We start from the raw sequence: 57300 nt of genomic DNA on the forward strand, positions 1-57300 counted from the left end.
TTAGTTACTATTTTCTGTCTCTGATCCACTGTCTAGACTGAAGACTCACAAACGCCTCAGCCTTCTCCTAGTGTCCTTCCTCTACTTAAATTTACCGAAATGGTCAGAAAGTTGTGTGTGTTACCAGCAGAGAAACTGTCACGTTGTATCACAGAAACGTGTAAGGTACTGGGCAGTAAAGCACAGACAGGCTTTATATTCTGAACTCAAGGCCACAGACAGGGTGGTGGTCAATGTCTCAATGTCCAGGCGCAGCCAGTGATGAGCGGTGTCCCTGTGGGGTCTGTCCTGGGACCTGTGCTTTTTACTGTCTTTATCAATGACATTGACAGTGGGATCAAGTGCACCCTCAGCAGGTTTGCAAACACCCAGCTGAGTGGTGCAGCTGATACAGCAGAAGGAAGGGATGCCATCCAAAGGGACCTGGAGAAGCTTGAGGCTTGGGCCCACGTGAACCTAATGAGGTTCAACAAGGCCAAGTGCAAGGTGCTGCACCTGGGCTGGGGCAATCGCAGACATGAGGACAGGCTGGGAGAAGAACTTGGCAGAAGAAATTGTCAACTGAAACACTTGCTAATGCCATGTATTTAGTGCAGCTATGTTTTAGTTTGGCACCGAGCTATGTTTACTTCATAATCTGAAAGCAGATGCTTTGCACTGTGGGCCCATGAAGTGTTTTTAAATGGTCATGATGTTCTGAAGAAGACACAAAGCAAAAGACCCTGGATTAAGTTTTCACACACCATTGTAGCACTTCCAGATTGATTCATCTGTCAAGACCACACAAAACACAGTGAAATTGTATACTTTTCATACAATTTCATATATACAATTTCTATAGCCCAAAACACTTGCTGCCTGTACACTGTGCTCTGGTATAAAATCAGGGTAAGATGACCACTTTTTCAGAATGAACAAGGCAACAAGAACATAGGAGGCAGACAGTTTGCTGCTGCTGTCATAACTGAGGGAAGCTTTTGGGCACACAGCCCTCCTGCTGATCTCATGCAGATGTCAGTAGTATCCTTACCAAATCTAATACTGGGCTTTTACTTCAGTTGAAGAAGGCCTCATGTGAAAGCTCGCATTTTTTCCATAGGTCTAAAAAGAGATAAATACTTCTCTACATCACTTCTGCCTTGCTTTTAAAATGAGACCACCATTGCTACAAATTCCTGTAGCTGAATGTCCTCCAAACTAGATTTTCCAGCTTTTTCTTTGTGTGTAGCACATTATCAGCATTTAAAATTCCTGTGTGAAGTGCTAAACCTGTGTTTAAGTGCATGAAGGGTATATTTAAGATGAAACTTTAAAGAAATATCCTGTTTTTAATTTCCAGAGGTTCCTTCATTTATCAGTTTCACAAACATGCGATATCAGTATGGTTACAGTACTGTTTAAAATGCTTGGTAAGATTTTTGTCCCATCCATACCTCATGCCTTATTTCACCTGACTGCGCTGGGTGAAATACCTGCAGCTGGTGAACAGCTGCCAGAGGAGGCAAGAGCAAATACCTGTAGGCCGCAGGCACTGCAGTCATTGTCATCACACCCAACCACCAGTGACACTCGCTGAACTGATGCAATGCCAAATTAAACTGCTCAGCAGCATTGAGTCGCCCTTCCACAGCCCTTCCTGTCAGCCACATCACTGCTGTTGAGATAAGCATCAAGGCGGGGAGGGCAGTGAGCAGCACTGAGTCGCCCAGCTAGGCCAGATGCAGCACAGCGTCGTCACGTGTAGTCACGGCACAGGGACAGAAGCTGGCTCCACAACAATGCCAGTGTTCAGAAACAGACAAGGGGCTGGATTCACCCAAATAAAGCTCATTGTTCTTCTGTTCAGTGTCACGAGTAGTAACTAAAATAATTCCCAGACACAGCCCGAGCATGGCACTGGTAAGGCCCCACCCAGAGCACTGACTCCAGGTCTTGGCTTCCCAGTAGAAGAGAAAACATGGACATAGCAGAGAGAGTACCACAGAGGTGATTAAGGGACTGCAGCACCTCTCCTGTGAGGAAACGCTGAGAGAGCTGGGGCTGCTCAGCCTGCAGAAGGCTCACGGGCATCTATCTGCGTGCACACATAGCTGAAGGGAGTACAGAGCCAGGCTACCTTCGGTGGTGCCCAGCGCCAGGACAAGGGGCAGTGAGCACACACAGGAGCAAGGGAAGTTCCCTCCGAACACAGGCAGCACTTCTGTGCCGTGCAGGTGCTGAGCACTGGCACGGGCTGCCCAGAGAGACTATGAGTCTCCTCCGTGGAGATTTTCCAAAGGCATCTGGAAACAGTCCTGGGCAGCCAGCTCTGGGTGGCCCCGCTTATGCATAGGGGCAGAGAAAGGCAGTGAGCTTGTATAAATGAATAAAAAAATCAAGGAAAATGAGGGAATTAACAAAAACTCAATGTAAGAGCTAGAATAGCTAACCAAACCCAAAAGAAGATGCTCATTGAGTGTCCCAGTTGGATGGTATACACAAGAACTGCGGACCCCTTGATAGCGCTCAGCTCATAAAACACTACTTTAACTCTTGTAATATTGTTTTGGCCTCAGATCTGGGAGCCATTGGCAGTTTTATCAATTACAGCACAAAGCTATGCACTTACCACTGTTAAAACGTCTGATGGGATCCGTGTGGTGATCAACTAGCTCCATAGCTCATTCTTTCACATGACAGTAAATTCCAATTAGCATCTATTTTAGCATAGCACATTGTAGATGAGTGTATTTTATGCAATGAAGTTTTCACTATTAAATTGCCATTTTATTTTAAAAGCCTGTGTTTGTAGAATGTTGGGGTGATGGGAAGAATGAGGATTTTAGTCAAGCTGAATGCGTAAGTGGTCGAGGCTAGCACCTTGTATCAGTGTTCAAAGAGCTTCCTCTGTTTGCTAGTCCTTTAAAACTCACCTGTGGCATTCCCATGTAGTTCAGAAAATATTTTCTTCCTTTAATCTTGTACAGTATTAAGCTTTCACAGCTGTAGTCTGCTATCACTTTCATCCATCACCGCTCAGCTGTACCTTGTGGGCACACTCACAAACATGAGAACAGTCCCGGTTAGTGTAGTTAACACTAGGACACAGCATACTTCAACTGGAGGCCCAACTGGCAACCATTTCTTCAGTGTATTATCCACCAAGGCAACGAGCTGCTATTAAACCAGTTGCTGTGCAACAACTCCACAACTCTCAGCAAGTTTTAGTCAGCATCTGGAGCCCCCTTCACACTGTCTGTACTAAGCTTCCAGCTCATGCCAGAATGTATTAAAGTAGCCCTCCTACACACTAGCTAAGATGCTGTATCTGCCAGAACATGATTGAAAACAGCTCCTCTGAATGCAGAATGAGGCTGGAGAGCCAAGGAAGGAACAGGACAAACTTTGTGGATGTGTTTGTTTCAAACCACTTTGGGAAAGAGAGCTCCAGTCTAGTTGGTACAGAAGCAGCAGCAGGAGCACATTTTGAATCTCCAGTCCAGCACCACGATAAAAGCCTCTGCAAGCCAGTATGGACAAGGACACAGTTGCCAACACACAACTTCATGACAACCACAGAGCACAGCATTGCCTCTCTCCTTGACAGCTCAGCTTAGACAGCCTCCACGCAGCAGAGCTTTGCATATGGAACCAGTGTTGAATACTTACTCAGTGAAATGGGCAGTCTAACAAGCAGACGTGTCAGAAGCTTTAACTGTTCAGTGCCCTGTACTGCATTTCTAGCCCAAGATCTACGTCTGGAGTGAACCACTTAGAAGACTACCCAGAACTGCTTACCTGCAGAAGGTAGTGTCCTCAGTTCCACTAGAAGAGAAATAAGCTCCTTACCAAGCCTGCTGCTCCAGTTTCCCAAAGCTCCTGTCTTGTGTAATAAATTGGATAAGGAAGCAGTTTTAACTAAAGCTCTCAGGAGCTTTAAGAACACTCAGAGACAAGCAGGACATCCTCTAAGAAACCAGGAGGAGTGGCTGCTGGCTAGTCATTCACCAGCACAGTAAAATCCCCATCAATTAAGAGATATGTTTGCTCACACACAATTTAAAGACTCCCCGTGGAAAAGGTGCAGGACAACTTCTAAATTCATCCAAAGTCAACACATTTTGCAGTTTAACAGATCTTTAATATCAGTACTTTTGGAAGTGACATCTCAGTGCAAACAGCACAGAGGCTACAGTTCTGGAGGTCCTCCCAGACACAAAAGAAACATGAGGAAGAACATGCAATCAAACAAAGATCAGCTCTAGATACATCATGAGGTTTGGTCCAAAAAAAAACATTGAAACAATTAACCCAATTACTGCAAACACAGCTTCTCTGAGTAAGGTTAAGATATTGCATTTGTAGTGTTTCCATTGTGCTTTCCTTCAGCGAACCAGCGGAGCCTGCTTGAGTGAGATGAGGACTGAACGCATGCGGGACACGTCTTTAGCCTGCTTACTAGACTTGGGATTAAAGTCACAGAGCTGAGCCACGCGTTCCCACTCAGTGCCCGGAAATACATCTTCTGCATCGTTCACAAAGGCTTCTTCAGCTGCCCTGAAAGCAACGCAATGCACTTCGTGTTAATGCCCAGCATAAGGCACTCCTTCCCTCTTACAGGATGCAGTTTCTTTCACTGTGTTTTGTAAGAAATGTGACCTGACAGCTGCTTGTGAACATTATGGCTATTTAAGCTCCCACTGCCCCAACCCTGGAGATGGAAGTAGGTTGCAATAGTATGCTGTGCACAAGCAGTGCAGAGGATTGCTGTGTAAAATGTTGGAATACAGGTGTTTGGTTTTAAGAGTAGTTATCGAGTCTTTGCCTACAGGAGTCACCACACAAACTGCCAGGAAGCAAGGTACTCCTATGTAGGCATTTTACATGTATTTATGAAGAAATGCCCAAGTCTCAACTATTGAAGCCTCTGCCACTTGATGGCTTGCTTTGGACACTTGCCAACTAGAAATTTACAGTTCCCTGCAAGCATGTCTTACAACAGATTCCATTTGAGGATTTAGATCAGCCCCAAGGCCTCCAGGCCATCAAAAAACTATCTGCTGATGATTCCCAGTGCTGTCGTGAAACAGCATGAATCAAAAGGAATTTAAGTCACAAATCCCACGCCTCTGGGTGCTGTAGTCTAAAGCAAATCTCGGCAGAGAGGGTGACTCATCTGGAGTCAGCTAACAGGATAAACACATTTTGTCTGCTCCCTCTCACCCGAAGGATACTCTAAGGAGGCTTTTTGCAACACGGACAGGTTAGTGACAGTGCCTCCCCAGCAGTATCCTTTTGGTTTTTCTATGCTGCCAACAGCGTTGCTTCAACACATGTGTAACACTCCAGCATCCAGTTTAGGTGATCTGTGGGGCCCTGGTGGCTGCCTGAGTGCAAGAGCAGTAAGCATCGAGAGATCAAACCAAATCCATCTACTCCAACAAGCGGTACAGAGAAAGCAGTGAGGATGACTCTCCCATGAGGGTTCAGCACTGTTCACAGGGATGGTAAGGTTACAGACACCACCGAAGACAAGGGTCACTACAACACCGCTACTTTATGTGACATGACACTTTTAAGGGGCAGTGAAGATTTGTTACTTAACTGTTCTAGGCTGTAGCAAGGATGATTTATGTTTGTGCTTAAAGGTGAAGAGAAGAAAAGAAACAAGGAGAGAAAGTTTAAGTCAGATATAGAAAATGAGAATGAGTTTAATGCAGATGGTCAGCTGGCTCAACATGCACTAGTAGCTCGGCCTACATTCAGGAAACATGCTGCCAATTTTATTCTGCAGCACTTGCACTGCGCATTTGCAATGGCTACAGGAAAATAAGTGTTTTATTAGAAGGTCTAAGTCAACTCCAGAAGACTTCAGAACAAAGTCAAACACCACCTGTAAATCCATCATTTCACAAGTCTTGCTTTACATCCATCTACAATTAGGTAATAAGTTCCACACGGGACCTTCAATATAAATGCACTCAAGGCCACACCATGGCTCACCAGTACACCTTCTAAAGGTGTCACCTTAGAATCTGTGACATGGCCATCTTTCAATTCAAGTCTACAAATTAAGGGAAGAAATTAAAAGACATGAACAAGCCAATGAACATTGCAATCCTTCCACCCTGCAGAAACTCGCATACTCATTGGGGCTTGAAAGTCATGGCTGTATTCTCACTGGTCATTAGTCTGGCAACAGGTCTACAAATAAGTGCTCATAAATGTTCTGCCAGCAGCTAATGCTGATTTTCCAATACCATCTTCTTGTCCTTCTCATCTGTTCTAACAGCACCCTAAGTTCTACAGGCACCTTTTCTACCCTGATTTATGGCAGCTGAGTCCTTCCCATCTTCTCTGGTTTGCAGAGCATTACATGCAAGGCTTGCTTGAATATTTTTCTGATTATATAGGCAAATGGCACAGACCAGGAGCACAATGCCTACTACACAGAATGCAGAGTTAAACATTGTACTTCACTGTGGTAGCAAGTGGTAGCTAAATACAGCACCCACATGAGGCTACATGTGACATTAACCCATACATACAAAGCATCGTGCTAAGCAGCGTTCATTGGCCTATAAAGCCAGTGAACTGTAAAGTACTGCACCTTACAGACTACTGAACTCACTAGCAAAATGCTGGTGGTACGTTTACTGCATGACTTAATTTAAAGGTGCTGGATGTTGTACAGATTCCCACAGGAAAACTGACTCTGACCTGCAGCATTAAGTGCTGTGTGAAAGTAAAGGCTGTTCATGTGTTCTATCTTCTACTGGCCTGAGATATTCAGCAGAAGTCACACTTGGTCATTCAGCACCATGTCTGATCCTCCTCATTACCTAGTTACTAGCAAACAGAATTAGTAGTTAAGCAACATACACATAACCAATCACATCAGCGAAGGGTTGTTTGTAGAAAGCTTCATCTGCCACCCTAGGTAGCAAGTAGTCCAACAGGCAGGCAAGCAGGCAGGAGAAAAGAGATAAGGATGAGAAGTACAGAACACAGCTGAAGGCAGTTTTTAAAAAGTGCATTAATCTCATATTGCCTAGACCTCACTCTCACAGGGAGGCCACTTCTACCACCTAGAATGTACCAGTAAGGCCACTGATTCACAGGGGCAGCATAAAAGCTCTATGTCCTAGGAAACTGGGACCAGCTAGCCTAGGGCTAGCCCCAGTGTTAGCATTAAACTACCTCCAGTGGACAGAGACTAATTAGGGAGGTCTCACCAGGCTGATGAGAATGCCAAACACCCCCAGAGAAGCACTGTGCTTCCATGATCGCAGCTCTTGTTAGATGGGCCTTTCTCCTGAATGCACACCCTGAGCTCAAACTGCATCAAGATAAAGCTATGGGGATATCATGAGATCTTGCCACTGCTTGTACAAGTGGCAATCCTGTTTTCTCTTCAACCTATCAGAATAACTGTACCTCAGGGAATGAAAGCATCAAATCCATAATTTTGTAGGATACATAGGCCTCCTTTCTTCCTTTAGGAAGTCTAGTAGTCCTAGGTAAACTAGGACTACTTCTGACAAGCCTGCTGGCGATTTAGATAGGAAAAATGGCATTTCAAAACACAGTTCAGCCTGATGACTGTGGGTTCCCAATGTATAAAGTAGCCCTGATGATTACCTGGACAAAATGACACTGGCAGCCCTAAGTCTGAAGTGAAGATCTAAGTCAGAACTATCATATTTACCTTTATGTAGACAGAAGTCAAAATTCTGCAAGGAGCTTCTAAGGAACTGTAAGAATTGACTAGACTGCAGCTAAGCCATTAGTTTCTGCTCCACAATACATAACAAAACAATTCAAGCCTTAAATGTAATAATTTAAATAGTCATCATTTAGTTCTTCACTAGCAGTACTGTGTATTTCTCAAACACTTCCACATGAAACAGTCTGAGGTTTTAAGATATCTAATGGAACAAGTGGCAGCAGAGTAACTAGAAGGCCACTTCTGTGTTTTTGAGAGGTTGCAAGTAAGATTGCTAGTTGCGTGGTAGTCACTGAAGACCTGTGCAGCCAGGTACATGCAAATAAGGAGGCAGATTGATAAAGTCTGGCCAAGTTCAAACATTTTGTCTTAAGGACATAAATAATTTTGCTTCACTATCTTAACACTTTCACTTACTATTCTTGGATACAGAATCTAGACTTTAAGATAGCTTAGAGAAGAGTCTAACACCGGACACCCATCTCTTAATTAGAGAGGTAACTAAAGTGGGATGAAGGATTAGTGCTAGACATTCTAACTTCTCTCCCCACCCAATTACTTTCACAGTAGCATAGGTCTTCAAATGGCTGGAGAAATCTTACCTGTTGCTGGCTTTTGTTTTCTGGAGCTTTTCATCTTGCCTGGCATACCACTCCTCCAACTCCTTTATTGCTTTCTCTTTCCATTCTGCTTCCTGCTTTCGTGAGTTAGCATCTAAAGATTTAAGAATTGATCTGTCAGGCACATTTGTTCCACTTAGATCTTGCGGACATTTCAGCTGATCGTTCAGAGCGCACCCTAATGCAGAGTGTTGCTTGATCCATTCAAATAAGGGTTAGAAGGTTTCTGATTTAGGCCATGATAAGTCCAATGCCCTCAGAATTCGGAGGGTTAGCTAAACAGAATGCCTGTGTTGCAGACAGCCTACTTCAGCTTAGGCTAACAATCCATAGACTAATTCAGATTCAGTTAAGTCTGCAAACTGTTCAGAAACACTTTGCTATAGTAGTACTAGAACAAAGCTCAGAGTAAAGCCTCTGCATTAGACAAAATGAGGGAGCATGACACTCAGCTTGCTTTTACACCCAGCCCATTTGTTCAGGACAAACTCATCTGCTGTAACCAGTACAGAAGAGAAACAACAGGCTCAGCTCTATCTGGAATCACGTTGTATACAAAGTTTTCCTAACAGTTTCAAGGCAGTGTCTCCTCCCAACCCGAACTGGAAAGCACACCAATTTGGAGGCTCTTAAAAACTGTCCACAGGTAGGTGTCACTTAATTTGATAGCGTGGTTTAGTTACAAGTCCATTACTTAAGTTAGCTATTAGGTTAAAGCTACATAACAGATGGCCTCCGTGACAAAATTCTTCTCCCTTGCTCAAAGAGCAATCTTCTCCCTTGCAAAAAGAAAAACAAGTGCTGATGGTTGTTGCATTAACTCACTGTTTTCTGCTGATAAAAGCTGTTTGTTTTCTGTTACAGGACTGAAGAACAGCTTACTGGTAAGTAAAGGGCAAGCCACTTGAACATTCTTGGATCAAGGTTCAGCGATCCACTTGCTTGCTGGATCCCACCTACACCAGTATTAACAGTCTCCTTACCAGAAGGCTCATCCCCCAAGCTTCCTGCTCAAGCTCAAGAGGCAAGTTATGCTCTGAAGAGCTAGAAACCCCAGTTTGAGAAGTTCACCTGCTGGAGAAATTGCCACTTCTGAGTCACCAGCAAGAACACTACTGCAACAAACACCCTCCTTACCAAGCTGCTCCAGGCGCTCCTTTTGCTCCTCTCTCCACTTACGAATGCTCTCTGGCTCTGACTGCAGTCGATCTACTTGTGATATGGCAGCATAGCAGTCTGTTGGACCGTTACTCTCCTTAAAGGGAAGAAATAATCACATCATTTACTCATTACAGCTGAATTTTTCAGGTAATTGCCTGCAAGCTACATAAAAAGTAGACACCACCTGAACTGAGCACATGACATTCATCTTACACTATACCACATCTTCACCATTACAATGAAAGTTTCCTTGCCACAAGTTACAGCAGGATTGATGCAAATTAATATAGGGCTGCCTCTGGGAATTTAGGATCAAACAAATTCAAGTTGACGAGGAGTTCAAACTGTGCCAGAGCTCTATGCCTGAAGAAAGCAGAAGACAGTGCCTAGTGCCTCAGCATGCAGTTGCAGGCCTACAGATCCTGCAGCTCATTTCACCTTAAATACCTGCTACAACAGTAATTTTTCAATTTTTATTGGTTTTGTGTACAGGAGTTTAAAATGTCCTCTGTAACTTGCATTTGTCTGCCTCAGAAAAATGTATAAACCTTAAAGGACATAGGCTTTTAATATCAAAGGAATTACAGAATTTGTATTGTTGTAAGCAGCTTTTTAAAACAGGACGCAGTTTAACACTTAAGCAACAAAACAGTGCAAGTACTAGCATACTTTTCACCATACAATAGTTCAAAGACTTGCAATGAATACTGTTATTAATGCACGAGACTTCCAAAACTAATGAATACGGTGCTTTTTGCTGCAGAGCATACTCCAGCAGTTTTTACTGGTTCACTCTACTCTGAACAGATGAAATACCACTGCTAATAGTACCAGATTGCAGTTCATGGCAGGTGTGGCTACATCCTGCCTTCTTTGGGTCTCTTATAGTCCTCAAAATGAAGGAATATTGCAAAGATAATGAGGAAGGTTGGTACAACAGCACCAGGTTTCACACTGAATTCAAAACAAAATAAATTGGCCAGTCACAGGGATAAATGAGTTACAGGTGGCTGAAATAAGTTACATACAGCCCATTCAGTCTATTCTTCCACATTAAGAGGAGGCTCCATCAAATAAAGCAGTCAATTGATTAGAACTATTAGAACTGCAAATAATCAAAATACTTCATCTACCTTTTACCATGTAATGAGGCACAGAGGAACAAAAAGAAGCAGTTTTCCTACCAATCTCACAGCAACAGTGGGGACAAAAATATTAGTAGCAGTGAAAGTAGCTTATGTCTCCAGAAGTCTGTGTTCACTTAAAAGTCTATGGAAAAATAGCTCATACGCTGTGTCCTTTCCAAGCATTCAATTAAGCAGCACTATCCAAGCAACTCCCACAGCAGGAAGCAACCATGCTTTAGCCAAACTTGTCTTAAATTCAGCTACAATGCAGCAATTGCCTTAACATGCCCTGTTTTTCCCTGACACTGATAAATCAAGCATCTCCTTTTGTTTACCATGCGTAACATGCTTTCATAATACGAAAGAGCTATCTAGCCAGCAGTTCAGTTTCATGCAACTTTATGTCACTAAGAAATGTGCAGTGTTTTCAATCAGTTCCTTGTAAGACCAGGGCTGATAGATAACCAAGATATATGAGCTATCCTTAAAAAATAAGCAATTTAGAAATCTCTGCTTTAAAGTAGTCAGAACATGCTTTGTTCAGTTTATTAGCCAGTGGCAAGTCAATGTTAAGCCATCCTACAGCATGTCAACTTGCTCAGAGTGGTTCACACATAAAGCAGCTGTCCATTTTGATTTAAGTTGACTGCAAGCTCAGAGGAGAGCACAATATGGGCATAACATGAGATGAGCTATCAGAATAGAAGCTCCTCTTCAGACATGAGGTACAAGCAAATTAGATAAGGGCAATGGGAAGCATGAGCCTAGACTGAGGTAAAATCCTTACAGCAGAACAGCACATTCAAAATAAAGACTAATTCTACCTTACCTGATAGACATCTCCATTAATCACTCCATCAACTGCACCTGTAAAGAAATAACTGTAGTTTAGCCACTTGAGAAAAACAATACCACTGGATTTATTGACTACTGTAACTTGTAGGGAAAGCTATACTGCAGTATCCAATGTGGGAGTTACATAAATGCTTGTCACTTGATACCTCACAGGGTCATTTCCTTATCTCTGCACTTTTACTCCTCTTCCAGAGGGGCACAAGGGACAGCGAGCCATCATCCTTTGAAACCAACAATACAAAGTCAGCTCTTCACCACAGGATCACACCACAAGCCACATGAAGAGCAGAACTGGCATTACTGAACAGCTGCTACTGGGAACATCCACAAATTATTCCCACTTTCTCTCCTGTCTTCGAAAATGAGTACTAGACAACTGTTCAGTAGCTAAGCAGCATGACCTACTCATCCATCAACCTGGAAAACTAACAATCCAGTATGGCAACACTTTGTAAATATTAGCATCATTTGGATACTTCCTGATTCCCAATTAATTCAGAAGTTATAGCTAACATTCCTACCAAAAAACAACTCAGCTATCTTTTGCTATCATGTTTTATAGCTCTCTACTTCAGCTGCAGCGTTATTCCTTCCAAAGTGACATTGGCAGTGCAGCCTTAGGAACTTGACCAGCTGCAATCTTTGCCAGGGAAGCTCAGAATTTCATCTTGAAACAAAGATGTGAGAACACCAATTTTGAGACAAACATTTGAGTTTATGAAACCATTTAAATCACCAGACTATGCAAAAGGCACTAAGATTTTCAGTAACTGCTACGTCTCAGCAAGGCACCTTTCTGGAATACTGGTACATTACACCTGTCTGTGTAAAATAAGTCATGTCACTAACAGCTTCGCCTCACACACGATACCCAGCACACGCTGACTTGGGCAGTGTCAGCTGCAAGTAACAACGCTGCTGAATAGGTCTAGGATGACTACAGCCCACAAAGGAAATACACTGACACTCCACACCACTTAAACATGCCACAGCTGTTCACCTTTTTCTGCTGAGCTGGAATTAGAGCTAAGCCAGGGTCCGTAACTCGTTCCGACAGGAGTAGCTTGGCTCAGCCAGCTGCCCACTCTGCCTGACCTGGGAGGAGCAGAGAGCAGCTCACCCCTTCAGACAGTCACTCTGCAGGCAGAATTTTGTTGCCACGACACCCAAAACAGGTTAGCCTTTAACTAGAGGTGGTTCTCCTCTCCAGCAGGAAGGCAGCTGCTCCATGAGGCGTACTCCATGGGGAGCACAGACTCACCAGCTAGGCAAGTGGGTTTAGTCTTGAAGATTTTTCAAAGAATCATGATAATACAAGTAGGTCTTGTTACCCTAACAAAGAGAAAGCATTCATCAATGTCTTTAGCACTCAGGCTGGTAGACCACGTAGGTGAAAGGAAACACATTCTTGCTGAGAGCTGCAGCTGAGGAACAGATGTTTGTCTCAGGACTGCTTTCTTCTGCTTGGAAACAGCTGCTAATTGGTGCTGCAGAAAGTGCTTTCAGAGAGTACACGAGTCAGAAGCATTAAAAATACTAAAACTTCCCATCTGTTTTAAGCTCCCTAGAACTTGTGATTAAGATGCCGAGTCAGCATGCTGACTGCGCATACTGCCAGCTGAAGATGAAATGGTTCTGTATCAACATCCTATCACATGCCAAGACAAGCACACTAACTGGAACAGAACCAATGGTCAAATATTCTCTTTTCAGCTCTCCAGTCTCAGTGTTCAGTCTGAATTACTTCATCTCAGTAAGCAAAGCTAGATACATACCAGACTTCTGTTCGTACAAGTATGGTTTTTTTGTACCAGGCTTCCTCCAGACAAAGCCTAAATACCACTATCACTATCATGCTTTCATCAACCATGAACAATGAGTTCTCTACTGGCTTCAGAGTCCATCCAACCCCAACACAGTACTGCATCTTAAAGCTCATGAAGTTAACATCACACTTTTAAAAAAAAAGTTAGGAATAAGTATCCCAGTGTTTGCTACTGGACTCAAGATAAGCAGAGAACATGTCCAAGCCTCTGTGGTTCTGCAAGGTGCTGACAACAGGGTAACCAACTTCCCAGATAGCTATTTCCCAGACGTTTTCAGAGTCTGGGCTGGTGGTGAGAGCTTCAGCCATATCAGCAATCTGCAGAGACAGAAGACAAACAGCAGCCAAGCTTGCCAGACATACAGCTAGCATCAGTGCCCTCCACATGTCCTACAGCTTACTGAAGAAAGGTCTGGGTAGCCTGAAGATAAACACACCGTTTTTGTCCCTTTAGGTCTACAAGTCAACAAGCAGCGAAATTGCCAGATTAAGCTTCTAGCTGAAAGGAACAGCCAAGGAAGTTGATGCAACTTAACAGGGCAGACCAAACAGTTGACCCTGGATTTGGATACAAGTTATTCCTTCGGCATTGAGCTCTTTCTGGTAGAACTACGCAAGAGCTACAGACCAGTTCCAAGACCAAAGCACAGGTTTAGCCAACAGCTAGCTGACATGCTCCTCCTTTCATATTAACTTAATACTGAATGCGGACAGTAACCAAGCGGCTGTAATGGCCATCAGCTACTGCAAGGAATTGCTTTTAAGTAATACTACACTCTGTCTGGTATAAAACCGTTTGCTTAGCCTTATTGACTAGCCTCCCTGAGTTTTATTGATGATGCAATAGATGTGTGCTACCAGAAGTGTCAGAGGCAGGACTGTGCAGAGCTATAACCTGTAACAAGTCCAAGCAGCTCCTACCTCATGGATTAGCCCCTCCTGAAGTCCTTGTATTTGGCTACACTTTGGGCAATGTCCTGCATGCAGAAAAAATCAACTTCAATATGACTATACTTATAAAAGTAGTACTTACAAGCTACTTTTGACATCCCTTTTAGACACTGAGTATTCTGCTTCTTCACTGCTACTTCAAGTGAGCTCGCAGCCATAGTTAAAACCGAGGAACATAGCTTCCCTTTCACCTATCTCTCATCCATAAGAGTATAAAAACATTCTAAGAAGTGGTTGCTTTGGTTTTGTTGTTGGATTTAAAGTTGGTGATGCAAGAAACTGAGGAAAAAAATACGTTTTCTATCTCACACACAGGCTTGAGAAATAGATAAAGACAAATGGGTCAGGAAGAGGGCTTATTTCCTTGTTAGTTCTAGGCTGCTGTCACAGCGAAAATAATTAGTCATTTCCAATATATTCAATAGGCTGATCCTAGATCACACTTAGAGGCAGTAATGCTGCACACCTCTACATGCAGTAACTATGTGCCAAACTTCCCAGTAGGCACAGCATTCCCTTATAAAAGGCAAAATAGATTTTTCTACCATGAAATTCACAAGCACATACTATAACCACAAAATTGCAAATACAAGTAATATAGATACCTCTCCAAATACATTATACCTTTCTCAATGCTATCTTACAGCATCTTGAAGCCTGAAGACGGTGATTGCAGAACGAAATCTACAGCACTGACTGTTGAAACTGTTAAGAAGTATCAACAGTCACCAACTCATTTGGTCTGTGGTGCTAAATAGAGAAAGGAGGAAACAATTCTTTCCCTGATGATATTTTCAAGCAAATTCATATTCAGTCCCTGAGAGAATATTAAATGTTATGAGCTCTTATGGTTTATGGACAAACCACCAAATGCAATTAAGTTCCTTAATTCCTAGAGAGGAATATGAGCCTCTCCCAGAGGTGGAGAGGCATCATCCATTCAAGTTCACATAAAAGTGACAGAGCTTAAAACTGAAGCTGTTTGAGACTAGGCAGCCTACGTCAAACTTGAGTAATGTTTTCATTATCGTTAACACACAAAAACACTTGCCTTTGAATGCTCTTCTCAGTAAGAAACTACCTGACAAGCTGTCATGGGATCTTTACACTGACACACAGGGTCCAAAAGGCGGACACTTCAACCCAAACACATCCACTCCTGATGAAAGGACCCTGCAAGTGAACTGCTGTAACTGATTTATCACGGAGAAGGGGATCCCACAAGAGACCAAGATACTAATACCTAGACAACAGCTTTATATTGCTTTATTTATACAGAATATCTTGTCTTCTGAAGTGGTGATTATGCTTCCTCTTTCAAGGGAAAACGAGATTTATTTCCACGCGCCCAGGAAGCTTGAACAGAACAGCTACTTACGTAATAAATGGTCAAATAGGACAGGCCAGCAGTCCAGCCCTGACCACAGCACTATGAAGTGGTGCTCTGTGAGACCAGGTGAGCTTGGCAACATTCTGCCATTTCCCCCATACTCACTCAGTATTCAATATAACTACAATTAACAGGACTATACACTAAAACCTGTTTGCAGGGGCACAAGTTCCTGGAGTTCACCACTGTCCTTGTGAATGTTTTTGTTCTGTTCTTTTTTTAACAGGCTGCAGTGTAAACACATTGTCGTGTGAGATAGCACATCCCTCAGAAGTACATTACATGGAGTTGTGACTGCTTCTCAATAGTTGAAGTTAAGATCTAGTTAAGGTCTTCAAACTCCACCTGAGGGTTGCCTCAGCTACAGCTCTTGCCCCGGTATCAATAAGAAAGTTTATCCAGCAGCAGATCCATATGTCAGGAGTTCAAGAAGGTTAAAAAAAGTAAATCCACAAATCCCTGACCACAGTGCTTAAGGACTTACTTAAGGACTTATAATAAAATCAAAAAGGAAATTGCATTTACTTAACTTAATTACAAAATTGTTTAATAAACTAGCATGGACTAGAGCTGTCTGATGTTTGTTAGGATGCTGACTGGATCACAAGAAATCCCAAAGACAAATGCCAACATAAGTCATTAATTCATACGTTCCCATGGCTGAACAAGCACATTTTGCATTGCTGCAATCTGCACTTTTTTTTTTTAACCGGTAGAGTACAAGCTCCAACAATGAACAAATGAAGGTTGTGTTAAAAAGAAGACCACCAAAGGTTCAGAAGCACAATCTGCTATGCCTATGTAACAGGCCAGAGGACAAACACAATCCCAAGACATGTTAAGCAGCAAGACGACATACTGATCACACCTAGACTTTGCAGGTCAAGTTATTATATCCATTATGATTTTTTTTTTCCTACAAGTTCTCCAATAGCAGTTTTGCTTCTTCAAACACAGCTTAACTACTTTCACATTTCAACCCGATCTGGAAGCATTTAGCGAGCTGACTTTTTGAGAATAAATCACACTGCACGAGCCACACTGCATGCGTTTGGGGAAGGTGGTGGGGCTAGATGGCTCTAGCAGCTGGCAGAGGCCAGCATCCAACAACTTCCCTTAAAGCACTCAGTCCTCACAGAGCTGTTTTTATATTCTGGCGTCTGTTTTGAATGTAAAGGGTAGGTAAGGCCTTTACGAGGGGGGAAAAAAGTGGGGTGTGAGGTGTATGAAAGGGGGAGTAAAAGTGGGGTGTGAGGTGTGTGAAAGGGGGAGCCGTGCGATGTTTCTGCCCTATCCAGAAGGGAGCCAAGCTGCACCTACCAGCCCAGGACAGTTTCCTGACGACCCCCCTCGCACCCCACCGCTCGGGGAGGGCCCCCCCGCCCCAAACCCTGCGACCCAACCTCCTCCCGAGGCCCGCAGCGCCCCCCCAGGGGCAGGCCGCGCCGCCGGGTACGAAGGTCGCGGCGGGGCCCCCGCGGCCGGCCCTGAGGCGGCGCCGTACCGGCTGCGAGCCCGTCGGCGGCCTGCAGGGAGGGCGGCACCTCGCCGCTCTCCAGGATGCCGTAGCCCTCGTCGCTCTCGATGCCCGCGATCTCGTTCTCCTGCTGCGCCAGGAAGGCGGCGGCCGGGTCCTCCTCGGCGCCGTCCAGCAGCGCGCCGTGGCCGTTGCCGCTGCCGTTCCCGGCCGCCTGCGCGCCCAGCGCCTCCGCCTCCGACGACGACATGGCTGCGGCGGCGGCGGCGGCAGCGGCAGCGGCGGCAATGGGCTTCCGGCACCGCGCCCTGGCCACAAAGCGGCGCGGAAGGGGCGGGGCCTCCGCCGCCGCCAATGGGAGGGCGGCACCGCCCCGGGGAGGGGCCAATGGGCGGCGAGGCAGGGGGCGGGGCCGGCCCTTGGCGGCCGTTAACGGCCGCCACCGCGGGGGGGGAGCGCTGAGGGGCGCGGCCGTTGGCGCTGGGCTGCCCCTGAGGGGGGGGGATCCCGGTGTCCCATTGGGATCGCTGCGCCTTTTGCGCTGTTTTACAATGTTTTTGCACCATCAAAAGTGTTATTTTTGTTCCTGCTGCCTTAACCCCGCAGGGGCAGGCGGGGCGCGTTGGTTTCTGAAGGCAGCTGGCACGGGCGCAGAGCCCGCAGGAGCGCCCTTTGTGATTCCTGTGTCACGCTGGGGAGAGTCCAGCAGGGGAGCAACTAAACGAAAAGACCCAACAACCACCAGACTACACAACACCTCCCGTACAGAGCAGCTTCTCCCCGTTCTGTGCACTGGGATGAGACATAAGTCTCATTCCCAAACCGACCGTGCTCTGTTTCACAAGATGTTTCCAAGCACTTAACCAAAATAAGGGACTCCAGTTACATACTTCCAGCACTTGAAGGGAATGGTTTCGACAGCGTGACGGGATCCCCATTGACTCTTCCAGAACAGTTTCGATTTCAGAAATTCAAGATTTGGTAGAACAGAGCTCTCCAGCACAGAAAATGTGAAATTGCAAGCGCTTTCAGCTGCCCGTTAACCCGTTCAGCATGCAGATGAGACAGGCAGCGTCCAGCTGACACCTGGGCAGGAAGCGCCTCTCAGGGAGCCTCTCCAGCTGCAGCCTCCCTGCTGGGAGCTGGTGGTGCCCATGAGAAGGGCAGGGCACACACACGCTGCCTGGCCTCTGCTCCAAGTCCATGGAAATCAATGAAAAGACTCCCTCGACCTGCTGGTGGCTCGCAACCACCACGCTACAGACAGGAGTTTGAAAAAAATATTTTTTTTTTTTTTCCATTTAAATTAACCTAATCTTTTACAACTAGACTCCTGTGTCTGAAAGGTGACAGCTACTTTGCTTGCTGCACCTCCACAAGTCACAGGAGCCGAGGAGAACGGGCCAGAGAGGCAGATGGAGCTGAGAGCACCTGCCTGCCTCACAGCACATGAGGCGTACTCCATGGGGAGCATTGGCTCGCCAGCCAGGCGAGCAGGCCTGAAGTGTCTCACCTTTACTTCATATGCACACTGACAGACGTGTTGTCACCTTCTACAAGGCCCCCACAACCAGTGCATGGTATTCAGGAAGAACCCAAATAAGTAGAGTGTAGAGGACAGAGGTTGTCCAGTGCCTAAGGGAAGCTCAGAGCTGTACAAAGATGAACTGTACAGAGAGAGGGACAGACTGTTGAAGCAGAAAAGTCTTATGACAACAGGCAGGGCAGGAGTGGTATAGAAGCCATCTTTGCAGTGATGGGCACAAGATGCTTGAAATGATACAACTGACAGATGTAAAACCATGAAACTGAAGTCTGAGGAACATGAGATTATGAGACCTTGTTTTAAGTGGAATGACTGAGGCTAAACAGCCCAGAGAATAGAATGCAATGTAGAGGTTTTTGTAAGGAACAAGACATTAGGAGTTGCTTTTTTGTATCAAAAGAAGTGGCAGATGAATCACAGAATTGTTTAGCTTCAAAGGGACCTCCTGAGGTTGTCTACTCTGACATGCCTGTTCAAGCAGCATCACCAGGAACTCCATGTTCAGGACTGTGTCCAATTGTGGTTTCAGTAGTTCCCCAGATGGAGAATGCAGCCTTTCTGGGAATCTCTTTGATTGTTCAACCATCTTCACAGTAAGAAAGTGTCTTCTTGTGTTCAGATTGAATGCTCTTATATTTTTATGTTTATTTGTGCCTGTTGGCTCCTGTCCTGTCAGCAGGCTCTAGGGAGAAGATCCTGGATGTCCCTTCTCCCTGCAGCCTCATCAGGCTGTCACACACATTGGTAAGATCTCCCTGAACCATCGCTTCTCCAGGCTAAACTGTCCCAGCTCTCACTGGGGCAGGACCGAGGCCCCCAGGCTAAGCTGATGCTGCTGGGCTCCTGGACTCTGACACTAATTAGTATTTCTAAGTTTATTCTCAATTTTTTTTTTTTTTGCATGTCACAAAGGCTTTCTGCACCAGATACCTTTCAAACACTGCTCTGACAACAGATTTCTTCATTGCTCCCCTGTGCCTCTCCTTTGCACCTTTCACAGGAGTGTGGAGGATTTTTTAAGTAATAATTTACTTTTACACACCTCTCAGCAAGAAGAGAGAGAACTACTCCTCCCCTCCCTGTCCTCAATTTACAGAGAGTACATTCACACACACAGGGCAGAACTAAAATACAATGAGATGAGGGTAGAAAGTGTCTGTTTATTCCCAATGCCTATTTAGAGATGTCAAAGACTGGTATTTTATGATCATTGTGTAGTTCAGCACACTTCTATTGATTTGTAGCTGCACAAAATCAGCACTTGGGTGGACTAAATCATAATGCCTCAAATCGCGCAGACACAAAGTGAGGAATTCAAATTTGAAACCTTCTGTGAAAAGCTTAAATTAGTAACTTGCACAGCATCACCCAGCGAATCTTCAGCAAAGGCTGTGGGAATCATCACTGACTCAACGTAGTGTTGTGGTTTAACCCAGCCAGCAGCTAAATACCACACAGCCGTTCGCTCACGCTCCCTGCTCCCTCGCTGGGATGGGGGAGAGAAATGGGAAAGTGAAGCCCGTGAGTTGAGATAAAGACAGTTTATTAAGACAGGAAAATAATAATAGCAATAATAATAATAACAGTAATGATGATAATAGTACTACTACTAATAATGGGTACGAAACGAGTGATGCACAATGCAATTGCTCACCACCCGCTGACCGATGCCCCACCAATACCAAAGCAGCCGACCCCCCCCACCCTGGCTAGCCACCCCTATATATTGCTCAGCATGACCCCATACGGTACGGAATACCCCTTTGGCCAGTTTGGGTCACCTGTCCTGGGTCTGTCCCCTCCCAGCTCTTACTGCACCCCCAGCCTGCCCGCTGGCAGGACAGAGCGAGAAGCTGAAACGTCCTTGGCTTGGTGTAAGCACTGCTCCGCAGCAATTAAAACATCAGCATGTTATCAGCACTCTTCTCATCCTAAGCCAAAGCATAGCACCCTACCAGCTACTAGGAGGAAAATTAACTCTGTCCTAACTGAAACCAGGACACATAGCGACCAGCTTTTCTTTTCCATAAAGCTTTGATCACTCAGCCTCCCATCCTCTAAAACACGTAACATATGGACTTTAGGACGGTCACCTCCACTACAACCGGTACAACATGGGGCAAAGGCTCCTTTTGGGGTAGGGTATTTTGCTGACTGTTCTATAGTAAGTATGCTAAAAGAGGCAAAAACAACAACTGAAAAAAAAATCTTAAAACTAGCAGCCCTTATCTTTGGAGTTTTTTATAGCCCTAATCATGTGCTTTGTGTCACTAGCCCCAAGCATGTGCACTGTCGAATCAGAAAGCAGTGTGTCCCAGAGACATGCTCAGGGCTGGAACATTTAGACCTCTGCTACTTCAGCACAGGAAATAACTGAAGGAGGAGCAGACAGTTGTGCTGAAGGAGGGAGAAAATATGCTGATGGCACATCTCCGGTTAGATTCAAAATCTTCACCAGATTGGGATGTGTGCTACTGGCTCACAGCCTTTCTCCTGTGACATTTTAGGGGAGAAAAAAAAAAAAAAAAAAAAAAAAAAGGATGCTTAACACCATCAGTTCCATATCCTCCAGTATGCCTCTCTCCTGCCTTTTTCTCATGCAGATCCCACATTTCCAGTCCATTTGTCTCGCCTCAGTCATCCCACTATGGAAAGGCTCTTCAGTTTCATGACTCAGTCCCTCAGCATTTCTCATGGAACCGCTCTCCTTCTATTCAGCCCCCAACTCCTGCACTAGTTACTCTGTCCCACACCCTTCAAAGCAGCTCCTTGGCCTCCTCAGCTCTTGGGCTTTTCCACATTCTTCCCAGCTTACTGACCCAGCATCAGGCAGTCCTACTCTCTTCTCTCACTGTTCCCTAATTTATCCTTTGATCTGTTTCTTTGCAGTTTCCACTTCTGTTACCCTTACCGGCTTCTAGTCACAGTTGTCTTGTGCACACTATCCCAGACAATCCCTCCAAATTCTTTATCGAGTCTCAGACTTCCTCTTCTTCGTACAGAATCCTAGAACCATAGAATGGTTTGGGTTGGAAAGGACTTTAACGATCACCTAATTCCAATCTCCTGCCTTGGGCAGGGACACCTCCCACACCTCCCACCAGCCCAGGTTGCCCAAAGCCCCATCCAGCCTGGCCTTGAACACCTCCAGGGATGGGGCATCCACAGCTTCTCTGGGCAGCCTGTGCCAGGGCCTCACTGCCCTCTGAGGGGAGAATTTCTTCCTAACATCTAATCTAAATTTACCCTCTTTCAGTTTAAAACCATTCCCATCTTGTCCTGTCATTGTCAGCCTGAGCAAAATGTCACTCTCCTTCTTTTTATAAGCCCCCTTTAAGTATTGACAAGCTGCAATAAAGTCACCCTGGAGCTTCCTCTTCTTCAGACTGAACAGCCCTTCCCTGGCTTACAGTCATTTAACATCTACAAAATGTTGTGACACTACACATCCATCATTACTGTACTGTGCTGAGCTGCTAGCACGTCTAGACTCATTCAAAATACACAGGCTTGCTTTCAAACTGGCAAGAGAAGAGTGCCCAGAGCAAAATGGAAATGCTCATAATCTTGGGTGGAGTCTGAAGTTTAGATGCTGTGCTGAAATTACAAAAAAAAAAAAAAAATCTACAGGGAATGAATTCTTGCTATCACCACGAGTAGGCGTACAGCCTGTGACTGTTGTCTGGTGGCCCAACAATAACCACGCTGCTGTTGCCAGTAAGAAACGTAATGCTAGCTTTGCAAGAGCTGGTGAACTCTTAGGCTTGTTGTTAGCTAGTGCGAATGTGCAGTGCAGACTGGAGGTCAGTGCCAGGTGTCTTTTGTTATGATACGGAGTTTAAGCGTGGGATAATTCCAAAGACCTTGAAAATGCACAGGTTGAAAACAGGCCACAAAACTGTAAACATCTCACTGATTCATCTCAGCTTCTGGTTACTGAAGAAGTACAGCCTTAAGAGCAGGGAAGACCACTTTAGACATAACAAAGAGGACAAAGAAGCAGTCACACAACAGGACAAGGCAGCTGATATGGCCAGAGGAAGTCAACACCCACCAGCATTGTGCAGCCTATAGTCCAAGGAGATGAGAACAAAAATTTACAGTCCACTGAGAAACTTAAGCAGTTTAGAATCTTGATATTGGAAAGAAATTGCTGTGGGCAAATGATCATCACACTGAACCATTGTGAAATTGTCTTCCTACAACCTGTCAAAGCTGCAAGCACACTGCCTGCTTCGAGAAACATTTTCAGAGGTCTTCTGTCATGCCAGCTGATCTCCAGGGCTCTGTAGAAGCCATTTCATGTCAGAATGCTCAAACTACATGCACTTGTTGTCTCAAGCTCTGTAATTCCTGAATAAAGCATAATGGCATAAAAAATCAATTTTACAAGTCACCATCTATCAGTGTGAGAATAATCACACTCTCGTTGGCCTTTAAAGTTTACTTCTCATTATGGTGCCAAAACAAATCCATAAAATCCTCAGTGTGAGGTGGCTCTCCCACCAAAATAAAAGTCAAAACTCCAACAGAACCAGGTTTTAGACATCACGCAGAGGTTCATGAAAAACAGTTTTGTAACTGGTGTTACCACACCCTTATCAAGGGTAAAAGAAATTGAAAAATTCCCAATATCTGACATCAGTAAGTAGGTCCTAGGCCTACCCATTTTGTACGAGTTTTACTGCCTGCACAAAAACGACAACATCAAAGCTTCTGGCAGCTTATAGGAGGTGGTAGTATAAAACTGCCCATAAAACTGCCCGAGTTGGAACAGTTCACTTACTGCTCCACAGTTTCTATACTTTCGTTATCTGTTTCCTGCTTTTGTGCTTTACATTAGAATTACAAATGTATAGCTGCATTTCCTTTTATCTCCTGTTCCACTGCTTTAATGCTAGATTTTTAAAACATAAAATAAACAAATAAATTTCAATTTCAATCCTTTGTCTTGTTAGACTCTGACAGGCAAAGCTGTATTCTGCCATAGTAAAATTACTTCAGAAGTTAATTATTTGTGTTCCAGAGGCATCTTTTTCCTGCTTCTTTACTAGGTGGTTGCAGAAGGAACTTGCCCCAAGGAGGAGGGGTGTGCCTGTTCCCTGGAGCTGCCGGTGAGCATTTGTGCAGGGAGCACTCGGAGCACCTACTGAATGCTGAGGAGAAATCTGGAGCTTTGGGCTGAGCGGCAAGACATATTGCTTACTTGTCGTAATGTCTTGTAAGCACACATTGCATGTTGGAGTGTAAACTGACATCCACTGCGACCTAGCACTTTAGAGGTTTGCTTCAGAAATTACTCCAATTATTACAATTAAAAAATATTTTCCTAATGAACTGCTCTTTCAATCTGCAAATTTTGTGGGGAACTTCATTATTCCCAGCGTTCATATGCATTCTGTGTTAATCCAACAATGCGTGTGAGGTGACTAGTTATAAATAACTGGCTAGTTATTTTTACAGCCTTTACGTTCAGTTTGTCCATGCTATGGTTTGCAACCCCCTCTAATTCCTCAAATGATATTGTGGCCCATTATTGGGTGTTTTAGTAATACCTGCAAGACACTTTTAAGTTTTTATTCTATATCTTGAAACTGTTCAGAAATATACAAAGTATGTACTACCCATTACACAAAATGTAAATATTTCCATAGGACAAAATGGGACTGTATTGCACTCAGATCTCTAGTGGCTCAGCACCCCTAAAAAAGCTGTGCCTGCATTTGTATCCACACCAACAGTGCTCAGTGTAACTGACTGGTAGAAAGGACTAGTACAGATTCAGCTATCAGGAAACTTTCCTGGCTATGAAACAGCCAGGAAATGGATATATGCGTGCCTGCTCTTTTCTGCTGTTTCTGCTGCCTGCTGTTTTCTTTAAGATGTGATATTGCTGAGCATCAGATAGTGACAAACTTGTCTTTTAACTCATTCTTTCTTACTCAGAGGTTAGTTTAAAAAAAAAATACATATTTGCTCTACAATACCTAAGCAGACAAAGCAAAAAATGGTATTTATTCAGCATCCCCTTCCCACTGCCGTTTGCAGGTCTCAGTGCATTCTAAAAAGCTGCATCCATTCCGTGTGTCACTTCAGCAGCAAGGTGTTGTATCATGTTAGCTCAGAGGCACCCCTGGTTTGAAGCCGAGGCCGCTTTGTAGGCTGGGCTTCATATCATATCATAGCAATGTGGTTATTGTGTTCAAGTCGTCACTGTTACTGCAGCCCTCAGAAGGACACCGTTCTCTGCACGGGAACAGACAGAGCAGCAAAAAGACTTACTACGCTTCTCTATCTACAGCAGTACAAAGGGCAGTATTGAAGCATGGGATGAGAAATTAGAGAGCCCTCTGGGGCAGAGGGACCATGCTGGGCCCGAGAGAGTTGTCATGGAAACAGAAAAGCAGCTAACTCTTAAAACAACCTGAGTTCACCTGTAAGCTCAGATTGCAAACAAAATTTGGACCTGGCTTCAGAAAACAAACAGAGGCAATGGGCTAGCCTCTTTCTAGGGCAGTCAGCCCCTGATATCAGGAAGAAATTGTCTTAGGCTGCAAGATAAATTTACAACAGTCAGGAGTAATGAGGGCCTGCAGCATCTACCCTAGCAGGTCCACTGGTTGAAATAAAGCTAGGGAACAAAGAAGAGAGGCTTGATTTTTTTGTTGTTGGTGGTGGTGGTTATGGGAGCTTCTTTCTCTGTGTTAATTAGTCTGTAAATGTAATAGGAGCAACTGGCCAACAGGAAAAGGCTTTTTTTTTTTTTTTTTTTTTTTTTTTTGCAAAGTTTGAAATTTAAATTGGGAAAAATGATTGGAATTACAAAATGAGACAAATAGTCAAGTTTGGTTCTTGGTACTAAATTTAAAGGATGCCTTTTTCTGCCTGCCTGAGGCAACTGAAAACCAGAAACTCTTTGCCTTTGAATGGGAAAATCCTAATACAGGACGGAAAACTCAGCTTACGTGGACAGTGTTACCACAGGGATTCAAGAATAGCCCCACCATATTCGGGAACTGTGATCTTGAAGTTTGAAAGACCCCTTCGGGAAAAGGGGACACTGTTGCAACATGCAAATGATAGCTACTGAAGAAGAAAAGGAATGTTTATAATGGACTATTAGTTTACTAATTTTTTTTTCGGCACTAATACTGTGAACCCAGGCTCTTTCCTCAGTAACAGAGTTTCCAGATCACCCATTCATGACTGCATCAAGACCATGGACACAGGATACTCCAGCTGACCAGACTTAAAGGAAACACCCCCAGAAGATGCGGATGATTGGTATATAGATGGCAGCAGCGTCATCCGCCAGGGATTTAACCTCACAGGATATGCAGTAGCAAACACCAGCCCAAAAGGTGGAAATCATTGCCTTGATAAGAGCTCTTGAGCTGGCAAACATTTGGGCAGATTTGAAACATGCCTTTGGTGTGGCGCATGCACATGGGGCAATTTGGAAAGAGAGGAGTTTTATCTTCCTCAATTAAACATGGAGAAGAGGCTGATAGCAGTTATTAGGGAAGAAGGAAAAAGGAGGCCCAGACAGGAGCAGCCCCGACTAGGCAAGGAGCAATGTACCCTGTGTAAGAAATTTGGGCATTGGAAAATGCCCAGAACATAAAAGAAATGGAAAAGGGAACCGGGGAAGGGAGGTAGTGGTTGCACATGCAAAAGATGACTGAAGAGAACCGGGGGAATCTACCCTAGCAGATCTGCTGGTTATAAAAATGAAGCTGGGGAAGGAGGGAAAAGAGGTGGAACTTATGGTGGATGCGGGGGCAACATACTCAGTTTTAAATAAAGCATTAGCATCAGTGAGGAATGATTACGTTGTAGTGAAGTGGGCAACTGGCCAATCTGAGAGATTTATTGGAAAGATTACAAGCAACCATTTCATTTAAAAATGGGGAGATTATTCTGGAGGTAAATGATCAAAGACATGTGAAAGTGTTGAGTTTGATATTGACAGCTTTTGGGACCAAAGAGGAAATTAGTCAGGAAATTCTAAGTCAAGTGTTTTCTGGAGTACGATCTTCTAATGTACCAGGAAAGGCGAAAAATGCACGTAAACAGTACCCCTTGAAAAAGGAAGATAGAGAAGGAATTAGCCTGGTAATTGATTAACATGCTTAACACCAGAGCTAACTTGGTTTACCATTTTAGACCTTAAGGATGCCTTGTTTTGCCTCCTTCTCCATGAAGCCAGCCAGAAAATCTTTGCATTTGATTGCAAAAGCCCTAAGAGTGGGCACAAAACACGGCTCACATGGACAAGGTTGTCTCAGGGCTTTAAGAACTCACCCACCTTGTTCGGAGAACAACTTGCAAAGGACTTGAAGACCTGGGAAGCCCCATCAGGAGAAGGAAGGCTGCTGTAGTATGTAGATGACCTCCTAATAGCCACCCAGACAGAAGAAGCATTTGTGGCCTGGACAGTAAGCCTCCTAAACTTTCTGGGACTACAGGGGTACAGGGTATCGAAGAAGCTCAGGTGGTAAAGCAGAAGGTGACCTACCTGGGTTATGAGGTTAGTGCTGGACAATGGACCTTGGGGCAAGAGCATAAAGAAGCGATATGTCAAATCCCGAAACCTGAGACAATAAAAGAACTGCGAACCTTTTCGGGAATGACGGAGTGGTGCAGATCTATAATTACGGATTGCTTGTAAAACTGCTGTATGCGCTCATTGCAAATGGGAACAGGGACCTCCAATGGACAAAGGAGGCCACACGAGCCTTTGACCAACTAAAAAGAAGGCTCTCGTGTCAGCCTTCTTATTTACATCTGGGACTTCCAGATGTAAATAAACCATTCTTCCTCTTCTCCCTTGAGAAATAGGGGATTGCCCTGGGAATACTAGCACAGGACCTGGGCCCATATGGAAGGGCAGTTGCTTATTTTTCTAAGCAGCTGGATGCTGCCGCCAAGGGATGGCCAGGATACCTCAGAGATACCTGCTTGGAGACCACTGAGGCTACCTGCTCCAGCCATCCAGATCTGAAGGACACTCCTTTTGACGAGGTGGAAATATGGGAGCAGCTACGTCATCAGCGGAAAACGACATGCTGGGTATGCAGTTACCACTTGCAAAGACGTAATAGAATCTGGAAAATAAACATCTATACAGACTGAATAACGAGATTATTGGAAGCACGTTAAAGGAAGAACATTGGAAAACACATTGGGGAATAGACGCTTTGTATAACTATCTAATTGGAAAAATTGTTGCCAGGATCTTACATGCTACCATCACTCAAATAACTTAACAATGTGATCTTTGTCTCCAGACTAAACCCCAAACCAAAACTGGGTCAAACTGGAAAAGGCCATGGGCCTGGGCAACAGTGGCAAATTGACTTTTCTGAACTTCCAAGAAAAGCGGGGTGTTGATATTTACTGGTGTTAACACATACCTTTTCAGGACAGCCAGAGGCTTTCCCCACTACCACTACCAAAGCCTGAGAGGTAACTAAGTCTCTTGTAGAGAAAACTTCGAGACCACAGTGCGAAGGACTATACCGGGTGCTCCTTACTACCTTCACCACAATTAAGACCAAGGAACAGAGTGCCTGGATTCACCATTCTCGAGTAAAGAAAGCTCCAGAAGCCCCCTGGAAAGTAACACTGGGTGACGGTGAATTGAAACTAAAGCTCAGTCGAGCAAAATGAGGACGTTACGGTCAAGAGTATTTAGTAATATAATTCGCAGAAAGTTTAGTTAACAGAATTGTTTTATTTTTGTGGCTTATAGTCATAATTGTAATTCAAGAATTGGAAGTTGCCTCTATGATAGTAGAGAATGGTGAGTGGCCTTGGTCCAAAGCCGTAACAACGGAGGATAAGAGCATTAATGGAAAGTTAGCAATTATGGTTATGTGGTGAACAAATTGTGACCATTTATATACATTAACAGAATGGCAAAAATTAGGAGAAGAATGAAAACACCAAAGAACCATAGGGGATGAAATTAAAATAGGGTGCCAAATGATTAACAGCCCCTACAGTCATCCTTATTGGCATTGGGAACTAGCCAATGGCAAGTTTCAAAGGTATTGCGCCAAGATGGGAAAAGGCTGAAGACCAAGACCACAAATTAATAATAGATGCTCTCACAATTCATATGCAAAGAGTAAAACAAGATGCAAATCACAACTGGTGGGATGCACTCTTTGGATGGTCGCCAATTGCAACTGGGATTCTGAACACATTGTGTCACCCAGTTATTGTTTTATTGATATTAGCTGGTATAAGTTTAATATTGTCTTTTGTAATACTTGTTTGGAATTGGAAATTTTTACAACGAATGGTGATGTTAGCTTCCTCGATGAAAGTACATGGCAAGGCATTGAGGGATACATATCATAGAGATTGGGAAGAATTTTTGTATTAAGTAAAAGAATTTACTAGATTTTAGGTTTACTACATTTTCCAGAAAGGGGGGACTGAACCATGGGATTAGAAATTAGAGAGCAATTGATTAAGAGTGAATTTGAGCAACACTCACTGCTTAATATGTGCTATATTTGTGATGTACTGTGCCTGTGCTGTGCTTAGACCTCCAGGTAACAGGAGCCCCCGGGACCCTGAGAACCAGATGAAACCAGCCTTATGGTTCGGACTGTGACCAAGGGCTCAGAGATAAGAAGGACTCTTCATAAAAGGACAAGACAAAGAATTAATAAAGAAAATTGATAGCCAAGGAGCAACTGAGTCTGCGTGAAGACAAGAGGTCAGCTAGCGGTGATGAGGAAGAGTCATCAACCTTCACCCCCACCACCCCCAAAGACCACCACCAGAATACACTGCACAAGCACAGATGGGAGGAGTTTATGGAAATGACTCCTTGGAACTAATTTTAATATGAAGCGGGGACAGATTATGAATATGTATAGGCATATTGGGAAACTTCATGCAAATGAAGCTCTTTACTGCATATAACCAAGGCAAGTTGCCATGTCAGGCACGCACGACTTTGGTGGGATTACCCCCTGTGCTGCCCAGCACTGACTAAACATACTGACTGTACAATCTGACTGATTGTGGAGTCCGTTTTCCACGAGTCAGAATCTGGTATGTGTGGGTACAGCCTCGGAGACAAAATTCAGCTTCACCCTGAAAAAAAAAAAACAAACAAAAACCACGTACCACAAAATCATAATAAATGCAATTACCAATTTTCAGTTCCATTAAAACTTCGCAGACAGGCCCACAACATCAGAAATACGTCTGACATCTGCCACAAGGTGTTTTTGGAGTCTCAGAGGCAGCCTTTGTCAGAACGCAGTAGTATGTGTAAATTATTTCTCCAGCGCCTCCATATGGCCTAGTTGAGGCACAGATTCAGGAGTGCTGAGAAAGTTGGCCAAATCCCTGAAAAAGTTGTTCGTTGGAGTTTACCAAAACACAAGGCTATGATACAGATACTCAAGACCTTGGAGATAGCAAACCTCACCTTGGCTTATTTGGTCAATACATATAACTCTGCTAAATTAATCACAGAATCGCAGAATTTCTAGGTTGGAAGAGACCTCAAGATCATCGAGTCCAACCTCTGACCTAACACTAACAGTCCTCCACATTTGTATGGAGAATGTCTTCAGCCACAAAGTGCCTGAAGACCACGGTCCAATCCCTTTGGATTCAACGAGCCTGGGTCCCCTCCCGGCCACCCACTGAAATGCCTTGGCTGTAGGCACCACCTGGTGCCAGAGCCCTTCCATGAAAGCCATCCTTCTCTTGTCCACAAAGGTATTTTTAAGGAGAAAAATGTTTCCTTTTTCCATGCCTCTATCAGTTTTCTAACCCATTCACTTACTATAGTGGTGATGGACTTTTCTTTTCTTAAATCTCTTGAGATTTCTGATATGTTTTTTCTCTCCTTTTTTTTTTTTTTATTTTTTTTTTGCATTTGTGTTAGATGGATGCAAATAAACACATTCTATACTTCTCTAGTGTTACCACAGTAAATCTAGATATTAAAAACCAAGCTGTGTGGCCTATCAAAGTGCCACAGTTTAAGTTTTGCTGGCATAGTAGGTTTCCTAACAAAATTAATACACTGCCATCACTTGGAATACAAGGGGAAAGCAAGACCATCCTCAGTTTAAAAGTGTGGAAACACATCCTCAAGTCAAAATCATTCACCTTTCCAAAATACTCATAAACACACCCCAAAACTGCAAACTTCTTTCCTACTTTCTTAGAGTAGGATTTATTTATTTATTTATTTATAACAACACCAGGACTGTGTTTTCCATCACCAGTACACAGAAACCTTGCTGGTATTCTGACTGCCTCACTTCCAAGTTTAACCCTGCCATGACCACCAGCAATTCACTGGTGTGGCCTCCTTTCCATGTCAGGAGCCTCATACTTCCAGCAAAATCTGCAGGTGTTCTTTGGCTGTACGAGGGTTAATGATCAGGGTCAACAGAAACGACCTGCAAGGACTCTTCTATCTTGGAGTGATTTTGATTGTTTAAGTGAACTGACACAACCAGTGGTTTGAGCTCCTTAGGTAACACAGACTGCAGCTTCCAACAGTGATAATTCCCCATCATCTGTGCATCTCCATTATATCCAGATACATATCCATTTATCCTAAAAAAAAAAAAAAATTTTTTTACTGTTGTTGTTTTCTCTATTCCACCAACACCAAGCTTTGCAGCTCTCCAGCAGCTTGTGTCAGGTAGCCACAAACCACCTGACCCATCCTTAATTCACCACCTTGTCCTGGTTTCAGTTAGAACAGAATTAATTTTCTTCCTAGTAGCTGGTGGAATGCTGTGTTTTGGCTTAGGATGAGAAGAGTGCTGATAACACCCCGATGTTTTCATTGTTGCAGAGCAGTGCTTATACCAAGCCAAGGACATCTCAGCTTCTTGCTCTGTCCTGCCAACAGGCAGGCTGGGGGTGCAGTAAGAGCTGGGAGGGGACAGACTCAGGACAGGTGACCCAAACTAGCCAAAGGGGTATTCCATACCGTATGGGGTCATGCTGAGCAATATATAGGGGTGGCTAGCCAGGGGAGGGGGCCGGACTGCTCGGGGTTAGGCTGGGCATCGGTCAGCGGGTGGTGAGCAATTGCATTGTGCATCACTTGTTTGTACATATTATTATTAGTAGTACTATTATCATCATTGTATTATTATTATTGTTATTATTATTTTCCTGTCTTATTAAACTGTCTTTATCTCAACTCATGGGCTTCACTTTCCATTTCTCTCCCCCATCCCAGAGAGGCAGGGGGTAGGGTGAGCGAACGGCTGCGTGCTGTTTAGCTGCCGGCCGGGTTAAACCACGACACACCTGAACATTGCCTTTTAGCTATCAGAGAGGAGATACCTAAATTAGGGAAGTACAGCAATAATCTCGACAGGATCATTAATAACAACCTTCCAAATGTTTGTGGAAGAAGAGCTGTGGGATAAATGATTTTATATAGCTGGCTCCATGAAATGTGGCTGCTCTTTCATCATCATCTCTCATGGGTGCCAGAAGTGCCATTCCTGATGTTCCTGAGTGTTTAAAAATGCCAAGTGAAACTGAATGTCCAAGAGCTTTTGTTTTGTTTTTTACAGGTCCTTTTTTTTTTTTTTTTTTTTTTTTTTCTCCAAAGTGTGAAAGAGATAGAAGACAGAAAGTCTTCTTCCATATGCCCTGGAGGAATGATAGGAATGTGGCACAGCTAACCACGTGAAAATCTCTGAACACAGGAAGTATAACTTTCCTCTTTTTTTTTTTTTTTTTTTTCCTCATAACTGTTAATTCATCATTTTTATCCAAAGATACACATTTGTATATAAGAAAAATGCTCTGTGACTAATGTAAGTGAACAAGCATTTAGATGTTTTTCCAGCCTTGCCAGGTTCAGTCAAAAGAAAATCAGAGGCAGGCAGAAATGGGAGCTACTGATCATTTTCTTCAGAGATCACTAAGATCTCTGGGTGGATCCTGTCCACGCAGCATAGCCTGGTTGGGTTCAGTTCCTGGTTCACACACTTCACTTCACAACTGATAGTTCTGCTTTTGTTTTCCTTGGAGTTAACACGCAGTTGCCCAACACGGCCTTAAACCACTACATGAAATAAATGCCAACAAAGTGCTCATTGATATATTCCGTTAGCGTAGCCGATATATACCCTGCTTCCTTTTGCACAGAAACCTGCTCCTCAGGCTTAACCATCAACTTCTCTCCCCTCCTGCAGGGTGCATTACAACGCCCATTACCCTTCAGGCTCTGGAAGCAGCTACCTGCTGCCTTGAGCAACGCCTCCCGGCTGGCTTGCAGGCAGCTCACGACAAAAATAAATAAATAAATAAATAATTTAGAGTGCAGAGAGGGGATTAGCGTGCAGCACTGGCAAACATTTCCCCCAAAACCCGCCGCTCGGGCCCTCCCCCGGGCTGGCGGTGCCGCCTCATGGCGGCGGCCGCTCCCTCAGCGCCCCCTGCCGGCAGCGCCGCCATTACCGGGGCGGGGCGGCGCAGCCGCGGTCTCCGTGTCGGTCTGTCCGTCTGTCCCTCTGTCCGTCGGTCTGGTGTGTCCGTCGGTCTGTCTGTCCGCCGCCAGCATGCCGCGGGAGTTCGAGCTGTGCCCCGGGCGGCGGGTGGGCGGCGAGCAGCCCTGCTTCATCATCGCCGAGATCGGGCAGAACCACCAGGGCGACCTGGACATCGCCCGCCGCATGATCCGCATGGCCAAGGTGCGCCCGGCCAGCGGCTCGGGGGGGCGGTCAGCGGGGTGGCTGAGGAATGGTTTATTTTTGTATTTTTTATTTTTTGCTGCTGTTTTTACAGGCATTTTGAAATGGAGGGGTGCGGGGGGGGGGGGGGGGTGCCTTTGTCACTCTGGTGGTGCTGGCGCCGAGCGTGCACCGCCTTCCTTCTCTTTCTGTAGGAGTGCGGAGCAGACTGCGCTAAGTTCCAGAAGAGCGAGCTGGAGCACAAGTTCAACAAGAAAGCCCTGGAGAGGCCATACACCTCCAAGCACTCCTGGGGAAAGACCTACGGGGAGCACAAGCGGCACTTGGAGTTCAGCCATGACCAGTACAGAGAGCTCAAGAAATACGCCGAGGAAATTGGGATTTTCTTCACGGCGTCTGGCATGGACGAGGTACGTAAGCCATAGGGGACTGACAGGGAGAATCCAGCTAGCCTGCCTGCAGTCTGTTACTCATGTGCTATATGAGTATACGAGTCTGTTACTCATGTGCTATAGCTCTGACATAAAGAAGATACCACGTATGTCTGGACGTTGAGCTTGTAAATGAGGAAACTGGAGGAAAGGTGCTTCTGTCAGTTCCCTTGTGCATCTATTCTGATTGACCAGACAGCTGAATATCTTGGAAGATCTGACATTTATGCTGAAGGGCGTATGCACAGTACACTATATTAGAGAGTAGGCCTCAGCTGGGCTCCCTAAACAATCGAGACTTTGAGAGTGTAGATCAAAAGGGCGATCTGAATGATGCTTAGCGTTGTCTGCAGTATCAGCTCCAACACTTCAAACTCTCCTGTGCTTTTGAACTAGGTTCTGTTCTTAATACCTATTATTTCTCTCTCTTATTTTTTTTCTTTCTTTCTGCTTACTAAGTTCATATTTCTAAGGAGCAGAAATGCATTTCTTTTTCTTTTACTAATCAAGGGGGAGAGGGTCTCCACCTTGCTCCATTATTTCTGAAATGTTTACTTACTTTGTAAGTGGGCTTTGGGACAGTCAGCCACCAGCCTGGAAACTCCATGAAGCTCATCTGTTGCTGTTCCCCCTTGAAAGTGGTTGAAGTCTTTAACTCTTGCACGTTGCCTACCTCAAAACAATGTTAATTGCAGTATTAATAAGTGCAGTGTACAGCTGAAATGTGTAAACTGGAAAGTCCAGGTAACAGTTAAACCTCAGCAGAGATTGCAGATTATGTATTGTTCTAGTTTTCTTTGTGGCCTAGAAAATAAGAGAGAAACAAACTGAACGAGAGCTTCCAGAAGCAAGCCAGCCACTCTTGTGTAAGGCAGGCACACGGTCATCACTGTCACTCTGCATGTAGCCTTATCCAGGATGGGACAAGGATGGGATTTATCTAGTGTTCTCAGGTGGTCTGTCCAGTGCTTTAAGTGCCTTACTTTCCCTACCCTACCATCAGAGATAATTCCTGATGTATCAGCTTAATCTCCTTTCTTATGATTCTTCATCTGACATAAAAGTTCATACTTTCATTCTCCTATCTCCTGTTTATTCAGACACCATTATTACATTTCCCTTTTTTCTTCTTGTTGATATTTTTCTTGACTAAGCGGTTTCAAATCCTTGAAGTTTCTTATGTTGTCTTTTCTAGTCCTCTACCCATTCCCGCTGTTTCTGTTAAGTCTGTCCTGTGGACCAAAATCCTTGAATTGCTGTGCCCCAGCTGAGAGTGCAGCTGCCAAACACTGTAACACCATCAAAAACTACTTCAGACATCTGATAGACAAGCCGGTGTTTTGCATGTATGGCAATAGCCCAGTGCCATGGGCTCTGAAGTAGATCAGGGAACAGAGGGTGTTGTGATATTTATTTTATTGGTGCCTTCATGTCTAAGGACCAGCTGAATAACAACACCTACTCCATCTTTTCCTTTAGGAAAAGAACAACTACACCCAGTAGCCTCTGAGTTCTGTACCTGAGATCTTAAACACCTGCGTGTCTTTGGGATGAAAAATCATGCCCTTTCTTTTCCTCCTTCTACAGGCTGTAGTGAAATGCAGAACATCTTTCGTATGCAGCAGATAATATCACTTTCCACCTCTAAGATCTCTCGTTATCTCAAGGTGCTGTGCTTCTCTGAGCCTGTGGCCTCATCAGGTAGTTAACACTACTGACACCTACTTGGGCATCCTCTTTTGAACAGCAGTTACTTTATACAGCTGCTGACACTTCTGGTAGTATTTGTGCTAGCCCTCTTCAGACTTAATCCAGACTTTGCACCGATTGAGGTAGTAAGTCCTTGGGAACATTAGCTTCTGTGAATTGAGCATAACCTCTGGAACTGCAGGTAAGTTGAAGAGGTTAAGTTGTGTGTTTAATCGTATGAGGAAGTTCTGCGAAGCAATGTGTGACGTAAATACAAAGACTCTAGGTAACTCCTTTATCTGCTCTGCTCCAGTGTGTACTGGAGACGGAACAGGATCCTGTTGAACCACTCTCTTTTATGTTGTCCCTGCTATTTGAAGTTACACAGGATCACAGACTGGCTGGTTGGGGCTGGAAGGGGACCTCTGGGGGTCATCTGCTCCAACCCTGGTGCTCAGGCTGGTCCTGTTCCGTGAATCTCCTACGAGAAAGCTGCCAAATTCCGTGAGATAGTCACCTTATGAAGAGTGGCATTAGATATTGGGCCCATATGTCATACTTCATTTTGTGCAGTCTCTTCTGATTAGATCGGTGGCTTCTTAATATGTCTTCATGCACAATGCATCTTAGTGAATAAACCATATTAAAGAGGCATTACGCATCCTAGACACAAGCAATTGAATCTGCATCATAGTGATTATAGAAAAATTAGACTGAAGAAGGTGCGAATCTGTTTTGAACATTACTTTTGTCTTTCTCTGGCACTAAGTTAATTTTGCTGCAACAAGGAATGAGGCAAAAAAATTAAAAGTGTGTGGGGAGAGATTGAAAGGGGGTCAAAGTTAGGTAACTACTTCATTGTTTCACCCAAATGTGAATGAAGAATTTTAATGTCACTTGTGATAGGTTTGGGATTTTTGTTTTCATTAAATATACTTATTTTCAAAAGGTTACTTACTGATGCAATGCTAATTTTAATGAAACATCCAATAATTCCTGAATTATCTCAAATATAGCACACACATTTTTAGAAGGAGGCAGAGTGTAATTAAGATTTGAATTAATTGTCTCCCTGTCTTTTCTTTGGCACATCTTAGATTTATTTTTGGATATCGCTCATAGAAGAAAATCCATTGTGGCTTCCTTTGATTTGCAAACATGATTTTTCCATGCCTGTGGGTTACTTGTTCTTTGGAAGGGAAGCATTAACTTTTTCTACAAATAGTGACGTGGCAAGTAGCTAGATGTAGAAGTTTACGTGTGGTGGGAACTGAGGGGGATCAGCCATTGCAAACAGGTTACACAGGCAAAGCTGGTGACAGGTTTCGTCTAAGAGTCGAAAGGCCGCAGAATACTTGTATGACTCTTCAATGTCAGAGCTGTGCAGGAAAGCTACCTGTAGATTTAAGTGCTGCAGACGTGAGGCAGGAAAACTGCCTCTGTGCCTGCAGCACATTCACTCTTCAGGGGGCTAACGCCCATCTACAGGTAGTTATTCTTCCTGGTAGTGGTAATAAAATCAAGCAAGAGTGCCATGGCCCACAGAGTTAGAGGAGCAGGGGAGCACGCCTGTACGAAGCTGCTGTACCTAGAGCAGGCTTGACCAGCTGTGACCGGGTGACCAAAGAGACTGCCTTGAGACAGGGAACCTAATAAAAAACCTGTGCAAAATCTGTGTAAAAGCAGTGTAAAAGAAGGAACCTCGGTAATATTTGATCTGGAGGGAAGTCAGAAACTAGTATCCTCAGAATAGTAAATGTTATTCAGGAGTTGGACGTGTAAATCCATTGAGATCTAGCCTTGCCAAAAGTTAGTACTGTTTGATGAGACTTGCATGAACTGAACTGAGCAGACTGAAGTACCTGATGCATCCCTTGCTCCTTAGCTTGTTCCAGTAAGCCCCTTTTCCAAAGTCTCACTTTGAATAAAATTAGTCCTTTCCCCAGGGTAACAAATGTTGATATTCTTACTATTTGCCTTCTGATTATATCAAGAGCATTTTGATAACAGTCTCAGAAAGTCAGGCTCAATGTTTATATGCATGCCACAAGGCATCTGACAAATCCTGCCACACTATCTATGCTCTACCTTAAAATCTAGTCCTTTGATGGGCTCAGAGTTTCTGAAATGTTAACCTGCAGACCAACCTCCTGAAGCAAAATGGTGTTATCTGCTTTTGATTTATTTGACCTTTTGTGTTTTGTTTTGTTTTTTTTTTGTACCTGATACCATTGATTCGTGAGAAGTATAGTTCGTGGGGCTGTGTATATATGTGCCCTTTTTACTTAAGCTTTGGCTTTACTGTTTTGTAGGGTTGGGTTGCTTTTATTTGTTTGTTTGGTTTACTACAGCATGGTAGTTCTTGTCTGTTCTTGACCCAGCTGAAGTGGTGTGTTGAAGAGCAGTGATTTCTTTTTCTTGCAGATGGCTGTGGAGTTTCTACATGAACTGGATGTTCCATTTTTCAAAGTAGGATCAGGAGATACAAACAATTTTCCGTATTTGGAAAAGACTGCAAAGAAAGGTAAGCATTTTCTTTCAAGCAGTCTTGGTAAACATCACTTTGTCTCAGTAGCTCAATTATTACATAATTCTTCCACTTGATTTTAGAAAAAACTCTTAGGAAGAAAAAAGATTCACCCACCTTCTTTTTCCAGTTCAATTGAATTCATTCACTGCAAGAATTTCAAATAAGCTTTTGTAGCTTTCTTATGGACCTCACCTTGAGATCTGGGGCAAACCTTTTTTTTTTTTTTAATGGCTAGGACGCCCAATGGTGATTTCCAGTGGGATGCAGTCAATGAACACCATGCACCAGGTTTATCAGATTGTGAAGCCCATCAATCCAAACTTCTGCTTCCTGCAATGCACCAGTGCCTACCCACTTCAGCCAGAGGATGTCAATCTCCGTGTTATATCGGTCAGTGAGTAACAGAGTGCCACGGGTAGGGTACCAGAGAAGAGCTATGTATTTCTATTGCGTTATATTTCCAGATCTTGGGCAAGCTGGAATTCACTTCTGAGACGTCAGAAGAGTGTCATGTTCCTCTAATTCATGCAAACATTGAAGTGAATTTATTAATTGGATCCTCTTTTAGCAGAACTCAGCTTTGAAGAATATGATAAGGTATATTACTGTTGGGGCATTTGCAATTAAACAGAGGGACACGGGAGGTTGAAGTGTCACCCCGTGCTTTGCGGTGGAAAGAAAAGTGACACAGACAGTTACCTCCAAGAAGGTGCATGTAATTGAGAACATGATCCTAAACAGGGGTCAAGACCAGAAACTTTCATTGAAAAGGCTTCATGTGAATATGAGAGCTGCAAAGGAAATAGATTATAGTTGCCTTTGCTGAAAATATTACTTGGGTATGCTTGATGCTAATGCAAGAAGAGGTTCCCAAATTGGCCGGTGTTCAAACATTTGCCTACCTTTAGTTTCAGTAGAACTGGGCATGACTGCATTTAATTGCCTGTAAGACTGGATAACTCCCCTGTGTGCTGCAGAAAGGATTGCTTCAGAGTTGAAATATGGGGAGGTGCAGAATCTGCTTTGGATACAAGTTAAGTAGTCCATTGGGTTCTTGGATGAAAATAAAGCACTACTTTATCAGTGTAATTTACAGTGGTGTAGGCTTTGAAGACCTTGAAGAGTACAACTAAATTAAAAAGAAAAGTGTAAGAAATTGAAGAATAGAACATATGTCTTTCATTGTCAGCATTGACAAGTTCCCAATGAACTTGTTAAAACAAGATGTTTGGTAATGCATGACTTGTTCAAAAAAAAATCATTTTGGGCATAACCAAGCACTTCTGTGGCGCAGTAACTGTCCATGTTTTCATTGCAGTTATCATTGTTAAACTTGCTCCATCTCTGAAATTGCTGCCTTGATAATTCAGACCAACTCTGTCTTGATTCCAGGCATATCAGTCAGCTTTTCCTGATATCCCCATTGGATACTCAGGGCATGAAACTGGCATCGCCATTTCAGTGGCAGCTGTAGCTATGGGTGCAAAAGTAGTGGAACGCCACGTGACTCTTGACAAAACGTGGAAAGGAAGTGACCACCAAGCATCCCTGGAGCCAAATGAACTGGCTGAGTTAGTGAAAGCCATCCGTACCGTGGAAAAAGCAATGGGTTCTCCAATTAAACAACTCCTGCCTTGTGAAATGGCTTGCAATGAAAAGGTAACTTGTGCTTTTGCTTCACATCAGCTGAAAGTCTTTGAGACTGACAGCTCTATATTCATGTAGTGGCTTTAGCCAGCTGGACACTTGAGCTCCACCACAGCCGGTCTCTCACTCCCTCTCCTCAAAGGAAGAGGAGAAAATACGATGGAAAGGGCCCAGAGGTTGAGATAAGGACAGGGAGATCACTCACCAATTATCATCACAGGCAAAACAGACTCAGCATAGGAAGATTAATGTAATTTGCAGCCTATCACGAGCAGACTAGCACAGTGAGAAACTAAAAGCAAACTAAAAACTGCTCCAGCACGGGTCCCCCACGGGTGGGCAGCAGCTCCCCCCAGGCCCCCTGCTCCTGTGTGGGCTCCTCTCCACGGGCTGCAGCTCCAGCCCGGGGCCTGCTCCTGCGGGGGCTCTCCATGGGCCGCAGCCTCCTCCAGGCCACATCCACCTGCTCCACCGGGGGCTCCTCCACCCATGGGGGGGCTGCAGCGTGGAGATCTGCTCCACGTGGGACCCATGGGCTGCAGGGGGACAGCCTGCTCCACCAGGGGCCTCTCCCTGCACAGCCCGCAGGGGAACTGCTGCTGCCTGCCTGCAGCACCTCCTGCCCTCCTGCGGCACTCACCTGGCGGCTGCAGGGCTGGTCCTCATTCATTTCTCATTCCTTTCTCCCAGCTGCTGTTGCCTGGCATTTTTTTTCCCTTTTGTTATATCTTCTCTCCCAGAGGCCCACCCAGCATCACTCCCTGGCTCAGCTCTGGCCAGCAGCAGGTCCTTTTTGGAGGCAGCTGGAGCTGGCTCTGCTCTGACATGGGGCAGCTGCCGGGCTCTGCTCACAGAGGCCACCCCTGCAGCCCCCACGCTACCAAATTCTTGCCACATAAAACCAATACAGAAAAACAGCCCGATAATATGCACGTTATACTTAGGTTTATATTCTCAATATCTCAGTTATTGCAGTAGTGTTTCTGCCTCTGCACTCTAAATTTTCTGCTGCTGGGTAGCAGCATGCGCATTGATGATGTGTAGCACACTGTAACGTCTTTGTAGACCTATTGTTTCCTATGAAGTGCTATTTCTTAACTATTTTTACCAAAGCATAATGCTGGCAATTTTGAATATAGTGCAGTTGTATGCATACCATCCATTGAGGAGCTAAGCTGCTTTTGCACTAAGCTAGAATACTTGTCAGTCTAATGAGATTCTCTCTGTTCTATTTCTGGGTTATTCCAGTGAGACATTGTCTGATTTCAGAATGGGTTTAAATCTTCCTGACAGCCTTGTCAGAGTGAAGGCCTCCATGCTAACTCAAACTTAATTTGGACTAAGAAGTAATCAATGGGGGTGGGAGAGGGGGCAGTCCACACAATCTCTTCCCAAGTAACTGCAGGGTTTTTTTTTCACCTCTTTTGGTATTCTGTGTCTAGGAATGTATTTGACTCAAACTTTCTTTTTATTCTCCCTTGTAGCTGGGGAAGTCTGTTGTGGCGAAGGTGACAATTCCTGAAGGCACCATACTAACCCTTGATATGCTGACAGTGAAGGTGGGAGAGCCTAAGGGATTTCCTCCAGAAGCCATCTTCGATCTGGTGGGCCAGAAGGTTAAAAGGCATATTGAAGAAGATGAAACCATCACTGAGCAGGCGGTAGAAAATCATGTCAAGAAAGTAAAGTGCTAAACCAAAGTACTCTGTTACGCATTTCATGACGTAGGACTGCCCTACTGCACAACATATTTAAGTATAGCAGCATGGTAGATTAGAAGAAAGGATCCAAGCAGATTATAATTTTCCAGATCCAGTAGCAGGAAGTTTTTTCAGCAAGGGGATATAAATTATGAAAAGCAATTTTTAGAAACTGTGTATCAGTGCGTGTAGAAAATACCATACTCCTTTTCCATTCCACTTTACCTAGATTATTTTGGAGTTTTGCCAAATCAGAGACCAAGGTCTGCTTCTTTCCAGTTTGCCTTTTCTGGTAAGAATACACTAAATTCTAATAATTTTTCTGCACTTCGAATTGTCATGGCACTGTCGTTTGATGTTTCCCTCTCTCTTCCATCATTTTCCTCATCCCTGCAAAAATAGGATGCTAGTTGGAGTTAAATGCAGAGAAGTGCAAGGTTACATAAACTTAACAGAAAACTTTACACATACAACCCGATGGATTTTTCTCGAGGTATGTCTTAAGATTTAAGAAGAAGTCTCAAGATAAATGGTTTGCAGGAACCTGCCTAAGGAATAGAGGTGGACAAAGTTGAAAAGAAGCATCACAGTGAAGGGAGATAACTTTCTATTCAGTAATGCCACTGTAGGAAAAAAACATCTCCTTGGGAAAACTAGATTCCAGCATGGCCATACCGTCTCAAGAGACAGTTCCAAGAAATGTAGTAAATTGGATGGGTAGAAAGCCCCCATCTAACAGGCAGAGCCTTTTTTTTGTACTTTTTGGGAACTAAAAGGCAAGAAAGCAAGCTGGACAAGTTAAGGGGAAAAATCAGTCCAAAAAGATCAGTGGAAATAAGTTTAATCAATGCATCCAGAAATTGGCAAAAGCATCCACCATCAGCTGACTGAATCCTGGCATCCTAATGATTTCTGCAGTTCATTTGGGTATCTCTATTTGTATTTGGGGCAACTTCTCACGCTGGTAAAGATTCAGCAGCCTCCTTTCTGGACTAATAAGCAAAGGCACTGAACGGGGATTTTTGTTTTCCCACTCATTGCTCTTTGAAACAGCTGAGGTTGGCTGCCTGACTAGATCACATCACCGACTAGATCACAGCATGACAGTCCATACTCCTCCATCCACTCCACCCTTCCATCACAGCCTCTTACTTTTCAAATAAGAAATGCAGTTCCTCTCCCCAGTCGCCTGCAGCCCGTACCTTTGTCCAGGAAGGATCTGCACGGCAGCAGGTACAATGCATCTCTCAGCTAGCTTGGGTCAGCACAAAGCCACCTTGTTGTAAGTTGTCTGCATTTGTCCATGACAGAACCATTTACTAGTTACGGTTATTTGGAACTTGCTACCTCTTGGTTATGAATTGGTGAAGTATTTTGAATTTGATGGTTGTGTTTCTGTACCTGTGAGCAGTTTACTCTCAAAATGTTTACCCTGCTGCAGTTCTGAGGAGACTGTAGTCCTGTATTTGAAGTGGAGAGAAGAGGTCTTTGAATCCTGTGCTTGTGACAGTCTGTGAGCTCTGATTGATGCAGTATGCTTGCCTTACATTAAGAAACAACTCAATTGTTAAAAGATCTTTTTTTTAATGGCAATTTTAAAAAATAAATTGAGCTTCTAAAACAAGCTATCGTTTTTGTGTTTCAGTGCGTGGTTAGAGCTTGCCTTTGCTAGCAGCAGAGAGGATTTCAGGGCCGATAGTATGTGAACCACCCAAGATTACCTTGCTTGCTTCGAGGGGCAGTGCTCCTTCAGTGGGGCGGTACAGCTGGTTCTAGGGAATGGGGGCAATGCAGGCTCCACAGATTTCTAGGACTGTAATTTATCATAGAATCATCTAGCTTGGAGGAGACCTTCAAGATCATCAAGTCCAACCTTGACATATGAAGTCCCATCTCTACGCCACATCGGTTAAATACCTCTAGGGATGGGGACTCCGCCACCTCACTGGGCAGGCTGTTACTGGGAAAAGCCTTCCTACCCTCAAGCAGATCAACATTCCTGCCTAACTTGGGATCACCTGCAAACTTAATGAGGTTGCACGTGGTCATTTGCACAGGTCATTGGCAAAAATGTTAAAGAAAACTGTCCCCAGAATTGTGCCCTGGTGGAAGCCACTGGTGACCAGCTGCCAGTGGGATTGAACGCTGTTCCCTGTGACTCTTTGAGCCTGGGAAGAATAATAAATCATTATCCAAATCAAATCAAAAAGACAACAATTATCAGGCTCAAATACGAGTTGTAATAAACTTTTTTTCCAGGTTCTAACCACAGTTTTGCAAATTTTTTTCCATTTTTCCATTTTGCAAATTTGAATCAAGTACAAAAAATATAACGTATGGCACTTTAGGCGGTATATTGACATCATTTATAAATGGCAGATCAACCTCCCCCATTTAAAACACACAGACATTAAACACAATTGGTTTTCTTCAACTTCATTGTTGCCTTCTAAAAGCATCACAGTTGAATCTTCCATAGGACACAGCGTAATTCATGTAGATCGCTACTATAAAGTGGCTTTCATACCAAAACCATGAGTTACAGCCTTGTTTTTACTTCGTTCTTTATGTCAGCTTGCATGTGCCAATGGACCCTTCCCAGAGCCTCAAGGCTGGGTACACCGGCTCTGTGAACTTGCAGCGGAAGGTGTGCAGGTGAGCCATGCCATCCGTAACGTTGTAGAAGGAAAGGATCCCTGCCTCGTAATCCAGAAAAACACCAACACGGTCAGGGTCATCTTCTACTGTGAGAGGGATCCTCTCCCCCTTGTGGAATGCCCAGTATTCGAAATCAAACCTTTTGATGCACCACGATGCTCGATTCCAGCCCAGGCGGCAGGTTTCAGAGTCTCCCTTCCTGCCGATGGAAGGGTAGGCTGCGCCGATCCACCACCCAGTTCCAGCCTGAAGGAGGTCGACTTCCCAGTAATGGCTCCCGGAGAGGAACGCATCCCTGCTTAGCACCTGCCACAATTTATCGAATCGCTGGGGGCCACAGGGGTAAAATATCCTCCTCCAGTTGCAGCTTACCACTAGACGGTCATCAGACAACTTCAGCCTCGGATGAAGGCTGTCGTATTCCCAGGTTGGCGATCTTGCATCTGCAATCAAAACCAAAAACGTACTTGCTGCGTTTATTGTGACCCATGAAAGAAGCCCAAAATTACACAAAGCCTGCAAAAGAGCCCACAGCCAGGCAGTGGCTTGGAAACTGCAGTTTTGGAAGGAAACAGTCATATTTTAATTGGAAAACACTGCACTATCAACATGCACTGATGGTTCGAAGTTGCACAGGCTTTAAAGCAGGTCAGTAAAAGACAAATACGTAAAACAGTGTATGTGTGTTTAACAAACAGTAAGAAAAATACAGCGAGGTAGGGAATAAACACAGAGATTCTGCTTTTAAGTGGAATAGTTAGAAACCGGTGCTGTGATGACAGTAAGGTTTTTAGAGAGCACTGGAGCAGACTCTTTGGCTGTGGAACCTCATTTCAGTGAGATCACATTTGAAAAATGGGCTAAGAGTTGGTTTCACACAGAGGCACCACAGCTCAGCAGCATGTATGTAGCAAAGGAACAACCCACCAGCTCCCAGGGGACTTACAGCACTAAACTGTCACCTAGGCTGCAACTTACAGAAGAAAAACCACAGTCTGGAACTATACCCTAGAAATCACTGTCTTATTCAGCAGCAGCTCAGAATATTTTCACCATGAAGCAGCTGCTACAGGACTGGAAATCACAAAGCCAGAAAAAGACCTCTATACCCATCCGTAGTGTTTCAGAAAGACAAGTAAGCACTACACGAGTCGTGACTAAAAGATGCAGCTGCACGCCATGCCTCCCTTGCCTTGCCATGGCCCCTAACATCAGCTATATTTAACATACAGGAACCAGTGGTGCACCAGTCGCTGCTGTTTTATACATAGCCTTGCTAGCAGACCATCGTGGTCTGGGCTGCACACACCTGGCTATCAGAAACGAAGCAGTTTCTGGGGCAAAGGCATACAAAAAGGGTTGCTGAAGTGTAAAATGCAGGCGAAGGTGCTAGAGAGCCCGCTGCTGGTAATTCTACGCCCTTTGAACTGCACCTGTTTGCTGCAATAAAAGGGAGAGGGAAACAGCACTGTACATGCACAAGTACTAACAGAAGTACTGCCATTTTCTAAACAAAAATAAAACTTCCGTAATTTTAATTCTGGTATTATGACTGTAGACACCAAGTTGAAACTTCCAAAAGCACACCAACCACCACAGGGATAGGTCTTGCACATGCAACATCTTACTGTAGTGATCTCCACTGCACTTTAGGGGTGCAGCACCAGTCAGAAAAGCTAGCACTGGCTTTCATGCAGTCTGCGTAGGTGTTTTAGGTGGGGGAACGCTGCAAACACTCATGCCCACCTGCATGTACAGTTGGTGACAAAAGACAGAAAAACAGGAATCACAAAGGTAAAAACAGCGTGCTGCAGGATCCTCTCTTGTCAACGTCTCTCTGGCTGTCTTTGGGTCTAGGCTTCAAGTCACCTTCCAAGAGGTAAATTGTGGGGATGCTGTTTGTACAGGACACATAAGACACTAGGTCCAAAAGAGACTGAAAGTGTCACTTGAAAGTAGGAATGATTTGAAAGGCCTGGCTTCAGTGTCTGCTTCTCTTTGAGAAAGCACTTGAAAAGCTGTGCAAATTGTTGGTGTCAAGTCTGTCAAATCTGCCTGAAAACCTAGGTTTTCACAAAACACGTTCCTAATAAATAAATTGCTACTAAAATGAAAATATGTCTGTTGCTTAAAAACAAACAAACAAACAAACAAAACCAAGAACTGAATGGCATCTGGATGCCAGTATATGAGAGCATGGATGTGAATTTGGCTAGAAAAATAATGCAAAACAGCTGGAGTTGTTTGGATTACTGGAGGATGTGCCATTTTTCCCAAGTAGTAGCATATCTAAGTGACTTTAACTCCAAATACTCATTTATCACTAAGGCTTGACAATTTTGCTGGACTATGAGCAGCTGCATCCAGCATCTTAGTGAGGTTTGTTATTTTTAGGTTTAACAGAGCTGAGATATAGTCTTTTTGGCCCTTAGAGAGATGTCTGCTCACACGTGAAACAAATGGAGTACTTTCTCTATGAATCCATCAGGGGACAGCCTGAAGGAGATGGATAAAGACTGGCATTCATGAAGACTGAGAGCCCACTTCACAGCCTGACAAAAGCTTCTGCAGAGCTCTCTTTCTGGCTAGAGCTCATACTACCTGTCCTAGCACCCTACAAAGATCAAGTTACGGTTACAAAGTGAATGACTCAGTCTGGATCCTGCAGCGCAGAGATGATGCAAGCGTGGAAGGACCCACTGCCATCACAGCCAGCAGATGCCATGTTAACAGGGAACCTGACAGCTTTTGGATTAAGAACAGCCACAGCACTCATCTGCTGCAGGCCACTGGATATGTTAATTAGCTTTCCATCAGGGAGGTGAAACAATTTGCTATACATCTTCCCTACCAACACCAGAGGGAATGATGACCTGTGGATTGTCCCTAGACACGCTACATAGAATCACAGAATTGTTAAGGTTGGAAAAGACCTCCAAGATCATCTGGTCCAACCCTACATGAATGTCTTTAAAAAAAATAAATTATCCATTAACTGACTCACACACTGCCAGTTTTGAATAAAAACAAAGGATCAAGACTTCACAGGCAGAAACTAAAATTCCTTTCCCAACTTGAGGCAAAGAAAAGGGTACTGGCTCTCAAGCAGGGCTAAGAATTTGCTCCTCCCAAACAGCAGGAATCCTCTTAAGAGACCTGTTCGAGATAATGAACAGGTGGTAGCACACATTCATTGACTGCTTCAGTGATTAAGCCACGAGTGTTTGGAGTGCTTCTAGCTTTTGTGCAACCATACTTACGTTTTAAGAAAAGCAACCGATCAACAGGAGACATGGTTTTCAGCATTGTTCCAGGCTCCTTCTTTGTGGTGGCGTTAAGGCTGCTGAAAACGTCTGGGCAGAAATCAAAAGGCACAGTTTAGGTAAGTCTATCAGTGGGAGAAGATAGCTCTACTCTCAAGATTTTAAAAATAAAATAAAACAATGGGGGATTTTGCAAGACAGTTTATTTGGGTTTTACCACTCTGCTGTGAATTCCACCCACATCCTGAGTAAGGTATACAGTCACCATATATGCCAATTTCATGGGACAATCTGTACTACTTTTATTGGAAAAAGGACACTCACTCTGCAAACTTTCTACTTTAAGCTCTTTGGATAGCACAGAGATGCTAGATCCCAGTGATGCCACGGGACCTCACAACCCAGCACAACCCTAGGCAAGCCCCTGCCATTCCTCCAAAACCACCCCACACACCAGGTGAGAACCAGGTGAAAGAGAAACCTCACATGTTCCTACATCTCCTACAGCTATAGCAACATAACACCAGTGCTGCCAGAGAACAGCACACATACCTGAAATGCTTGCTTTCTCCAGCTCAGTTTACTTAGTAAAAGAAAATTACAGACCTCACTATATTTAGAAGGAGGCCAGGAGGAAGCAAAATTCACAGCACTCTTGCAAATACCTTCTTTAAGCCGGACCTCTAGTGGTTTCTGTAGAATGGACTGAAGCACTGTCATGAGATGCTTGTAGTAGTTGAGCACATGCTCAAATGAGAGAGGTATCGGGTGACACTGTTCGAGCTGGCTCTTTGACTCCTGCATTTCCTTCTCGATTTCTATGGATTTCTGAGGGCAGGAAGGCAAATCCTCCAGTTAGTATGGACAGTGGCATGAATGGACTCTTCCCACCAGCTCCCAAACACCAGAGGGCAAGGACAGCTCCATCACTAGGTGAACATCAGGACCGTAACAGGGAACCCTTGCTGTGCTCAGACTGTTTAACAGCCTGTGAGGAAAGAGAGGCTGACATTTATTGGTAGGCAGGAAGAAAAGCACTCCAGTAAAATGAGCTCAGGAAGATTGGCATCTTTTGCAATTAAAGGAATGAGCCAATTTAGCCTTCCTCCTTAGGTTCCTGGAGAGGGCTGCCTTTCCTCAGACGTTTGTGTTAACCTGCATAAGGAAAGACCCAATACAGCATTAACCTTAGGGATGAGGAGACAGGCCTAGCTCGTTTCACGTATGCTTAAAATTAATGTGGTTCTCATACAGACCTGACGTCAATTCCATGATATGAACACCTAACAGCTCAAAAATCAGGAAACAAACCAGTCCACCAAAATAATAACAAAAAGAAAAAAAAAATCAGTGAGAAAGATGCTGCTTACATACAGAAGGATCAACAGAGGATAACCACTAGAGCAGTGACTAACCAGGGCCTATGAGGATAAGAGGCAAAACGAGACCACACAATACCACCTCCAGAAACTGAATGATATCATTGTTCTGCTGCGTTTCTCTGATTCGACATGAAAAGGTGTCCAGGACTGCAAGCTTTTCTTGACAGGACTCCACCTGCTGACCATGTGCTTCCAGGGCTTGCTGAGTCTTTTCGTCAATTAAATTTCTCGCCAGGCTCTCCTCCTCACGAAGCAGTAACTGGAGCTCAGTCATTCTGTCTGACAGCTGCTTTTTGGTCATAGCAGCGTGTGCCTAAAGGTGAAGCAGAAGAGTGACCGCCCCAGATTCAACAGACCATAAACATTTCAGCTGTCAATGACACGTTTCTGTTGAATTTTACCAATTTGCTGCATCTCTTTAGAAATGAGTGTTCACCCAGTTAAGGGCAAGCACAGTCAGGATCTTCCTGCTTATCTCCTGGATGGAAAAGCTTGAGGGCAGATTCTGTGATGCTTATATATGTGGAAAACACAGTTTTCAGCTGTAATGTAACCAGGCCAGGTACCAGGCCGGGTATCAACTGCTACAAGCAGCAGACCTGGTCCTTTGGTAGCAACGCTTTGTCCCCTTTTTAAAGCAAGTTAGGGTCAGGGAGCTGCTGGGAAAAGAAAGCATCAAAAGGAAGTGACAGCAAACCACAGTGTCCAAAGCTCTTCAGAGATTCCTCCAACTTTTACTGATATTTTTGTAATAGAGAAGTTCAGAGATGCTCCTTGGAGCAAAATGCTCTATAAATGAGGTGGAGCTTAGCACACATCCCCATTCTTGGGGGAAGTTAACAGAGCTTTTCTTGTTTACTACACTCTGAATTCAGTCAGACTGAATAATGCAATTCTGTGGAATGCAACATCCATCAGTAAAGTCAGAATAAAATAAGTTGTTGGGAATATTTACTATTCCTCTGCAGAGACATTTCAGCTTGGTTCTCCCAAAGGTGTTTGGCTGAGCAGGGGATGAGGGCCAGGCCTTTAGAAACTCTTTCCCTTCCTCTCTCCCTTTGACAGTAGTATGTTGTAATGTACACATGAAAAGCATTCCTTTCCTGGGAAGCAACAGCTGTCTGGGTCTGGAGAGCTACAGACAGAACAAAATGTCTCTCCTTGGAAAACAACCATCCAGGGGAGAAAGAAGCTATGCTTTACCTTCAGATCATTAGCAGCTTGCTCTATACACCTTCTGTTACCAGCCTCTTGTTCTTTTCTCTCTTCTAGATCCTTCAAACACAGCATCAGGAGTTCCTATACAGTAATAAATAAATGAATAAATAAATAAAATTACTGTTTCACAACATCTGTAAAAAACAACTTTCTTTCCTTATCAGTGAGTATGTTACAGAAACAGTTTATAAGGCTGTCCAGCAAGGCCAGTGGAGGGAGATTAAACAAATATTTCATCATTTCATCTGCTGCCCAGTGGTTAAAAGGGTAAGATACATACTGATGTACAAATTATGCCACCTTCATAAGCAGCAGGGAAACCAACGGTGAAAAAAACATTTTCATCTTGAAATCTATGGCATTGTGTACTAGGTCTATGTGGGAAAGTTTTATTAACAGGGGATCTGCAGGGGTGGCCTCTGTGTGCAGAGCCCAGCAGCTGCCCCATGTCACCACCACAGCCAGCTCCAGACGGCTCCAAGAGGGAGCTGCTGCTGGACAGAGCTGAGCCAGGGAGCGATGCTGGGTGGGCCTCTGGGAGAGCAGAGTTAAGAAAGGGGAAAAAAATAACAAAAATGGCTGCTTCACAGGGAGAGAGTGGTGAGAAGCAGCCCTGCAGCCGCCAGGTGAGTGCTGCAGGAGGGCAGGAGGTGCTGCAGGCAGGCAGCAGCAGTTCCCCTGCGGGCTGTGCAGGGAGAGGCCCCTGGTGGAGCAGGCTGTCCCCCTGCAGCCCATGGGTCCCACATGGAGCAGATCTCCACGCTGCAGCCCCCCCATGGGTGGAGGAGCCCCCGGTGGAGCAGGTGGATGTGGCCTGGAGGAGGCTGCGGCCCATGGAGAGCCCCCGCAGGAGCAGGCCCCGGGCCGGAGCTGCAGCCCGTGGAGAGGAGCCCACGCAGGAGCAGGGGGCCTGGGGGGAGCTGCCGCCCACCCGTGGGGGACCCGTGCTGGAGCAGTTTGCTCCTGGGGGATGGATGGATGGATGGACCCCATGGTAAGGAGCCGTGTGGGAGCAGTGCTTGAAGCTTCGGAGACGAAGCGTCAGGGACTGACCGCAGCCCCATTCCCCATTCCCCTGCACTGCTCAGGGGGGAGGAAGGAGGTAAAGGAGCGCAAAGCGAAGAAGTGATGTTGAGCACGGGAAAAAGGCAGAGGAGACTAGAGAAAGCGTTAAAGGTGTTTCTGGTTTTGTTTTTGCTTTTTACTATCCTACTTTATTTTTAATTTGCAATAAATCAAGTTAACCTTCTCCAAGTAAACAGCAATTGCTGAGTGATTCCCCGTTCCTGTCCTTGCTTCACCCCAGGAGCTTATCAATCTTATTTTCTCCCCTGGTCCTACTTAGGAGGGGGGCTGAGAGAGCTGCTAGGTGGGTGACCAGAGAAGGTCAACCTGCTGTATTTTCAGATCAAGACTGCATGTTCATCCATTTAGCACTGAGGGGCAGCTCACCAAGCACTTCCACACAGACCATCAGCAGGGGGCTCTATCTAGGGTCAAAACCCACTGCTTCCTGGCGTGCGAAAGAGCAATCAGAAACACCCACTACACTACAGCAATGCTGCAGCCAGCGGCTGCAACAACAAATATTTACAGCTTGGCACCAGTGATACCCGATGGCAAGGCAGCCCCATGCACTGGTGATGTTCACACAGCCTCTCAGCTGTAGCAGGCAGGCCAGCTCCACAGCTGCAGCTCTGTCGATGTGCCCGTCCTGCAGATAGGACCCAAGCACAAAGGCGAACTCACCGCAACATCCCCAGCTCTAACTGCGTTTAAACTCTGCCGGGGGGATAAACAGAGCCCTCGGGGTTCTGTGTGGGCTACGTAGGTTTGCGTTGCTGACATGCGGCTCCTCTTGAGACACATGCAATATTTCACTCAGTTACGAGAGAGAGAGACGAAATGGGCTGCAGGAAAAAGCTGGGGAGTCCATGTCTGGAAGCCCCTTGCCACAGACATGTATGTGTGAGCAGACAGATGTTTCTCTTGCATGGAGCAGGGAACTCGAAGAAACTTGGGGCATGACACCTCTTCCAGCCACAATTTTCCAGTCTTGACCCTGACGCACCACTTAAAAGATTCACAAGCTCTGCTAGGTGATAACCTTCCCCCATCTATTCTAAAATTTGCACCCTGCTGCCTTCCTCAAAGACCAGCCAAGAGAACTGAGCAAAACACCCCCTTTCCCCTTCCTTCCCCACCAGCATCGCCCATCACCCAGCACTCCCACCCCACAGGCAACACGGTGCCAGCCCCAGGCCGAGCAGCGCTCCGGGCTGCAGGGAGGAAACCGAAAGCTGCTCCCAAGGGCAATCCTTGCAGCAGGCGCCATGCACAGCCCGCAGCACCTGCCCTGCACACCCTGCTCCAGCTCCCTTAGGGGCTGCCTGGATGCAGGAGCCCAGTCACTCAGCTGCAGACATGGCCGAAGATGGGATTTTCACGAGTCTCCCAGCTCCAGGCAGGCACACAAGTGCTCATTCCCTTTTCTTCCTTTTTCTTTTTAATTCCCTTTTATTTTTTCTTCCTTTTTCTTTTTTTTTCTTTTTTTTTCCTTTTTCTTTTTTTTTTTCCCCTTTTCTTTTCCTTTTTTTCTTTTTCGTTTTTCTCCTTTTTCTTTGTTTTTTTTTTTCTTTTCTTTTTTTTTTCCTTTTTTTCTTTTTTTTTTTTTTTTTTATTTTCCCTCTTCCCATTTCCCATCCCATCCCTTCCCTTCCCTTCCCTTCCCTTCCCTTCCCTTCCCTTCCCGTCCCGTCCCGTCCCTTTTCCCGTCCCTTTCCCCGTCCCACCTGCCGGTGCCGGGCCGCATGGTGCAGCAGGCATGCCCGGTGCCCGCGGTGCGGCCCCAGCGCGGGGCAGAGGGCGCAGACACAGCGGCCGCAGTCCTCGCAGAGCAGCTCCAGCGGCCGCCCCGCGTGGGCCCCGCAACCCCGCCGCGGCTCCCCCAGCGCCATGGCGGCACGGGGATGGGGACGGGGACAGGGCCGGGGCCGGGCCGGGATGGGGCCGGGCCGCGGGGCGGGCCCGGGGTTGCTCAGCCTTCTCCGGGCTGAGTGAGGTGCCGGGTGCCCCTCCGGTTTTGTTTGTTTTATGCGTTTTCCGCCCGTTGTTTCTGCCAGTGAAAGCCAACCGAGCGGCTCAAACAATGGCCCGGAGGGAAAGCGATGTGGAAAACAGGATGGGGCTGACGATGAGGGTTTATTTCCCTGTGCGGCTTCACTGCACGCGTGGATGCAGGAGGCTGTGGGGAGCTGAGGGCTGAGGGTGCTCCCTCTGATAGCAAGGGGAATGCCACAAAGCTGCACGGATGCTCAGGGATTCACAAAAACTCTCACTGAGGGAGCCTTGCTCAGAGCCTTACAGGAGTCGCAGGACGGTGAGGGTTCACAGCAGCATCGGGGACCGTCTGGTCTCACCATCCCACAGAGAAAAGGGCCAGAGCCTGGTGCTCCGCAGGCAGTAAGGGTGAGGGTTTCACAGCCTCCTTGGGACCGTGCTGCAATGTTGGACCATCTCCGCGGGGAAAACTTCCTAGTGTCGAGCCAAAACGTTCCTCATTGCACCCTGTGCCATGCCATTTCACCGTGCACTTCCAAGGACAGCTGTGGCCTCATCACCTATCCACTCTCAAAAAGGGAGTAACAGACAGCCTTGAGATCTCCTCAGAAGGCTGCACAAGCCCAGTTCCTCCCACGTCTCCTTTGCCATGCTGTGCTTCACCCCCACCGCTCTCTGAGTGGCCTCTACAGGAGGGCTCCCCCAGCAGGGCCAACACGCAGCTTGTGGCTGGTCCCCATCACCAGAGGGACACGCTGTGGGAAGGTGTTCAGCACACAGACCTGGGCCCTTTGCTGCCACAGCCGCTCCCCAGCCTGCTGGTGCCCAGCCTGAACTGCTGCAGAGGGGTCCTTCATGCATGGGATGACCCCAGATGTGGCTTTTGCTTTAATCTTGGTGGGATTCACGCTGGTGCCTTTCCCCAGCCTGTCACAGGCCCTCTGCAGAGCAGCCCTGCCTGCTGTCACCTCCCATCCACAGTCACCGTGGGCTTGTTCTACCCCATTGCCCTGTCTGCAGATAAGGACATTAAACATTCCCAGGAGCGGTGCTAGCACCCAGCTGCGGCCTGGACTTTGTGCATCTGATGGCACTGCTCAGTGCCGAGCAGTGCAGGGGGCTCTCTGTCCGCCTGCTGGCCTACCAAACATCCAAACATCTGCTCCAAACATGCATCCAAACAGCTGCTCGTCACCTTGGCTGGGAGGCCATTACCTGTCTGTCTCCGTGTACGATTCACAGGTTCTGGTGAGGGTCTGGGCTCTTTTTGCACCTTGGCAGAGACACTGGGGAGTGAGAAGTGGCAGCTACAGAGCATCTGTAGATGTCAAGCAACTGGAAGCCCCCGCTGCATGGAGTGAATGTGCCCAGGGAGGGGCAGAGGCTGAGGACACCAGCCACCGTCGGGAAGGGACCCCACATCACAGCTAGAGCCTCCTGTGTGCAGAGGACGGGCCTTGCTGTGGCTGGGCAGGGCAGCTCGGGCAGCTGCTGTGTCCCCTGCTTGGGGATGTGAGACCCACAGCCGTGCCCAGCCTGCCTCACAGCACAGATTTGGCTTGTCTGGGTTTCGTTTTTAAAGAGAACTTGGGCAAAAGGCTGAGTAAAATCCTCCTTCTGCCCCCATTTCCCATACTTCTTTGTAGTTTCCAGCAAAAAAAAAAAAAACAAACAAGCAAACAACAACCTGTTGTTGTTCCCTTGCTACGAACCTTGTTATCTGCGATTGTTAACAACTACCATAGGACACAGAAAGCCCATCACAGGGACCACACCATCTTGTTCCAGGGCAGAAGAGAAGCTGGAAAGAAGAAGCCCTGTCCCCTCCTGGGGGAGGAGTTGTAGCATTTCTGTTTGGTGTTGTTACCTGTGCACTAATTTTCCTGCTCTCTCCTTCTTGTACTGGCCTTGCTTTGTTCTACGTTTCCTTTTTACTTATTGTATTTCAGCCACAGATGCTTTGTTTCCTACAGACAGGCCTATAACTAGCAATAAGGGGAAAGAAAAACACCCCTCCCTATCTCCTCCCCCCCCGCCTGTGTTTATGACAGCATTTTATTTTCACTTTCTGTTTCTTTGCCTTGCTTGTCCGCCATGCCGCTAACTGCTGTGTGAACAACACTGCCCTAGGACAACCCAGCAAAGGTAGCACTGAAACCCATGTGCATTCATTCACCAGGAACCAAGATTTTCTAAAGAACAGGCAATCTCCGTGTCCTCTGCTCTTTGCTTATCCGTGACACTCTGCTGTTTGCCTGTTCTTCGCATGCTTGCTGAACGCTGCCACTTGCACAGCAGGCGCTCCTTGCCTGAGTAACAGGCAACGAGTAACTTCCGTAATACTGTGTAGGAAAAGCACATGAGACATCCCCGGCTCAGCTGAAGTGTTTTTACCTCACATCTCACCCTAACACAGCTGCAGGCCCCGCGGGACCCCCACTGTGTTGGGCCCAGTGCTGAGGCCCAAACCTCCGGCCTGCTGCGGCTCTGCTGCCTGTCGCTGCTGTACTGAACGGGCTGTTTTGTGGTAAAATCAAGTACTCGTCAGTAGATGGCATCATCAGTTTCAGAACCACCACAGCCTAACCCACCCGCCTCCAGCACCCTCTGGGTGTTGTGCTCCTGCAGACACTAGCACGGTGACGGCAGTGGGATCCTCCTCCAGGCTGTCTGGCCTCCATATTAAGTGTAGGGCACTTACGGATCACTTCCCCAGCTCTTCCCAGGACCTTTCATGCATTTTTCCTGCTAGAAAACACTTTTCACCTTTGCACACACCTGCCCACTGCACTGAGTGCCTCAGGCACCTCGCTCCTCAGTGTGCATTCCTCTGGATACCAAACTTGCTCTGTGGCCCTTGCACAGTGGCTGAGTGGCAGCATTTCCTCTGATATTTAACCCACGGCCTTCCAGCTAACGACTGAGGATGGCAGAAGACTCACAAGAAGTGGTCAGGATCAGCAAAGACAGCTGCTTTATAGGCTGAGTGTGAGATGTGGCACAAAGGGGGTGGGAAGACGGAGGTCAGGAAGGGAAGATCTGGGGGCAACTCTGCTCTCCGGGCTGGCACTGGTTGTGGTCAAACTACTGCTGCCCCTGCAACCTGCTTTACATGGGCAGAACAGCCAGTGTCTGGGGGCAGCAGACGTGGATCTGCTGGTATCTGAGCTCAGGCTCAAGAAATTGGTTTTTCAGGAGTTTCAGCCAGTCCATACATTCCAAGTTACTACGAAGGGAATACCTTCACGTACTTGCTGATACCCCTGTCCTCTAGCCATACTTGCATGGCATGGTAAGTCCTCCTTGTTCTGTGGAGATGCACAAAAAGCACGACTGGGCTCTTTATTCAAGCAGTTTCCTGATGTAATTCAGTAGGAACTTTGCACAAGAAGAGAGCATGAACTCTGTGGGACCAGAAGGGCAGTCTTTCCTCCAATTCTTTCTCCGCTTTCCTCCTACGCACCAGCAATTTACTCTTTGCCCTGTGATGGTACCGCTGCATCTCTTGATGCTGGCAGAAACCAGAAAGCTGCTTTTAACTGCAGAAGGGAGGGTTAAACTTGTTTGCTTGTGAGTTTATAGCATTCTTGAATGCTGCCCCCCAGCTGAAAGTTAAGGTAAAGTGGTGGAAAGCCAGCACGTGTGCTGGTGCTAGAAGCAAGAAACCTCTGCCAAAATCAGTACTTGAGATCAAAAGTGTTACCAGGCAGTCAGTGCTGTGGTTTGATGAGAAAGTTCTTGGTAAAAGCTTGCAAGGTCCCCAGTGTTCAGCTTTGATATTGCCTGAGACAGGCTGCTAAATGGTCCTGCTTTGACAATGGTGACCAAGGCAGCAAAAACACGCGGAAGACACAGAATGTGCAAGACTTCTCAAGCAGAAGCATAACTGCTCAGCCTATTTTCCCAAGTGTTCAGTATCTGCTGGGATGAGATAGGACACAGGAGCTCCTGATCAGTGCTTTCCTCGTTATTTTACTCCTACCTGCAAAGACTGCAAGACTGGGCTCATGGTTGTTAGTGAAGCCTCAGATCAGCCAGGCAGGAAGAAGTGGACAGATTTCCTTGCAGAAATGCACTGTATGAAGATATCCTAGGGAAACAAGACTTAGCTTCATAACTCTATTCATCGAAGGAGTGGAGGGCTCTATGTATTGCAATGATGCAAGGGGAGAGAGATGGGGGAGAACTTCACTTCTGGCTGAAATTAAGGGCAACTCCTGGGTTACAGTTACACGTGTTCACGGATTTATAGAACAGCTGGAGCTTGGCTTGGTACTGAGGATTAAGGGATTTAGATTTTGAAGGTGGTTGTAGTGGGAGCAGCAAGGAAATAATATACTCAGTTAACAGGAAACAA

At 45.4% G+C, this 57300-nt stretch overlaps 3 protein-coding genes across 5 annotated transcripts; 1 reads left to right on the plus strand and 2 right to left on the minus strand.

Moving 5' to 3' along the window:
• Positions 1-4098: 4098 nt before the first annotated feature.
• On the minus strand, positions 4099-17399 carry CLTA (clathrin light chain A). Of its 3 annotated transcripts, XM_032205800.1 has the most exons (7): positions 17139-17399; positions 11443-11480; positions 9463-9580; positions 8308-8419; positions 6862-6915; positions 5585-5620; positions 4099-4536 (listed from the first exon to the last, which is right to left on the minus strand). In XM_032205800.1, exons 1-7 carry the CDS (start codon positions 17359-17361, stop codon positions 4365-4367), a joined length of 753 nt encoding a protein of 250 aa, XP_032061691.1. In that variant the 5' UTR covers positions 17362-17399; the 3' UTR covers positions 4099-4364. The 3 variants fall into 3 exon arrangements, with proteins under 3 accessions (XP_032061691.1, XP_032061692.1, XP_032061693.1); XM_032205801.1 differs by lacking the exon at positions 5585-5620 and having other exon boundaries at positions 17139-17398; XM_032205802.1 differs by lacking the exons at positions 5585-5620; positions 6862-6915 and having other exon boundaries at positions 17139-17398.
• A 15784-nt stretch (positions 17400-33183) lies between these two features.
• NANS (N-acetylneuraminate synthase) lies at positions 33184-41553 on the plus strand. The gene is made up of 6 exons (XM_032206259.1): positions 33184-33365; positions 33560-33775; positions 37910-38009; positions 38251-38405; positions 39408-39674; positions 41147-41553. The coding sequence occupies exons 1-6, from the start codon at positions 33234-33236 to the stop codon at positions 41354-41356; spliced, it is 1080 nt and encodes a 359-aa protein (XP_032062150.1). The 5' UTR covers positions 33184-33233; the 3' UTR covers positions 41357-41553.
• Positions 41554-43621: 2068 nt separating this feature from the next.
• Positions 43622-49955, minus strand: TRIM14 (tripartite motif containing 14). Its single transcript, XM_032206091.1, has 5 exons — positions 49869-49955; positions 48745-48978; positions 47949-48111; positions 47281-47373; positions 43622-44463 (listed from the first exon to the last, which is right to left on the minus strand). Exons 1-5 carry the CDS (start codon positions 49953-49955, stop codon positions 43928-43930), a joined length of 1113 nt encoding a protein of 370 aa, XP_032061982.1. The 3' UTR covers positions 43622-43927.
• Positions 49956-57300: the final 7345 nt, after the last annotated feature.

The sequence above is a fragment of the Aythya fuligula genome, chromosome Z (genome assembly GCF_009819795.1).
Source record: "Aythya fuligula isolate bAytFul2 chromosome Z, bAytFul2.pri, whole genome shotgun sequence".
Lineage (NCBI taxonomy): Eukaryota > Metazoa > Chordata > Aves > Anseriformes > Anatidae > Aythya > Aythya fuligula.

Bases quoted from the DNA above. Each gene is read 5' to 3' on its own strand.
- NANS (XM_032206259.1), top strand. From the start codon at position 33,234: ATGCCGCGGGAGTTCGAGCTGTGCCCCGGGCGGCGGGTGGGCGGCGAG. The intron at 33,776-37,909 runs GTACGTAAGCCA...TTTTTCTTGCAG, and splicing joins CGGCGTCTGGCATGGACGAG to ATGGCTGTGGAGTTTCTACA. The intron at 38,010-38,250 runs GTAAGCATTTTC...TTTAATGGCTAG, and splicing joins GGAAAAGACTGCAAAGAAAG to GACGCCCAATGGTGATTTCC.
- TRIM14 (XM_032206091.1), bottom strand. From the start codon at position 49,955: ATGCTGTGTTTGAAGGATCTAGAAGAGAGAAAAGAACAAGAGGCTGGT. The intron at 47,374-47,948 runs GTATTTGCAAGA...ATTTCTGCCCAG, and splicing joins AGAGGTCCGGCTTAAAGAAG to ACGTTTTCAGCAGCCTTAAC. The intron at 44,464-47,280 runs GTAAGTATGGTT...TTTTGATTGCAG, and splicing joins TCGGTTGCTTTTCTTAAAAC to ATGCAAGATCGCCAACCTGG.
- CLTA (XM_032205800.1), bottom strand. From the start codon at position 17,361: ATGTCGTCGTCGGAGGCGGAGGCGCTGGGCGCGCAGGCGGCCGGGAAC. The intron at 9,581-11,442 runs GTAAGGTAGAAT...CTTCCCTTTAAG, and splicing joins TTAATGGAGATGTCTATCAG to GAGAGTAACGGTCCAACAGA. The intron at 5,621-6,861 runs GTATGTTGCTTA...TTCACCTTTAAG, and splicing joins GCTGATGTGATTGGTTATGT to CACAAACATAAATCATCCTT.